General features: G+C 41.3%; 1 protein-coding gene across 1 annotated transcript; it reads right to left on the bottom strand.

Moving 5' to 3' along the window:
• Positions 1–910: 910 nt before the first annotated feature.
• On the bottom strand, positions 911–47553 carry ntf3 (neurotrophin 3). The gene is made up of 2 exons (XM_078242492.1): positions 47386–47553; positions 911–2782 (listed from the first exon to the last, which is right to left on the bottom strand). Exons 1-2 carry the CDS (start codon positions 47401–47403, stop codon positions 1919–1921), a joined length of 882 nt encoding a protein of 293 aa, XP_078098618.1. The 5' UTR covers positions 47404–47553; the 3' UTR covers positions 911–1918.
• Positions 47554–72089: the final 24536 nt, after the last annotated feature.

The following is a 72089-nucleotide window of genomic DNA, read 5'->3' on the forward strand; positions in this document are numbered from 1 at the left end:
TTTAAATTTGACAATGTAGTGTGGTACATTGCGAACAAAGGTCAGATATTGCATAAAAGTCTAGTCTAAAAATGGCATCCTAACCTGTGCTTTAAAAAAAATAAATGTAAAAATCAAGAATCGAACCGTGACCTTAGAATCGAAAATGTAATCGATTTGAGGATTTGGAGAATCGTGACACCCCTATAAATACTATATTTTTCTAATCAAAACCGCAAAGGGATGGGGATGGATCGAACAAACATCTTTCACCCAAGATATCCAAAAACGTTGACCAAAAATCAACGTTGACTTACTTAACTTACGTACATAGCTTAAATTACGTAATAAATATACTTATTTCTGTGGCCAGGATAGCTCGGTCAGTAGAGCGGGTGCACATATACAGAGGTTCATTCCTCGACACAGAAGGTCCAGGGTTTGAGTCCGACCTGGGATGATTTCCTGCATGTCTTCCCCCTCTCTCCCCCCCCCCACCTTTCATTGCTTTCCTATCATTAAAGGCAGAAATGCCCCAAAAATAATCTTTAAAAAAAGATATATATATATATATTTCTTTTTATATATTTATTTATATATGTATATATTTATATATATATATATATATATATATATATATATATATATATATTTAAAAAAAAACCTTGATCTTTTTTTAAACCTAACCAGGTAATTTTATTTCAATTAAAAACGTTAACCACGTGTTTTAAAACAGCAACTGTTTCACAATGTGCGGCGGGCGCTGGAAAATACGTTTTATTTAAACATAATTGAGAATGCCCTTTCATTGTAATTCATTAGAAGAGAGGGTTGAATAGCTGGCTAATAGCCTTGTTAGGAATTTATCACTGTATTATTTGTTTAAGCAATACAATATCGTATCATCTACATAATGTAATCTTTGTCACCATTTCAAAATTCTAAATGGGTATTTGTTAATGAAATGTTTCCAACTTTAGGAAATATAGGTTTTTTTTTATTAATAGGAAGAAACAAAAAACAGCTCATGATAACAGTTGAGAGTCAAACGTGGTGAACAGAGTCAGTGTGGTCTGATGAAAACCAAACATTTGGATTTTCTTGAATCTCTGTCAGTCACTGCCAGCAGATTCCACAAGAGGACATCCTATTTTTATTTTCTCAAAACTGTCTCCCAGAGGAATTATTTGACTTATGGTGTATTACAACATAACAGTATGGTCAACTGTGAACACAGTGTAAATGTATGTGTTTGGTCACAGATCTCAAATGGGTGCTTTGGTCACAGGAGGCCTTATACCTCATTAAGGGGTAATAATAAACATTTGGGCCCCATATTGGTCCATGGGACAGGCCCCTGTCACTTTTTAGGATCACCCTAAAAACATATTTGCGGCGACTGCTGTGTGTGTGTGTGTGTGTGTGTGTGTTACCATGTCCTGTCTCTCTGCTCTGCAGCCACACTGGTCAAGGCACATGTATAGTCTTTATGTGAAGCACCTTTGCAGCCCAGCTCCGTATTACAGTCTCAAAATGAGTTCATAGCTTGTTTCTTTACATTTTTTAAAGACATTTTCTTCCTTCAATAAATAACACAAATATATTCATACGTCATATATAGATAGATAAACATGTATAAACTACATGCATATAATTTAAATAATTTATATCTGTAGTTCCCTCTCACTCCCTCCCTCCCCAACCCCTCTCAAATGAGTTCTTCCATAACAGCGCGCTGCACTGGCTTTGCAGCACATTAATGTGAATTATCATTTAAATGGTCCCGAGATATCTTCAATAGAAGTTTCATTTTAAAGTGATGCGACACCACCATGAAACATAATCCTGTGGTGGGGAGCACTGTGAACAGGAAATAGAATCCTATACAGCAAGTAGAATTCCAAACAGGTAGTCACTAGCAAGGCTTGTATTGTTTGCTTCACGTCCTATGACGTTTTCTTGACAACGCGCAGACGCAGGAAGTGTCTATGCGTATCCATCGCCAGCCCACTGAATTGCGAACCTGCGTCAGTGCTCGAACGTACGTCTGCGTCGTCTTGCACTGCGAGTTCCAGTTCTTGTCATCGATGCCCCTGCAGCCACCTTTGAAGGGCCTGGGGGTCCGACAGCGTGTCTCATAAAAGTACTGTTTGATGTCCTGTGTGGCACTGGTTTTAATTTTGCCCAGAACTGTGACCGGGTCCCCCCTGGTGTCCACTGCTTGGGTTTTATCCGTCACCCACTGGCTCTCGCTGTCGCACACCGAATATTCCCCACGATAGCTCTTGTGCTCAGCGTAACGCTTCTTTCGTGTCTTGTTTCCTGCTGCACCGTCCAATCCGCCGCTTACGTAATCGTCCGCGAGGTACAGCGGCGGCGGCTGCAGTGGTAGCCGGTCGCTCAGCAGCACCCGAGGGGAGTTGTACCGCTTGTGCTGCCTGAGAATGTCCGAGTTCAATAGCATCACCTGCTGGTCGGCTACGCTGTCGCTGCGAGCGCCTGTGCCCCACTGCTCCGCATCGCCCTGCTCCTCTAAGGGAAAGTTTGCACTGAGCAGAGGGGGCAGCATTTCGTGGGGCTCAGTATCCCTGCTTCTCCCCTGTTGGCTCTGGTTCCCCCTGGTCTTTCCCCTCGTCAGGTCAGCCTGAAGCAGCTGTATGATAAGGGAGTTTAAGGGGTCGGGACTCGGCTGCTGCTGTTGCCCCTGGCGACTGCTGTCCATGTTGGTTGCCTGGATACCATAGAGGTACACGAGGACCATCACATACAGCAGGATGGACATCACTAGATTCACCTGTAAGATCTGCAGACAGAAAGAGAGACACTTTTAAGAGCTATGTTATAGACCTTATTTTCTTTCTTAATTAACAGTAACACAAACATGGGTCCCTGCACACCAGAGTCAATGGTGTCAATCTGTGAGGTTCACCTCCGCAGGGGGGCAGGTGTGATCCACTGTGATGGATTCAGTGGGACTTACATTTCCTGAGGACATCATTGTCTATGATGTCTTATAACTTCAGAACTTGCCCGAGAGTCATGTTTTTAAGCCTTCTGTATCAAAGTTATACTAATTACGGTGGCCCTGAAGAACAAAACGCAGCATTTCACACAACAAAACATTTCAGAAAAACACGATGGCATTTCAGAAAACCTTTTGTGGGAACCTTGGCTTGAAGTGTGTGTGTGTGTGTGTGTGTGTGTGTGTGTGTGTGTGTGTGTGCGCGTGTGCGTCTCTTAGTATAAACAATATATTATGGGAACTAACGTGCTGCTACATGTACAACATGGCCATAAAACACACATAATTCTGTTTAGAGTAGTACATGGATGAATGATTGACGCTGCGGGACCTGAAACACAGACAGACACACTTTGTTGTCACACTATAATGTGTATCTGTCTCTTTCTAAACGCGTCAATTACTGGGAGGGGAGGGTTGCCAGTTAAAATCCCTGGAACCAGCAGGTGATTCTTAGAGGTAACGCCCTGCTTCATATTGAACGGAAGATACTGAAAGGTCAAATAGTTTTACTTTATATTTAATTATAGGTAAGGATTTCAATAAGACAAAGAGCTTGTCAACGATTAGCCTAAGAACCAGAAAAGGTGTATTTTGAATTCTTCCTTTGTTAAAATATCAAACACTGAACACTGTCTTTGTAACTTCTGTCTTGTCTTCAGTCAAAGATTGCATCACACCACCACTACGGCTGTGCCAAGGCTCTGACCTTACTTCTTCCAGTCAAAGCCAAAAATGTTAACAAGGCAAGCCCTACCCGAAGCGTGTAATTTATCACAGTAAATCTCTTGGCTCGGGTTATGTCCTGAGCTCCGGCACCCTCAATAGTGACATTTACTCTTACATTTTATTTGGGCACACCCAGTCATCTGCTCAAGCCTGAATGAATTCCAGCTGTGTCAGTTTGTTTTGGAATCTCTTTTAATCATTACCAGAAGAGTTTCAAAGTTTGTGGTCATCAGTAGGAGTGGGAAAAGAAATTGATTCACGTATGTATCGTGATTTTCTTTTCTTTTTTTTTTTTTGTGCAACGATTTTAAAAATGTATTCTTTTCCCCAGAATCAATATTTTTAATTTATTTTTTTTACCAATGATTCAACTAAATATTTTCTGTTTATACAGTGCCACTGACGGCGACAAAATACATGTTATGTACTTCTTTACAAATGAAATAAATGTCAGACTGACTGACAGAAATGTCTCATGATATATTGTCTCTAGAAGTGTATTATTCAACTTTTGTTTTTGTTAAAGAAGAAAAAGAAATTGCAATACTCAATTCTATCAAATACTTCTAGAATTGCAATAAATGAAAATCGCAATACAAATCCAATCGGCACCCATCTATCGTGGAAGAATCGAATCAGGACAAAAGCATATCGTCCCAGCCTTAGTGATCAGAAGGGAATCTGCAATTCATAGAATAACATCATGTCAGAGCCTTCTTTAATGTTTGTGTATATCTGTGCATGTGCAGAAAAGCAGATGTTTCAGCACCACATGTTTGCGGTTTCTGTCTTTTACTAAAGCTGACTGGCCTCATTCATAAAGCTCCAGATATTAGCAGCTTCCAACTGCTGCCACTGCCTTCTGCTGTTGGCCATAAGCCGTTGGATGAGGGGGAAGCTTGTGTTTTATTATATATTTTCTTTGCTCAGCTTTTCACCCTCTTTATGGAGATTTCTCCCACCTTTGAACTTGCAATCACTGATATGTCAGCCACTTGGGGGCAACAAAAATAAACTGTAAAGACAACACTGATATACTGTATAATCACATTAAAAGTTAAAGAATATTAGGGGTGTCACAATTCTCCAAATCCGTAATTTGATTTGACTTTCAGTTTTAAGCTCACAGTTCGATTTAGTTCTCGATTCAAAGATTTTCTCTTCAGCGGTGAAAGCAATGCCACGATAAGAGTGGCACTAGATGGCAGAAGGGTACTTTACAACAACAGTTTAAGTTTCTCAAAATTAATGAAGTGCAATTGAATGAACCTTTAGTTTATCAAGATGCACATGAATGCACCATGAAGTCCCGTCGGAGCCCACATGCTTTACCGTTTGTTGTTTGTTTACATAACACACTCGTGGGGAAGGCAAAATGTTGCCACACTGGTGACTTCAGGGAAGCAGGAGGATTTTACAGTTTTGTTGATCTTTGTCATCTCCAACTCCAGCATTGTGTCGGGAAAAGAGCAGCTGCAGGCTAACGGTAAGCTAACATTACCCGGTGTCTTTAGCTGCATGCTTCCGGCTGGTAAGCTACGCTTGTGTGTTGTTTTCTACGGATGTGCGCAAGTGTGCAGGAGGTGGAGAGAAAAAAATAAATACTGGGGAAATAACTGATCCTGCTCTTGATTTAAATGTATAATTGAAGTTGTGACTTCGTGAAAATCTTTAGCTGCTGAAGTCCACCGGCTAGCTGCTAACTTTGTGTATCTCCTGTCTGGTGCTGGGCAGGTGGTGTACACTGGGTTTATCAGAGCTTCTTCGCTTAAAACAGCTGCCTGCTGCAGCTAAAAACTGAGAGCTGTGAGACTAAACCAAAACAGTAAACAGACCAAAACAAAAAGCTGAAAGATGCTAAAACGCTACGTATTGCTGAGAGGAACTGCAGAGATGGGTGATAATTCTCTGTGGGTTCATTGCTACGAGTGACCCCTTTCACATGCAAGTCAAGTGAGCCATTGTTAATACAAATCAGATTAAAATATTGATTATAGCCGCTTTAAACAAACATATACTGATTCTGTGTTGTGCAATAAGAAGGCGCATTGAACAATTTTGATAACCTTCTTATGCCTTTGACCCAAATGACAAACCTTTATTCACCTTGGTGTTTGTGAGGACTACTTGGTGCCTACAATCCTTGAAGATGAGTCATACTTATGTTTTATTGAGGCCACAGTGACGAGTTGGGTTGAAGCACTGGAGCGTTGTGTAACAGCAGCTGTTAATGTGGCAAATCTGCTAAATTAACAGCTCAAATTATTTTACTACTCTTAACTACCACAAAAAGGACAGAGGCCCCTCTGCTTCTCAAAGCAAAGGACATGTAAGGCTGTCATTTAGTAACAAACTTGATCATAAAGATTAGCGTTCAACCACCTCCGCTAGCCCTGAACCATAAACAAGAAGGTGGGCTCAGGGATTGGACAGCTACATTTTGATACAGCATCAGTAGGACTGTGGTTAGGCTTAGCAGTGATATGTAGTATTAATGTGTTTGTGTGAATATGAATGTTTGAGAGTTGAGTATTTCATACAGTATTTCTCTGCTAAAACACAAGTTTAAAACCGCTGACCAATAAGTCCTTGTTTTAATATAGTTTTTTAATATTATGTGCTGTCAATCCTACCTTGATGTTACCTGACGTCCTGGCTAAAAAACACCAGTATTCCCTTAAAGAAAAACGAGTACAACCTATGACAAAGTCAAAGGTATCAAAATAAGGTATGGCCATCCTGTGTGAACCAGTGTAATTATAGTATTTCCAATGGGTAAGCAGAGGGTGATGTGCATTTTATGTTACAGGGAAATTGTTGTTTATGTTGCAATTACAATGCATAATTGCTTGTTCACTAAAATTTCCCATGACACGTAAAGGTTCAAATGTCTTTCAGAGAGTGGAGGAGAGAAAAAAGGAGAGGGATAATAGGCAAACAGACGGCTGCGAACAAAATAGGTGATTTGTTCCCATCAGCAATGTTATAGCTGGATGATACATCTGTTGGATGGACGGAGGGAGGGGCAACCGTTCCGCAGCAATGTCACCTTACAAATCAATGGCTCAGAAAAGACGTGCACACACACACACACACACACACACACACACACACACACACACACACACACAGACACTCATTTCTCTCTGTTTCTGTCCAAAAAGAAGTATCAATGAAATATTGGAAACTCTGCACAAAGTGCTTTGTCGTACTTTTGCATTCTCAAGTACCCTTGTTGACATAATACATTCATACATACGTTAACCCTGAAACTTTCTTTCTGGGCCTTTACCCTAAAATAACCCCTTCTTCTCAGAGTCATAACAGTCAAACTTAAACACATACAGACGTAATACACACACTCCTGACACGTTCAGCACAGTTAAACATCCATAAATCCTCTCTCTGACTCACTTTTTTTAAAATTCCATGCAATCTACTTTCTTGTCAAAACCTGGCTCATGCATTACCCACTATGCAACTTGTCAAGTCAACTTTGTCAGTTCTGCAATATGTGCTAGACATACAGAGCAATTGAAAATACGTTTCTCTCCGACCCACGGTGCAATAAGGACACTGTTGTGGCTGTAAGCAGTCCAACAAAGTGCTGCCGCGAGGGACTAAACTCTGAGAGATGCACTCAAGATTGTATTGCAATGATTTCTTCTTCCACCTGTAGAATACAATTAGCACTGCAGTTACCAAATGTAAAGTTACCTTGTGAGTCGAAATAAGTGCGTTAGTGCGGCGGTCAACAGAAAGTGTTCGCTTCCAGGCTCAGCCCCTCTCTGTCAAAGCCCAAAAAACCCAGGTGAACAGGTGAAGCAAACACGTTATCACTTCCGCTTAAACCACGATGAAAACGCCCACCACCTACAATATAAGTGCACAATATAATAATCTATAAATGAGACCATAAATAATATCCAATATGTGGCTCCCACAGACATACAACAAGTATAATATAAAAGATAAGAAATATATACAAATAAAGATAAGAAAAAGTAATATGTACAAATAAGTAAAAGAAAGATAAGTAATATATACAATACAGTAATACATTCTAAATAGTGCAAATGTAAGGCAAAGTCAAACAGTACAGAAAACTAAAGATGAAGATATTTGAAATGTGCAATATAAAGGAAGAGTTCCTGAGTGTCTTCTTTTATATAAAGTGGCCAGTGCAGATCCTGATGGGTTCAGAGTCCAGAGTTCTTGGGGGCAGAGGGGAGGGGAGGGAGAGAGAGGGGGAGCGTGTTGAGCTTCCTGACTGCCCGGGGAATGAAGCTGTTTGCCAGTCTGGTGGAACAGGCTCGGATGCTCCAGTACCGTCTCCCAGATGGCAAGAGGCTGAAGAGGCTGTGTGAGGGGTGGCTGAGGTCACCCACAATGCTGGTTGCTTTGTGGGTGAGGCAGGTTTGGTAAATGTCCAGGAGTGAGGGGAGTGGGACACCAATGATCCGTCCAGCATCCTTCACTATGCGCTGCTGGGTCTTACGGTTGGAGGCAGTGCAGCTCCCGTACCACACAGTGATGCAGCTGGACAGGATGCTCTCAATGGTGCCCCTGTAGAAGGAACACATGATGGCTCCGTAGTAGAGGCGCCGCTGGTACTTCTTAGCCAGCGATGCAGTGTTTATTGTCGAGGAGAGGTCCTGACTGATGTGCACCCCCAGGAATTTGGTGCCGCTCACTCTCTCCACAGCAGCACCGTTGATGGTCAGTGGGGGTTTCGGGGTGGGGCCTCTCCGGAAATCAATAACCACTTCCTTGGTCTTGTCAACATTCAGGAAGAGGTTATTTCCGCTGCACCACGTGGCCAGTTGGCTGACCTCCTTCCTGTAATAGGTCTCATCATTGTTGTGGATGAGACCCACCACGGTTGTGTCGTCCGCAAACTTCACGATGTGGTTGCTGCTGAAGGATGGAGTGCAGTCATGGGTCAGCAGCGTGAAGAGCAGGGGGCTGAGCACAAAACCTTGGGGGGGCCCCTGTGCTCAGAATGATGGTTCTTGATGTGCTGCTGCCGACCCGTACTGCCTGAGGCCTCTCACTAAGAAAGTCCAGCAGCCAGTTGCATAATGAAGTGCTGAGCTCCAGCTGGTCCAGTTTGCAGATCAGCTGCTTAGGAATGATGGTGTTGAATGCTGAACTAAAGTCTATGTACAGCATTCTGACACATGAGATTTTGGTATCCAGGTGGGTGAGTGCTGGGTAAAGAGCAGAACTGATTGCGTCCTCGGTGGATCTGTTACCTCGGTACGCAAACTGGTAGGGGTCCAGGGTGGGGGGGAGAGTGATTTTTATGTGAGCCATGACTAGCCTTTCAAAGCACTTCATGATGATGGGGGTCAGTGCAACGGGGCGATAGTCACTGAAAGTGGATGGAGAGGGCTTCTACTTCTTCTACTCGAGAGAGTAAGGTGTGTCATGCTGTGAATTCCTTTTTAAAACGCTGTATTTTATAGACATTCATGGACTAAACAAAGTTAGGATTGAGTAATTATTACTGAGTTATTAATTTGTCTACAGGTGGCGGTGAACTATCACACAAAACTGTACAGCCCAGACAAAAGACACTGTCACAAAGCTAACATTAGTGCTAAAGCATGCTACATGGACAGGACTGTCAACTTTTTAATATGCATCCAGTGAGTACTGGGTACTGCATACTACATACTTAATCAGTATGTGCTGCATACTGCCTACTAAAATAATGATTTAATGAAGTATGACATTACCAGCAGACTGTTCACACTGAAGTAACCTCAAACAATGCGTCTTCTCTGCATCATGACTGTATCGATCACGAAGTTACTGGTCCAAGCTGCCGTTTGGGAAAAAAAATTGTTTATCACAAATGTAAATCAAAATTGTTATATTTCCCAGCATTATTTAAAGGCAAATTAAATTGTAAAATGTTTTCTAGAGCACATTATATTCGTATATATATGAGTTCCCATGCTTTTCCTCTTTATTGTACCTTGGCGCCACTCGCCTTCATTTGTAATTATTTTAAATATTTATTTAGTAGTCCACCATTGAGCTCAACAGCGTGGTTCCGCAAGTGAAAATTCCATACATTTTCTCTGTATGGATTTTGATTATTAGTTATGTCTTAGCCTGGCTCCGCCCTCCTACGTACTTGCGCTCAATTTTTATTTTCCTTCAGTACTCCGTCTGGGTTTGCGGTATATTCGCCGGCCAATCTTTACCTGTCCAATCAGCGAACAGAGGGAGTGGCTGAGAATGACGTTGAGGTCGTGCGCTAGTTTGAGTTGTAGTTCCGTAATGGCGGCAGAGAAAGATGCGAGCGAAGCCATTCGGTCCGTTGTGGCAAAGCTGCCGAATATCCAGAAGTTAAAGCCCGAGCAAGAACAATCTTTGCTGAGTTTTGTTGGTGGCCATGATGTCGTGGCCCTCCCCCCCACGGGGTTCAGGAAAGGTTTGATTTTTTCCAGCTCGCTCCGTTAGTGGTGAAGGAGTTGGCTAAGGCTAACGCTAGCGACGCTAAGCCGACGTCACGACCAAATGTTAGCGATTGGATATGGCAGATCCAGAGTGGCTCTGGGCAGATCCAATAGTTTCAAACTTCAACAGAGTACCCGCCTTCAAGGAAGTTAACACTTGTCAATGGAGAGAGGCCAGACCCTCTGTACAAATGAAATGTACCAGAGTCTGGTAGGACCTGGCTAATAATGTCTAACTGTGTGTGTGTGTGTGTGTGTGTGTGTGTGTGTGTGTACTACTGCATTTCTATGCTCATTGTAGTAACAAATGTTTGCACAAAGACTGGAAAATGAAGAAACCCCTCCGCCATTGAAGACACTTTGCTCGTCCTCACCTCTGCAAGAAGTTATTTGAGGACAAGGACTTGAGTTAAGGGTTAGACTTATAATTTGGTGTTGGTTTAAGGTTAGGCAATAAATGTAGTCATTGAAAGTCAGAGTACTGTACATGTGAGAGATAAAAGGAAAAAGAACAAGGCTGACAGATGTTAATGCTCACAGAGGATAAATTGTGATAAAATACATTGGTATGCAGCCACAGATTGTCAGGATATTATCAATCCACCTGTATAATAGGCATCAAGGTGAACCCAAAGAAGGTATTTGGGCAGAATTTGCTGTAGGGCTGCACGATTAATCGAATATTAATCGCGATCACGATTTTTGCCTCCCACAATTAAATCAATATGATCGATGCAACAGCAGTGACATTACGCACAGCCGTTCACTGTCACGGTGCATTCAGACCAAAAGAAGCGATACGGCGATTAACCGCAGGTTTGTGCGGCGGGGGGGGAGTGTCAGTGAAACAGCCCATTTGTGTGACGTCCTGTTGTGTTCTTTAACTCCCCAATATAGCTAGCAAGTAGACTTTATATTTCACAATTACTGTTTCCCGTCAGATCGTTTATAGATCTTGACGTTTCCGTCCGCACTTGAAGGCAGCTTATTTCACTAGAGAGAGAGAGAGAGAGAGAGAGAGAGAGAGAGAGAGAGAGAGAGAGAGAGCTTAGTGTTGCGGGATTAGGATTAGTGTTGTTTTTTTACCCTCCATAGTGTTTTAAAACTTTCTTGCGGCAGCGATAAAGGCGATACTTCCTGTTTACTGTACAGGACAAAACACTCGCTGGTCACATGATTAGCCAACGCAGAGTGGAGTCTGGTTGCGTTTCTCCAAAAATTAAGTCGGTTTCAACTTTTTGCAAAAGGCCACTGTGCTTTCTTGCGTGTCCCCCCTGCGGCAAACCCCGTAGCAGCATAACACACACTATCCCCATTCAAAATCAATGGTAGGACCTGCGTTTTTGCCGAACCGTCTGACGACCGACGCAGGCAGTCTGAAAATGACACCAGAATTGCCTGAAAATGACACCAGGCTGCCACAGTATAACAACACAGAACCAATGTTGCCAACTTCTTTCCAATGAAAGTAGCTAGCACTAGCTCCAAAAGTAGATACAAGTCATATGTTGATTTGCATATTGGTGTCGGCTAACTGCCTGCTGCTCACGGCCGAAGGGGGAGAGAGAGAGAGAGAGAGAGAGAGAGAGAGAGAGACCCTGTGCTGTTGGCAGAAAAGTCGTGGACTGTGATTACTCTGAGCAGCATGAACCGACTCAGATTAGAAGAAATGTGATTTTTATCTATCCCGAGAGAAACTGTTGTGCAGCAGTTGCAGTAAAAAGTAGAAAAGAGTGCAAATATATAGAGTGCAAATATACAATATACAATATAAATAAGGTACAAATTCAAAATATACACAATGGCAAAAAATATAAACAGGTTAACAGAAAGGATCATATGAGTAGTTGCGTAAAGCTATGTATGTACACCAAATCTGAAGGTAAGTGTATATGATTAATTCGAAATGTTAATGATTATGTCCATGATATCATATATACGTTATATAGGATATATGTAATATCCCAAACTGGAGTCCTGGAGTGGAGCAGTACTGATCCTGACTTGTAAGTAGTCTGATAAAACCAAGACAGCTTGCAATCAGATTAGTAATATGGCTAACAGAGAAGCATACACAGTATGTGTCTACACGTAAATGAAAGTGTTTAAATCAGGATTCTGTCCGGATACAGGATATGTAGTTCATTCTACACAAACTACATTTCGTCAAATTTGTATGCAGCATCACGAATGCCGAAGAAGAGAGACTTTCCAAAAGTGTGCGCCGTTATTCCCATTAGTACGATTCATAGATTCAAGCCTCTATGATGACAGGCTTTTGGCTTTGCCCTTAAATGTGGCCTTTCGGAACAGGTATTAACAACTTAGGTTTGAACGTGTTTGGACAGAACAACCCTCCGTTTGTTTCAAGCATACCCCGGCGCGTAGTCAGTAATGGGCTAGGGCGGCACTGACCCGCCCACTTTACTCACCGGCCCGTCCAGCCAAGTTTGATCAAAATACGTTTTGTTATGAAAAATATTCAAATGTATGTAAAAAAGAAAAAAAAAGAAACCAGTAACAAAACCAGTTGTGTTTTAATGTGTCTTCTCTTCTGATTAAAACAAAATTGTTTAAACCATAGAATAAGGATCAAACAATTAGGAAGCCTTCGGAACGTAGTTGGTTGCTAGTGTAAATAAGGACGAGCTTTTCTGCAGCATGCGCAGACATTTCCCCATCAGCGAGAGAGGAGTGTGTTTTCTGAAACGCGTTTGTGTTTTGCCCACATTAAATAAGAAGACAACTTATCTGTGAGTGCCGTAGTTTTTAGTTTTCTTTGATCCTGTCACTGCCGTGGACTCGTTACACTGTCTAAGATTTGGCGCCTTGCTGGCCACTTTTCATGATGTTTTTCATAATTCAAACAATGCTTGGCTGGAAGTTTTCATTCTTTGATTTTCTTTTACTGCTGGTAGCGCATTTGCTGCTCATGATCTGACCATAGTCCTGAAGCAACAATTATTGTTATGAATGCACAAAGGATATGTTACATGTGCGATTTCTGTCTGATGTAGGCTATTCTATGTCATGCAGTATGTAAACGCCTTCTCTGCTGTTTGGGTTCATGTTTAGTTGCCACTTTGTGCAATAAAATGGTTAATCTTTGCTGTGCAGAGCCAATGCTGCTGGTTCTGCCGGTGCAAATATATATTTTGGCCTGAATAGGTTAAGATCAACAGGTTTTTGTCTATATTGTTGTGTACAAATCTTTTAGACTGAGCTTTGTTGGTTGAGCATGTTGTAGACTGCTATTGCCGTTGTAATGCAGTATGTTGGAAGGTCAAATTGTTGCTGTTTTTTTCAGTTTGTCCTTTTTGCTTCTTCTACGTCTTTTTGAAAATGACCCACTCACTTTTGTACTGGCCCGCCCAAAATACTATTTCTGCCTACATCCACGCCTATACCCCAACCTTTAATCTCTGTAATTGTTGACCCTACTGTCAGTTGAAACTGAAATCAGATAAGGCTACAACCTTATGTGGTTGTTGCATGTTACTTTTCTTACTTTGTTACTCCAAAATGTCACATTTGCTGGAAGTACTAGAAGCAGCACCAAGCCTCAAGCTTGAGGTCTGAGCAAGTTTTTTTTGTTGTTTTTTTTTAAGATTATTTTTTGGACATTCTAGGCTTTCATCTTCATAGGACAGCCGAAGACACGAAAGGGGGGAGAGAGGGGGAATGACATACAGCAAAGGGCCACAGGTCGCAGCCGAACCCGCGGCCGCTGCGCCGAGGAGCAAACCTCTATACATTCCACCAGGCGAGCTACCCCAGGCACCCGAGGTCTAACCAAATTTAACTTTTTCTGTTGGATTGAAAGTGCTCCGTAAATGTCAAAACAAAGAAGGCCACGTAATCCTTTAGCTGCCGTTATTACCAAAAATCTGATTCAGAGCGATTTGGTTACCTGTGCTGTGAACATACTGTAAATGACTAAAGGAGCAGGTTTGGGCAAGAAGAAACATCTGAAGCCTCAGGGAACTCAGGATTCCTCATAGTCATCTACAGGTCTTCAGAGAATCTCTGGAGTTTCAGTGTTTAGGACAGGAAATTCACAACATGTTGCTCATTACCAGCCTGTAGTTTTAGGGTGGGGTCACCATGAGCATCTCTTTTCCTTGAAACTGACTTTTCCCCTCAAACAAGAGGGGATTCGACACAGCAATCAGCATGTTTACAAGGAATTTACCACGTGCCTCTGAGCTTTTTGCTCTTGCTCAAGGAAAATCTAATTTTCATGTGACATTCAGATGGTACTGTGGCCTGAAGATAGTCACAGAACTGGGTGAAACTGGAATGCACAGTTCATGGGCTATGTCGCCCCACACCACCACAATGCCTCATGTGACTGCTGTTAACTTAACACATACTGTATATTGGCAAAATGTTTACTGGCAATTTCTGATGCCAACGTCTTAATAATCATCTTAGATGATTACTTTGGTTCTCCAGCCAGAAATCTGCCTAAATGATGAATAGGACGATAAAACAAGATGAATCTTTCTGTTTATGCAAAAACCAAAGGAACAAAAAATGTCAAGCCGATACACTGCACCTGTTCAGGGTTCAAAGTTCTGTAATCTTTAGCTGTGCTAGTGGCGTATCTCTAGGGATGGCAATGCCAGTCTGTTGCAGAGTTGGGGACTTGAGTTTGAGACTCGGACTCAAGTCGCACTTACAGTATGTCGCACACACACAGTATGTCGCACACACACAGTAAGTCGCACACACAGTAAGTCGCATACACAGTGACTTCAGACTCGACTCGGACTCGAGACGTGGGACTCGTGAACAGTCTTTTATTTTTTAGGAAATTTCTGATGAGCTAAATGTTATTCCCCTCCCTGCATAACCTACAACCTGTCTACGTAACACATAATTTGTATCATATATTCTGCGCGCGGCCACACGTGGAAGGACAGCAAACATGTCAACCGCGCCGGCAGCTGCTGTGCCATTCATCAGAAGCTTTGGTTTAAAAACTTCAGACCACAAGGCCCAGACAAAAGAAGCGCTGAATGCTAAATATGTGGTTTCAAGATAAAGGATTCCGGCTTAAATACATCTAATTTTACACTGATTATATGCCAGACAACTAATCAAAGCTGATACTGTATGATAATAAATAAATGAGTCATAATAACATATTACATGCTAGGACTTCTTTATATATAGCTATGCAGTGCTCTGAGCAGCCTGAATAGAACGCTGCAGGTGATACAACACTCATTAAATTCACAAGAGACTTGAGACTTGACCTGGACTCTAGCTCAAAGACTCGAGACTTGACTTGGACTCTAGCTTAGAGACTTGAGACTTGACTTGGACTCTAGCTTAGAGACTTGAGACTTGACTTGGACTCTAGCTTAGAGACTTGAGACTTGACTTGGACTCTAGCTTAGAGACTTGAGACTTGATTTGGACTCTAGCTTAGAGACTTGAGACTTGACTTGGACTCAAGCTGAGAGACTTGTGAGCATCTCTGGTCTGTTGGTCCACCGCCTCGGTCAAGGCAAATACATGTCTAAAGCATCAATCAGTTGGAGGCTGGTGGATGAACACCAGGACGTAGCCTAATGATTTTGTTACCATGTAATGGTTCAGTCAACAAAGTAAATGTATATTATATACAGTTAATTCCCTCTTCTACCTAAATAGAATCATGTACCATGTACTGTACATATATCCCCATAGCCAATTCTATATATTATTATTATTATTATTATTATTATTATTATTATTATTATTATTATTATTATTATTATTATTATTATTCAGTACTGGTTGTCTTTGCATCTCTGCAAGTCCACTACAAAACATCTACATCTATATGACAGCACTTATACACAACATATTTCAATCTCACTCACATCCAACCACATTCAGGTTAACCGCAGCCTAGAAGATCAGTAAAGTGAGCCTGGCAGCCAAAACAGAAATAGAAAAGCAACCTCGAAGACCCTAATAGGTAAACATTGGTGAAACAATAGTTTCATTCTGGCAGCCAAGTCTTACATGTCTCGGTTTTAAAACAGTTCCTGCTCACAACAATGTTGCCATATAACTAAATTGTAAACCGACAGACATTGTTTCAGACGCTCTGCAAAGGAAATGTATTTCAAGCACTGAATGTGCTGCCTCTTCCTCTCAGTCACTACCCAGGGCTCATGGCCATAGATGAGGGTTTGAATGTAATTGACCGGAAAATTGAAAGATTAGCCTTAAGACTCAGCTTCATATTCAACATAACAGTCCAACTAAGAATGTAGCGCTGCTGCCGCTGCACCAATCCCTCTAACGCTCACTCAGCCAACACTATATAGTATTAAGTTGCTGTGAGCTGTAGCCTACATTCACCACTTCTAAACATAGGCAGAACCTAACGTAATCGAGAATGCAAGAAAATCTCAGAGCTGAACCGGGCAGACACATCAGTTTTCATCATACTCATCATAGGGTTAATTAAGTCTACTGCTAACTTACAACACTAATAACATTACCGTCGCCAAAACCCCCGTGAATCAAATCCCCTAATTCACCACTGACCGTCAAGCCACTAAACCTGTATGGAAATTAACACCTCTGCTGGTTAACGATCATATGATACGAGGCAACACCGCCTCTCTCTCTCTCTCTCTCTCTCTCTCTCTCTCTCTCTCTCTCTCTCTCTCTGCACACACACAGACAAACAGTCCGGTTCTGTTGGTTGATGAGAGCAGATATACGTTGATTAGTTCTCATAGTGAGCCGGGTGGGTAGTGCACTGCCATGAGTCCATGACACTATTACTCCACATTTTCATTGTGATATTTTGTGATTACATTCTGAATCTGCAACGTTCTCTGTCAGGTAAATCAGTAAGTCAGTAGTAGGCTATACAGTGGAGTTGCATATTAAGTGGTTTGGGGTCCTTCTGTAAGTAATTTTGGGGTACAATTTGGTTTTGAAGAATTCTACAAGCAGCAATACCACAGGCCAAGCAATGGACCCTTTCCAAACATTTTCAACAGGCACTGTACTGGTAAGGGCAATTAATCATAGTTGGATGGCTGGTTTGTGGTAGGGCATGTGACTGTTACATTTTTTTTGCATGCGGAACACTTCCAAATGACGTGTTAATTCAAAAGACTTTCGAGTTTTCATATTTGAAAAATTTATTTGAGTCATGTTCTGCAAGCACATGTCCAACTCTGTCCAAAGGTAACAAAATCCACCTATCAGCACCTCACTAATTAACACATTATAGCTCATTTACTCAATGAGATATAGTGTGTTATTTGGGGGTTATGTGCAAGACTATTTCTTGGCTGGGACCAGTACCCTCAAAAGGCACTTTAGATTTTGTACAAATTATACAAACAAAATATAATGCATCAACTGGTGACAAAAGTTGGAAAGAGCCAGGCTAGCTGTTTCCCCGTTTCTAGTCTTTATGCTAGGCTAAGCTAACCAGTAGCTTTATATTTACCATCGTCTCATTCGTCTCCCATTCGTCTCACTTTTTCTGCCCGTTTCCCCTCTCTCCCTTTTTTTTTCTTCTAATCAATACATCCTTGTGTTTTTATTTTTTATTTTTGCTTCTACAATTTCTAAATGATATGTTCATTTTCATTTCCTTACAGGGGACATTATTCAATAACCAAAACTGTACCCGACCCACCAGCACAAGACCTGCCTTAAGAGATTAATCGGAAGCTTTTCAGGTCAAATCAAAATGATCCCAGAAGGCATCTGTGGGGACTTCATGTCAGAATGAAAGCCTTCTTGCCAAAATAGAAGTAAAAATGTTCACGGAGGAAATTTTATTTTATTTTCAAGAAGAGCAAAGTTAGCAATGTTTGTCTCACCCCCTTTGCTTCCTTCATATGTTCAGCTTAGGAGGCTCAAGGCCCATTAGGTCTGTGTCCAGCCCCCCCAACATTATCCCTTCTTCATCCGCTCATCATCTCACACGCCTATCTGCTCATATTCATCTTTCTCCTCTTTCCTTTCTCTATCCACTTGTGCTTTCATCCTTCTCTTAAGCCATTTTCGCACACAGGAAGTGTATTATGTAACTCTTACACAAACCGCACAAACTCTGATAACCTCCTTATTCCATCTTGTGAAGGTCTCATTGCATGGGTAGAATCTGGTCTCAAATGCAAGTCTCCTTCAAAAACAACCCAAGGCACACTGTCGGGTTTGTTACCAAATTAAAATGCCTTTATTTGACAATGGCAATATGCATTTAAAATGACCAACGTGTTGCGACCGCCATAAGTCTTCTTTCTCCATGGTCATTGTCAGCTGTACAAGGAACAAGAAAGTGATACATCATCAATAGAAGGGAGAAAGAAATAGGAGAGAAGAGGAGGGGGAGGGAGTATAGGAGAGAGAGTGGGGATAAGGGAAGGGGTTCAGTCTATAGTTCCATATATTAAAATACAATTATTTTCACATTATTGCTGAAGTGATATTTTACAAAAAGGGAGAAAAGTCTGTCACAATTAAGGCCAAGGTATTTTGTTACTTTCAGTGGTACAATCCAAAAAGTCTCGCATTGGAGTAGTCTTTTTTTTGGTGGTCGCCCCCTCTGATGTCCTTTTCAACCACTTCCAACACCATAGCCATGTCCCAATTCCCAGTTTGTGCTTCCCCAATTCCTCTCCTCGGGTCTTGGTCCTGCCCACAGGAGATTCAAGCCGAGGAGTTGAGGAAGAGACACAAGGAGAGAGGAGTCGAGGCAACCGGTATTTAACAAACATGCCGCGGGTAAAAAGATTTCTGCATAGTATACACCGGTGTATCCTTGATTATAGCTCCTCTGGAGAGTCTCCTTGATCCTAGCTCCTTGATCCTTGCTGTGCATTTTAGGAATTGGGACATCCTTCAAGATGATGCGATGAGATCGATTTCCGGCTCACAAGCCGGAGGATCAAGGAGTCAAAGAGGTACAAATTTAGGAATTGGGGAAAGGCCCAATGACTTTCAGTGTGTTCGGGTTGCCATGTCCCCGATAACCTCCTTGTTTCACAGAATTAATCAAATTTGCTTTACAAATCCTGTCCAAAATATTAAAGATACTGAACATTGTTGAGCAGTGAAAGCACAATCTCCACTATTAATATAAATCATCAAATCTCCCCAAATCATTAGTCCAGTGCAAACAGTTTATAAAGGTACACATGTGCATGTATGTAACCTTCTCAGCTCTTACTCTATCAATCTGTTTGACAATTTCCCTCTCCGTGTCCAAAATACCAGTGCTTATCATTCCCCTGCAAACAGAGCTGGGTAAATTACCAGGATCCTTGGTTTACCTGCTCTCCACGCTCACTGAAGCTGTTAATCCGGTTTAAGTGAAATCTTAGAGCTGCTGCACAGAGAAATGCACATAATGTAAATGATAGTAAGAAGGCACGACTGTGAGATGGGTTGATACATTTGCAAAAATGTGTCACTTGCATGCAGTCTGGGGCAGGAATATATATATATAGATAGATAGATAGATAGATAGATATCTCTATCATTTGTTGTGTCTAAATATCAATGAGGATAAATCGAATTGTTATTGTTTTTATTATTATTTAGGGGGGCTTAGGAACATTTTGGGGTAGCTTCAGCCCCCCTAAAATAGGCCTAACGACGTCCCTGGTCTGGGGGAAGCCACAGGTAGAAGCTGCAGGCTCATGACCCTCTGAGCTTTGAACTCCTGAGGGATTGATGCAGATAATCATCCTCAGCTTGGCAGCTTCTTAGCAGGAGCATAGACAGGTTTCCTCAGCAGTGGCGCACTGCACTGACTTTGTGTTTTTCATGTGCACATGCAGGTCAAGCAACATTATATCATGTTGAGGAGGATTCACAGGGATGAGATACATGCCCCTGAGTCCCAGGCACAATTTCACATGCATTTAAACTTCTTCCCAAATTTTATGAAAATCCATGCCAGTTAATATGTAAATGATCAAAAGTCTGCATATTATTTTCAGGGTGTACATAAATGGGAAAGGCTGTCTGTGTTTAGAGTAGGGCTGCAACCAATGATTATTTTCATTTTCTATTTTTTCAATAATTTCCTCGAATAAATTGATTAGTTGTTTGGTTTTTTAAATGACAGGAAATGGTCAAAAATGTCGATAAGTGTCGATAAGAGAGAGAGACTCTTTTACAGTATGAGCAAGTGCATGCACATCATCTCTCTAAATCTACGATTTGTCAGACCAGGTGCCAAGATAACCATAGAGCAATAAATAAATATCAGCAGCAGGTGTATGTGTGTGCACCCACCAACAAGCTTAAAAAACAACACCCCTATCTGTGTCTGTATCTGACAAAATATGTGCTGAGACTCTTTCTGTGTGTGTGTGTGTGCGCGCGTCCATGTCAGGGGTTGTTTGTTTTTCTGTGCATGGCAGATGGAGACAGTACAGAACTGCAGGCCAATTCAAACAAACCACAACACCGACCTCATCGCTTCAACACAAACACAGACATTTAGGGCCCTATCTTGCACCCAGCGCAATTGACTTTGTACACCGACGCATGTATCATTCCTATTTTACACCTGACGCACAGCGGACTTTTCCCTCCACAGACTCACGTCGGTAAATTAGGGAATGAACTTGCGCTCCCGGGGGCGGTTCAGCAAAAAGGGGAGGTGTGTTCCGGCGCAAACGTTCCCTAGTGCTATTTTGCAGTTTCAGAAAACAATTCCGCCACAGACCAGGAAAAACCTAGTCTAAAGTCAGTGGAGCGTTATTCAGATGCTATTTTAAGGGCGCATGCTTGGCTGTAATGTAGAATGTGCACACCGCACATACACTTTGCTTCTCTCATCTCACGGACCCAGCAGTTCCCATTTTTGCAAACCATACATAAATACAAGGAAAAATATGACCTTGTTTTACACAACATTTCCATGAATAATGGATGTGTTTATGACATAAATGAGGAAATATTAGAGGACTTAAGGAGATGTGATGTTGAACTGCATGTGCCGATGCAACTTAACCCAAATGCCCCAGCAGCAGCACGGGAGAGGAGAGACAGAAGAGCTGCATCGTCTATCGTGAGGTAATCTCGGTCTAATGTTAGGCTACATTGCAAAAATGTAGTCCGCAAAAAAACATTTCTTTATTTACATTTTGTCAAAAAGAAAAATCGATAGCAAACGTCGGTCTCCTCGGCTGTGAACCGCTCCTGGCGTGCGCCCATGGATGTATTAAGAGCGTGCGCCTAGCAAATCCGCCATTATAATAGCAATCCGTCATGGAACAAGCGCGCCTGCTTTTAAAGGGAATGTGAGATAACGCTCTGATTGGTTTATTGCACGTTACGCCTTTACGCCATCTTTTAATTTTGGAGCCAGACTGTGCAGTAGTGATCAGGCGATGGAGCCTCGGTATCAAAGTCCCGCCCATTCACGTGCCCGATCAATTGCGCGTTAAACACCGCTGTCAATCATGACGTTTCACCCCTGTTTTTTAGCATCAAATAACTAGTAAAAACCAAACTTATCAAAAAAATTAACACTTCCACAAACATCAGCGTGACAAGAACTACCTAAAATGACAGAAACCATCTTTGGGAAGAATTTATTTGACGTGTACTTCTTAGTTTGGCCTGGAGGGGATAGGGTTTATGACCTGTAATGTAGCTAGCCACCAGAGGGTCTTCCAGATGTTTTGGCTTCACTTATACAGTGTATGCGTCAACCCCTAATATGCATACAATATAAATGCAGCAATTCATACTATAGGATTTTGAGTAACGTACAAAAAAAATCTTTTTTTTTTCTGTTTATATTCTCAATTTACCATCTACAGGGTGAGAGGCGGTAGAGCGGTATCTGTGTGTACCTGATATAATTCAGTGCAGCTGTAATCTAACCTCATTGGGGGCTGGTGATAACATGCCCCTAATTGGCAAGAATAGTTGAACACACACCCCTCAACTATATTCTGGTGTAAAGGGCATGAATAGAAAAAGTGGTGTTTACCGGCAGTAGAAGAGTAGCGTGTTAGAGCAAGACAGACACCAGCCTTAACGTGAAATACTGATAGAGGCAGCCTGGTCGATGTCTGGCAGCGAAGCAGCAGAAAGGGAGCCAACCAGTGGATATATGCCAAGATGGGGAATAGGAGGATAAGGGGGAAGAAAAAGGAAGGAAAGAAGGAAAAATTACAACTGCATTTTAGCATCTTTTAGTTCATTGTTTTGGTTTTCCAGTCTGAATAACCTCATATTCAGCAGTAGCAGGCAGCTGCATAAACCCGCTGTGCACTACCTGCTTAGCACCAACCAGCAGATAGACACAGTTAGCGACTAGCTGGTGATCATAGAGGAGCATTTAGGTACACAAACCTTGTTTTACTAAAGATCCATATGTCAATTGCAGTATACATAAGTAAGGTCAGAGGTCCAGGACAATGTCATCAAAATGCACCATACAGTAAATATATATATAAAGTCTAACAAAAATTTCGTAAAGTCAGCAACAACATTGAAAAGATATCTCAAAACCTACCTATTCTACCTGCTTAGACTCTGTATCTCCTACATTACAGTACATTTTCAAATAGTGGCCTTTACCTCTTATATTAGAGACAGCCATTCATTTTAACACATTCTCACTCCCAACTCTGCACATACGTACGCTTGGTTGGGCCCCCTTGACGTAATTTTTTTAACCCTCTGGGTAACTTTTTAACGTGCAGGGTTTGGTTAGCTTTAGGCAACAAAACTACTTGGTTAGATTTAGAAAAAAAGATTGGTTTGGGTTAAAATAAGCAGGTTTGTTACGTAATTGTATTGTAACTTACAGTCCTGTGCAGAAGTTAGCACACCCATGCTAAAGTTGACTAAAAAAAGGAATAAAAAAATCGAATTGATCTTAATGCCTTAATTAAAAAAATGAGGAAAAATGAGTGAATGAATAATGTATCGTAAATAAATAAATGTTCTTCCTTAAAATACAGGGGGCATAAGTAAGTACACCCCTATGTTAAATTCCCATAGAGGCAGGCAGATTTTTCTTTTTAAAGGCCAGTTATTTCATGGATCCAGGATAATATGCATCCTGATAAAGTTCCCTTGGCCTTTGGAATTAAAATAGCCTCACATCATCACATACCCTTCACCATACCTAGAGATTGGCATGGGGTACTTTCCATGAAATCATCTCTCAATGCAAATCAAACCAGCTATTAGGCTAACTGACATAAAACAATTTTTCCTCATTTTTTAATTAAGGCATTAAGATCAATTTACAAAAGATTTTTTTATTCCTCTTTTTAGTCAACTTTAGCATGGGTGTGCCAACTTCTGCACATGACTGTGTACGTGACGACATACGTAAGTCAATGTTGATTTTTGGTTTCACATGGGACACGAATAGCGGCCTTCTGGGTGAAAGTTGAGTGTTTGTATGAACCATTCCTTTTCCCTACGCATACTCTTTATACTACGTCATCTCACAGCTCTGCAGTTGAAGCCAGGTGCGTCTCCTACAGTCGCTAAAGGGTGGCGTCTGTATCAGACACTGAGGGCCACTGACCAAGCTGCTGTATTTGATGATTTGGGAGTGAGAACAGGTTGTTCACTAATTTCCCATATTCCACAGGTAATGCTAACTCAAAACGTCCTCCATGTTTCCCTGTTGTCTTGATAAATTCAGTGAAATGTCCATTTCTACAGCACTAATTCCATCAGCACAGCAACAGAGTCATGTCAGGCGTTCCACTTTGCCTTTTCCCCCCGAACAGTCAGTACAGCAGTAACCGGGGTATTGTCTTAACCCGGTTAAGTGAATAACCGGGTTATGCCAGTTCTATACATACTCTACCTCCGATACAGTAGGTGGCGCTCTGCCAACGCACAGCGCTTTTTCTTCCGGTTGACCTATGTCAAAATTACACAGACAGATCACAAATTTGTACAGTTCAACAACTTAATGTTTCATTTACACACTCTTGTCACAGCATAGGACAGCACAGTGTTCCCGCCAGATGAATGACAACTTGTTTGGCTCATTATAACGCTATCTGTAACCAGTGTCGGGTGGAATTAGCAAGCTAACTTCGTTAGCTAGCTAGCTAACTAACATTAAAGGAGAAATCCGGCGCAAAATCAACCTAGGGGTTAATAACACATTTGTACCGAGTCGACCGTTCTCTGGGATATGTTTTCATGCTAATCGAATGTGACCAGTTTTAGCACAAACCGCTAATTAGCTTATAACGCTAGCCGTCGGGCACTGGTAAAGTAAAAAGAAATCACTATTTCTATACTACTAAAAAGGCTCAAAATAGCACCACATTTCCACGGTAGCATAATGAGGGTCCCTTCATGTAAACCGAAGCATTGAGAACTTTGTAAGTGTACGGACAGTTTATTAAAAAGATAGTTTATAAAGACAGTACCGTTCGCGTATACAGGCAGGCGCCATCTTGGGAAAACAGTCACGATCAGTCGAACGCCGTGCAACCAGTAACATAGCTCAAGCACGGCCGACACGGTACAAATGTGTTATTAACCCCTAGGTTCATTTTGCGCCGGATTTCTCCTTTAGCGTTAGCCAGGGGCCGCAGCGGGGGCTGCTAGCTCCCTCCACTTTTTTGCGGAGACATAGCGTTGACAGACCCGGAGATGGACAGTCGGTTTAGCCATCTCCCGATGTCCGCTGCTGCCTCAGCAAGGAGTAAAACAGACGCATGCTCTTTGCTGCCGATGGCCCATTGATTCAGGTAACGCTGTTTTGTCGTATGGTGCCATAGCAATTACACAGCGCGCTAACCGGAGTATGTCTGGTTCAAAAGTTGAAGCATGCGCAGATGCTTAAACCGATCATAGCCCAGTTAAAGTGTATACACGGAGGGATACCCCGGTTACTGAAGGAGTTCTCTACCCAGGGTAATGTGTTTACATGGCGTTTGAGAAATCGGGGTATTGCCTTAACCCGAATATAATAGTTTTTCTAAACTGCATGTAAACGTTACAATGAATGAAACTCGACACTTCCTCCAGAATTTTCTACCCTTTTTATATATATATATATATATATATATATATGTAGGCTTTTATTGTGAAAAAACACCAGGAAATCAGAAGTACAGCAAAGACCATGGATAAGGTGGATGACAATGTCTGGATGGATGGATGGATGGATGGATGGCAAAGAAGAAATGATTAATTGTATGAAAACATTATTTCTGTTAAAAAAGAGAAACTGAGAGCAGCAAAGTGAGTGTATGACATGACTGTTCTGATGGAATTAGTACTGTGGAAGCATCCAGAGAATTGGGAGGAATAAGAGGATGAAAAGAAACAAAACATAAAAAAACTGTTATTCACCAGGACAATCAGGAGAGGCAGTAGTAAGAGGAATTGAAATTTGAATATGGCCGGGAGGCCAAAAGAGGCTTGGGGCGAAATAAAGGTGAGAGAAGATTAAGCTAAGTGACCAGCAAATCACTGTCTAACCTCTGAACTAATTGTAACTGGGACGCCAGTCTGGTAATCTGCTGGCAGTAATGTTTAGTAAGGCAAGCCAACTGCTGTCAAACACTACAGAAGGAAAGAAAGCAAACAAACTCAGACTTTTGCACATTTAAGTTACTATTTAAGTCAGTCTCAGACAAAAATCTTAATGTCTAAATGGAAATAAATAAGAAATAACGGCAGACATTATGAACGGTCAAACTTCATCTATTTATCCTGGCATCAAATTAAACCTTGTGAAATCATTCTTCAGTGCAGAGATCTGCAGCCTGTACACAATCCTACATCTTTTTTTTATATCAAATATTACACCTGTGACACCACCAACAATACATTTACTGTATGAGCTAAACAGACAGAAGCAGTCATTTGGGTGAAACTGTTATATATTATCAGTGGATCAGTGGTAAAGGCTGTGGAGGCGGTGTACTTCACATTTCCACTCCCAAGTAATTTTAGTGTGTGTATTTAAATAGGAGCATGGCAAATCAAACTGTGGCAGATCTGCAAAAGGTAAATGAAAGTGTAATTCTTAGGCTACATTTGATGGAGGAAAAAAACAAGAAAAAAAAACAATAGAGCCTTCCCTAAAAACAATCAAATAACAGCAGCGGAGTGATTGAGGGAAAATACCGGATTTTTTTTCCCCCTGCACAAATCTGCCTCAAACCTTATCTATACCTGACACTTACACTGTAAAAACATTATTCTTTAGCACAAGTAAGTATTACAAACATTTAAAGTAAAACAAAAAAAAAGTGTCTTACTTTAGCAAAGTGATGAAGAAAAGGGCCACTCCCTGCACTTTTTCTTTGAAAAATGTCACAGATTTTAAACCATGACCCACTGATTCACGTTTGGTTTGGTTGTGGCTTAATAGGCGGTGAGGTGCATGGCAGGATCAAACCTGAAACTGCTTTACTAGTGACAAACAAATACTACAAATAATTCCAATAATACTGGAAATCTGAAACCTGGAAACAGCTCTTGGATCAACTTCATTTCTTAAAGGTATTATAATCTTCTCATTTTTAGGTTCATACTTGTATTTTGGGTTTCTACTAGAACATGTTTACATGCATCTGTCTGAATATACCTGTATCCCCCCCCGAAACCTTCTGGCTCAGGAAACCCCAACTGTATCAAATTGAGAAGGTGGCCATGGATGGTGTGCGTTGCAGTTACCGTGGAGACCCCACAGTCAGGGCGCTTAGTGATGGGGTTTAGTGAGCAGTGTGCCAAACCAGCAAATCCTCCAGAGGGATTTTCACCCGCCGATGTCTGAGCCCTAATACTGTCCAATTGACTCCAGATGTTACTGCACAGAGCAGGAGCGAAAATGAAAGAGAGAGAGATCTGTAGCTCAGTTTCCAGCCAAGTATTTGTACTGGAAACTATAATTCATCAACACAGAAAAACTGAACAGACACCAGACACAACAACTAGGGTTGTAGTCAACTAAAGAAAATCTTGGTCGACTGGTTAAAGTAGGTAGAATTTCAGTCGATTGGTCGATGGGGGAAAGAAATCTGCACGTTATCTCTAGATTACCACAGAGGCTGCCACAGAGCACTGAGTGCACTCTACCTGGTAGCGTTGTGTGTCCACCAAAGCGTTTTTCCTGAGGCCTGCGTTTTTCTGTCTTTTGCAGTTGGAGCACCATGTATTTACACTATGCTACAAATGCCATCAGCGTGATGATGCGTCTATTGTGCACTGAGCGATGCACGTTTGGGGTTTTTTTTTCAGGCTACAGAGATTTGAAAAATGCTCAACTTTGGGAAAATGCTAGGCTTGTCACTGTCGCTTTTTACCCAGCCGTCCAATCAATTCAATTTTATTTATAGTATCAAATCATAACAGGAGTTACCTCCAGACACTTTACAGATAGAATAGGTCTAGACCACACTATAGTTTACAAAGCCACAACAAGTGTGGTCTAGTAATTCCCCCAAGAGAAAGCATATAGTGCGACAGTGGCGAGGAAAAACTCCCTTTTAGGAAGAAACCTCGGCAGACCCAGGCTCTTGGTAGGCGGTGTCTGACGGTGCCGGTTGGGGATGTGATCTACAGTGGCAATAATAGTCACAATAAAGATAATGGAACAGTGACTACAAATGGTAGTTGTAGTAGTTCATGTCATAGCAGGGCACTGAAGGGCGTTACAGGATGTAGCGTGCCACGGCAGAACACAGCAGGACGTAGCAGGACGCAGCAGGTCACTGCAGGGCACCGCAGAGCGTAGCAGGGAGTGCAGCAGGACCACGGCGACAGCTGCAACCAAGATCTTGGTGCCATCCTAATCCAAGGAAATATGCTGGGCGAAAAAACAACAACAAGGACTCCGGGAAGTAAACTCCCCAGAGCTAGGTAATCACAATGGAAGAGTGGAACAAATACCACAAAGACCAACCGTCACATCCTACATGTACAAGTGCTGAACAACAACAACATTAATGGAGGAGAAATAAATACTGCTGGCCACGTAGACCGGCAGGTCTGTCCTTTCTCCCTACGTGCCTCAGACGACCAAAGCGTCTCAGCTAAAAAAAAACAACTGCGTCTCCGCTACAAAGCGCTCTCAAGCGCTCCCAGCTGGGCACTTTCAGCTGGGAAAAACACTTTGGTGGACACACGGCCTGCGATTGTCCGGCCAATGAGAATTTGTTCATGAGAGTGGTATTGAGCTCCTCATCTGACCGTTGGCAAGAAGACAAATAAGTGTATTTCCCAAAATGCTGAACTATTCCTTCAAGACATTTCATAGTTTATATTTCACTAAATTGTGCAATTTCCCATTTCCTGTGGACAGAGAAGTGATCATAGCTACCACCACATTTTATCCGAGCAAATACCCCACTTTGTGATTTAGGCTGGTAAGACAGGCAGCTTATCCTCAATTGTCTTCCTCCACCTCCCAACTTGCTCTCTTTTCACCCCCAGGGTGTTAAGGGAAGGGCAGAGTTCCAATCATAACAGTGAATTACCCTCTGAATGTTTTGCTGTCTCCAGCCAGGTGAGTCATCAGCATTATCCCTATAGCAAACTAGTTTCTGTACAAGTGTGGTTTCAAAAGCAAGTGTCTTTGGTGTGGTGTGTGTGTGTGTGTGTGTGTGTGTGTGTGTGTGTGTGTGTGTGTGTGTTTAAGAGAATGAAAGTGATGGTAAAGAGTGTATGAGGTGTGTGCTAAAAGCTGGTGTGGAAAGGGAAAGATTAGTGAGCACGTTGAGGTCAAAGTGCCTGGTGTGTATGTAGGGGTGTAAATTCTGACACAGAGTACATGTCAACACAAATGTAGGCTACATACCTACATGTACACATTCCTTCACCTGACAGAGAAAAACAGACAAGAACACACACCTTGCAGTGAGTCTGACTAGCCTATGCAAATCAGGGAGAGAAGAAAGAGAGAATATTCCTGTTGATTCTCTGAATATGTGATCACTATTCCCAGTACACGTATTTAATTACACAATTGTAAATCATTTATACTCTAAAGACAACCAGTCAGAGCCAAACAGAGGTTTTTCTTAAAATGGAGGTCTGTACTTGCAACAAATGCTGAAAAGTTGAGTGTTGTTTTTTTATAGCGATCCCCATTTAAACCTTAAATATCCAATGTGACTTGGTACAGTAATGGGCCATTGTATGGAGTTAAGCAACGGAAACTTACAATCAAACATTGGTATGACTTTCTGTTATTTCTAAGCTTTAGATGGAGTAATAGTGAAATTCCAGTTCAGTTCCGTATTGTCTTGGCGAGCCAACCAGAGGTGCTGGCAGGACAAAAGACTTTATAGCTGGTTACTGTCTGTCAGCAAATCCATCCATTTCCTCAAACCCACAATTGCAAGTATCAAACAAACTTGGCTCTTCCTTCAGGATTGGCCCCCTCACAAATCACGCTCTCGCCCTCTCAAACAAACCTAGGTAAAAAAGCAATAAATGCAGCCATGGGCCAGCAAAGGCAGGAAAAAAATAGACTGCAGGCAAGTAAGCATGAATATAAACAATGCAGGTTTCAAAATTTAAAAGAAATTTGGGGGCACCCCTTTGGCTTAGGGAGGTTAAGATAACATCAATAGACCGCAATGTGTCCAGTGCGAGTCATGTAATCACTCCGTCTCTCCCCTTTCATTGCCTTTCATCCCTAATAAAGCCATAAAAATGTCACCCCAAAATCTCTCTCTCTCTTATATATAAAGAAATAAGGTTCATTGTTTTATGAGGAAGGAAATGGATTCAACATGTGTATAGAGCCTCAAGGATACGCACAAAATGTTTTGTTGAGTAACACTTAATGTAATCAGAAAACTCCACAGTACACCTTTAATGATTTTAAGAAGGATCTGGAATTTCCTCTTATGGCTTATTTGGCTCTTCCTGTGGAAAGAAAAGTGACTATAGTACCCTAAAAATGTGTACAAAGTAGAAATGTTTTGTACTTAGTTTCAACCCTACTTTGTGTCGTAGGTTGACACGTGTTTTTACATTTCAAACTTACTTCAGCGAGTTAGTATTGCTCTACAATAAAGTTAGGGGAAGTGTGAGTAGGGCTGGGTATGGTTAAAAATATTTCGGTATCGCCACGACACAAGTACGATACCATGACTTTGATACCAGTACCTGAATAGTTTTTACCATACCAATGTTATGGAATCCATTTTAACAAAAATAATTTGCTACAATACAATTAATTTTTTAGCTGCTTTACACCTATGCGACGCAGAATGTAGTCAAGCCTCTCAAAATACACATTCGCATGCGAGCTCCATTTCTGTGCGCAACATAGTTTTTCCTGCATGACTCTACGACGTGTAGACAGCCAATCAAAAGCATTAATAGATCTTGGTACAAGCATGCTGCATGCTTATTGGCTCACTGACTCTGATGAGATTTACTCCTTATTAGGTATTGAAATTTGGTATTGAATGACGAGAGCCATTTCTCGATACTATGGAGGCAATTCGTTCGGTGCCTAAAAGTGTTGAAGTTCGATACCCAGCCCTAGTTGTTGTGCAAGACTGATTTTAAAAGATAATGTTCTAATTTGAAGAAGCAGAGGCTGAGATATCCTGACGTTTAGTCCTAGTCTTAATACTACATTTTACAGTTAGACATTAGTGTCTTTGTTAGACTATCTCCTATGTGAACACGCACCTCTTTCAAAATCGATGTGCAGAATTGTGGTAAAGGTCTTTCCAAGTGTTGCTTGAGTCTGGATAAAAAGTATAAAAGTGCGGTACTGATGCAGGACAAGGTTACCATGTACTACTGAGACGCCACAGTATGCAGGTAACATCATACCGAGAACTATGTCACTGAAAGGTGTTTCTGTTTATCCGGGCCTTCAGAAGATGATCACTAATGAGTGAAACCAGCTGCTCAAGTGTTTGGGTGGCAAAGCGCACTTGCAGGATAATAACCCTGAGTGGCTGTCCCTGCCCAGTTTATTGGATAAGCGAGTGCAGCAGTGTTGACACACGCCTGTTTAGTCCTTGTGTGAAAGAGAGGGGAGAAAATAGAGCAGGAAAGCCTCTATCGATGTCCGTCTTACACAACAGGCTAGACAGACACAACAGGACTGGCCGCAGTGTTGGATTTCTGCGGTTCGCTCAAAGGGTAAAGGAAACCCATGCTTTATTTCTTTGATGTGGTTTTCATTATGCCCTACATCTGACAAGGTCTACTCTGACTGGGCTTAGACACAAAAACACTGAGCAGAGGTTTGTGCTCTTTTCTTCCAGTTCCAGCATCCTTTGTTGCACTTTTGTTTGTTGAAAGCACTCTGGAGTTACATTTCAGTAGACTTCATGTTATATCACAGCAACACTTCAATCCACAACTTCTCTACCGAGAGTGAACAAAGACCGAACACAGGAGCAGGTTGACAAACGAGAAGTGTGGAATCTGAACACTTTGTGAGAGAGACAGAGCAGTAATAGGTCATAATAACCATCCCGAATCAGCCGCAGAGATCAGGGGAGCTAATCCGGTGTCAAGCCTAATAGAATCAAAGACACAGAAATAGACTGTAGGGCTCAACAGTGGCTTTGACCTTGCTGTGGCTTGTGTGTGGTAGTATTCTTAGATTAATGGTCCAAGGCCCAGAGCTGAATTACCAACCGGGCAAAGTGGGCAACCGCCCTGGAGCCCCAGAACTCAAAGGGCCCCAATAAAGTGCCAGGCGGACTTTTGCCTGTTGCAGAGAACAGTACAGTACCTAAACTAGGAGACACTTTAACTGAATTAGGAGCAAAATGATTTATTGAGGAACGCTGTGACACAGACTCCAGAGACCCTTGTGGTCTACTGGCTGGAGCAGATCTTGACAGTGTGCACTGAGGAGGTTGTCTCAGCCTGCCCAAGCAACTCGTTTTAACCACGAGGTTAAGCCCTATTCAGGGCAGCAGACTTGTCCTTTTCATTTAGCCAGTTTGGTTAGCCATTGTTGTTTAATTGCAAATTTTAAGTAAGGTTCTGCTTTATTACCTGATCTTGTATACATTTTTTAGACATTTAATATTTCAGTTTTGCAAAAAAGTGTGTTCTATTATATTAACACACAGCAGATCTGGGACAAGATGATATTCCAGTATAGAATAACTGAACACATAGAGTGGGAGGAATGGGGCTTTAACAATGGCCCAGCAGCTTGTGGCAGGTTCACAGAGTAACAGAGGACCCCATTAAATACTTAAAAGACACCCCTGGAGATTCCCAAGTATTGAGCCATATGTATACTGACATGGTAACCATCATGTATGAGCTTTAATGAAACTTAATACCCCCATTAGCGTTGGTTTTACTCCAGTGCATTCATTTCCTGACGTCAAGTGGGAGGAATCAGAGTCCTCAAATTAACTCCGCACATCTTGTTCTTGTGATTATTAATTAGCTCTCAAAGCATGGTAAATTAGATGAGGATTGAATGAGTCATTAACACAATGTGTCATATGCAGCGCACATGATCAACCCCCCCCCCCCTTGACAAAAGATTGAACTGCACAATATTTCTACAAGGATGTCAACAGCAGCAGCAGCAGCAGCAGCAGTAGCAGACAATTACCGAACTTCCGGAACAAAAGCCATGTTGAATTTCTTTACAATAGTATGTGTTCTGCTTTATTGCTCTCCCGGGCACTATGTCATCTGACTGAGATCCTAAAAATTTAGTTTTACTGCCTGTGTATTCCATGCTTAAGGAAAGATGGCGGATATTAGACCGGTAACTATGTTTCACACCTGTATTTTTTGTCCTGTTTTTCCGAGCGAATAGAGCTGCAAAGATTTATCAATTAGTTGTCAATTATTAAATTAATCGCCAACTAATTTGATAATCAATTAATTGATTTGAGTCCGTTTTTAATCAGAAAAATTATCTGATTCCAGCTTTGTGAATATTTTCTAGTTTCTTCACGCCTCTGTGACAGTAAACTGAATATCTTTTAAGTTCACATTTTTCACCATTTTCTGACATTGTATAGACCAAACAACTTATAGATTAATCAGGAAAATAATCGACAATGAAAATAATCGTTAGTTGCAGCCCTACTACAAACTAAGTTTAGGTGAGTGTAAAACTTTGGGTTTGAATGCTTTCATTGTAGGTCATCATTAGTCCCTCAAATATTCATATGTGTTTGTTCCACCGGGGCTGCCAGTTCTAAAAACACCTGCACTATGTTGTCAGACACTTTGGATAAAAGCATCCCTGAACCAGTTTATATGTTACATATCTGTGCACATGTATGTTTTTACACTTGAAAACATTTACTGCCTGAAATCTATGAATATTTCAAGATGTTTCAGGTTCCAAAAACAACCATTTTGGGATCAGGGAACAGTGTTACGATGAGTCACAACTTTAATGGTAGCACCTACTTTGCTTTACTTTCCTGTCAGTACAGAATACAGTATGTGCTAACTCAGATGTTAGGCTCCAACCACTAGCTACATAGACTGTATAAGTGAAGCTAAAACATCTCGATCGCCCCCTGGCTGGCTACAGTATACCCCTTCCATGTGGGCATGGGCCAAACAAAAAAAATCAATACACATCAAATTAATCTTTCCCAAAGAAAGTTTCTGTCATTTTAGATAGTTCTTATCACGCTGATGTTTGTTCAATTGTTACTTTTTCTGATAGTTTTTATTTTTTTATTTATTTAGTTATTTGATGCTATAAAAACGGGGTGAACCGTCATGATTGACAGCTGTGATTGACTCACGATTGGTTGGGCGGGTGTATGGGCGTGACTTCAATGCCGCGGCTCCACCGTCCGATCACTACTGCGCAGACTCTGGCTCCAACATTGGATGGCAGCGCTTGTATCTCGGGTATTTTGGTTTCACTTTTGTACAGCGGAAGGAAGTGGAGACGCGTCGTCCATCTTTATAGTCTAAGGCTGCAACAGTGAAAAGCCTCCTGTCTCACGTGCTATACTGCATGTCATTCCTAGTTTGCCCAAATATGATTTTGGTGTTTTTGGCTCCAGTGTAGAAATCTTCTCAAAACAGCGAGACATAAAATGCAGCAAGTGAGCACTTTGTGCTCTAATAACTCATATCTTTCATCTCTCAATCTAGGACACTAATCCTGACTTGCAACTATTGCTTTTTCTAAACAAGGATGTTTAGCTTTTTGATCTCTTGACAGCAGAGAGTACCACAAGCTAGATGACGAATGACCTGTGAACTATTTGGCTGTAGATGTGGTTTCTTACTTTGGTTTGGCAAATAGAAGGCTTTCTAAAACTTCTTTGTTTTGCTTCGCAGCCACTCTTAGCAGCATCTGCTAACAGTAAATTGTTTCATTGTACCACAAATTACCGTGTGGTGACATGGTATGTTTAAAGACACCGAGGGGTTGCCTGTAAATGACTGACTACACTACCTGACACTGTACTCAAACAGATGTTTTAACTGTCAAAACCAAAAACTCTAAAATAACTCTAAAAATAAGCCTGTCTTTACTTTCAAGATGCTGAAGGTGCAGTTTTTAGGAACGTTTTGGCATTGCAGCAAGGCTACTGTCAAGCCCACAATGTCGAATTAGCATTTTCTCCACCTTGATGTTCAGGCGCTTACTTTTCCTGACTTTACAGTCTTGCCAGGACACATCATGCCTCCAGTCACATCAGGATGAATAATAGCAATATTAAGTTGAAGAAAAAAAAAATTATAACAAAATAAACCACATTTGTTTTTGTTTCAACCCTTTGCGTTAACAATACAAGCCTTCAGACTTAAGTGAGGAGTCTGGCGAAAAAACAACCACGTAGCTATTTATCTTTCTTTTTGTTACTCTGTCGTCTTATCTTTGCCAACTTTGGTCATCCAAGCAGCCAGAACTATGACACTATCTTCTCAATTGAATTGAGATTTACTTAGTTCAAATTTCAGTATATCTGACTGGCATCATGCTGTGTCACATAGCCATGATGTCCAAATTGGAATACTAAACTCAGTCACATGCAGGGCAGACTGAACAAGTCAATGTGAGCTGTCTGCGTGCACAAATTAGATTTTTTTTTTTTTAGCCATGACATGGCTCTAGGGATGGGAGTCTGTCAGTCCACCACTTTGGTCCAGACTTAAATACTAAGGAATTTGATTACGTGTCATAATGGCTAAACCATCCAAGGTAGACTGATCACGAGCTGTGAAACTGAAAGTGTGAAAGGTTTATGCCCACATCACTGCCATAAATGTATATATTGGGGATCAGGCATGGAAAAGCACTGACACACATTGGAAAGAGCTGTCACGAAGAATTACCGCTCATGCCACTCACTTTTGTTTCCCATATTCATACATTTGAATGAATGCATCTATTTGAATTTGCAATGAAGACTTCATTTGCCATAACAGCAATGTTGACTGTTGTCTCATGTGATGAATTCTAGTACAAATTTTCCCACATCCTTTCCCTATTTTCTCATTTGTGTCTGGCAATGCAAACTTAACCACTACTGTCCAGCCACACACACTTTGGCAAGAAGTCGTGCTATTCGTATTAAAGCGATATTATGAGGTTGGGTTTTTGCTTTCCTTTGGTAACTAATTTAGTTTTTTTGTTTTTTTTACAAACCATAAGGCTCTTTTCAGTTCAGTGCGGATGAGAGATGTGACTATGAAGCCCAACTAGTTCTAAAATTAGTCTCCATTTTTGCATTTATCATCCTCCTATCTTGCACTTTAGGCCATTCATGCTTTGATAGTGATCAATAGACACAAAACAATACGTTAAAATCTGGTTGTGTGAGTTGATACGAAGCTAATTAAGATTTTAAGCAAAACTCTGTATTTCTCAGAATGGCTACGTTTAGAAAATGGTGTCGTCCAGCGACTTTCACGCGCGGAAAATTGAGCGACTACTGAAGAGTCCATGTTTTGTTTTTTTAATCCTCCGTGTCCTCCTTAGTTACAAGCAACTGTGTGGAGGAAGGGTGGGGGTGGTTCCAAAGTTACTCCTTAAACTATACATTGGGGTTAGGGCTGAAACAACTACCCAATAAATCAATTAAAATCATTTATATAAAAACAGTTGCCAACAAATTTCATCATCAATTAGCTGGGTCTATGCTATGATGCACGGCATCATACACGTTACACTCTAGTGTCTCCGGCCGAATTTCAGATAATTAGCTTTACCTAAATCTGTCGCCTCCAACAGACTTGTGTCGAATTTGACACACAAACGCACGATTACTGTAGAGGTTAATTTAAAAACAAATGTAACAGACAGACATTCCGTTCATCAAGGACATATGAGACTACTTCTGCTCCTTTTCAGTAGGATGAATACACTGTAAAAAGCAAACTTAAAACAAAAATATATACTGAGCACCAACACCACAGCACTGAAGAGAAGCGAGAACTATGAAATCCATTCTACAGAAAACAGGGAACCTGTGTTGCCCTGACAATGAGATTTGTTCTTTGGATTCCAACATAAATACCTCTGCTACCTATCCACCGTCCCCAGGCCTTCACACCAACACACACAACCCTGAAGTGGCAGATGTCAGAGCTTCCTTCCAGCACATGAACGCACCACATGGGCACACTCTAAGCAATCCAGGCTTTCAAGTGCATTATTACTCAACATTTGTCAAAGTTTCATGAAGTTCTAAAGGCAACATGATGTGATACTGTGACAGATTACAGATTATTAATGTCAGTTTTCATACAGAGCTTTGGCAGTACTGTATCTGATTATGGTCATGCCAATGAAGCCATTTGACTTTGTCTACATATCTCAAGCTAGTTTCAAGCTCTCCAAAGTGACTTTCACACTGTGTTAACATAGCTGCCGTAAAAAATAAAAATTGGGCTGTGCAATTAATCAAATTTTGATTGCGATTTCGGCTCCTACCCATTACAACAACGAATCGAGGAAAACAATTATTTTGCACATTACGTTTTGCAAGTCAACTCTTATTCTTTCTTGTGTTTTAAATGACACATGCACTTCCTCCTGAAGGCCATACTCACTCAGCCAACAACTGAATATTTGTTTTATGAATTTTATTTTTAAGGGGAATTCAAAAAGTTCAATGGGGAAAGTATTAAGAGAAATTTCACAGTTCAAGGTGTTTTCCCTGTTGATTTGTTTAACTGTCTTTGTTTTTTTTAAGTTCAATAAATGCAACATCTTTCCAAAAGTCAATAAGTAATCGTGTTACATAATGGTGATTTAAATATTGACCAACACATTTGTGATTTTTTTTGTTTTGTTTTTTTCCCATAACGGAGCAGCCCTACATTAAAACCCTCATTCTAGCCAAATAAGACGTTTAAAAGTATACAGATACATTATTTCTATAGGCGTCGATATATGATTTGAGACCCCCGAGGATATTTCTCAACTGCAATCCAAACTTCCTCAAGAGCCATGTATAGGGTTAGGATTTTGGCTTCAGGGTAAGGATTAAAGTTAGGATTAGTTTCATGTTAGGGTTAGGGTTTAACCAAATGAGAGGACAAGTAGGGATTGTGTGTGTGTGTGTGTGTGTGTGTGTGTGTGTGTGTGTGCACGGTTTAGACTCTGAGCAGCAGGTTTCACCCTCAAGCCATCTGAACATCTGCCAGCTCAAATATCAAAGGTGGCCACTAACCTGACACATCAGTCACCTATAGACATTTCGTTTTATAAGGAGAGAATAAAGATGGCCGCTCCTGAGTATCAATATCTGAGACAAGCTAAAGCTGTACCTTTCATTTCAGTAAAGCATTAGGGCCCATTTAGACATAAAGCGACCCAATGACCCGCAATTTCCACCAACTGCGGAACGGCTGCGGAGTCAATAGGTTTCCATTAAAGTCAATGTGCGTATTTCCACTGACTGCGGAACGGCTGCGTTCCGACTCCGTCCCAGCTCCGGCGATCCGCAGCCCTCCGGAGCTATTTTTGCCGGACGCCGGAGAGCTCCGCAGCAATTCAGCACACGGCAGATTGTGCGGGACAGGAAGTCGAGCACAGAAAAAAAAATAAAATCCGGTTAATTTTCAAAATAAAATACACCGTGCTCGTGGCGGATCATATTTCCCTGCACTACACCGGGAGATCAGCAGGTCAGCACAGAGTTGTTGCCCCTCTACTCCTCTGGATGGAAACAAACTGTTGGTTTTGTGGTTCTGTTTATAGAAACTACATTCTGTTATATCGTGCGATCATACGTTAATTTGTGAGATCTCGTTGGTCCTCGTGACTTCAGCTGTCCGTCACGGCCACGGCCGTTCCACAACAAATCCGGACCTGGTGGGTATTGAAGGACGGCGGAGCACGGAGCCAACACGCAGCGGAGCCGATCCGCAGCCGTTCCGCAGTTGGTGGAAATTGCGGGTGAGTCGCCACAGGGTTGTGCGGCGGTGGTAGTGCCATTTATGTGGCCCATTTGTGTGACGTCCTCTTGTGTTATTTAACCCCCCAAGTAAACTTTGTATTTCACGACTACTGTTTTCCTGTCAGATTGTTCATAGATGTCGACATTCCTGGTAACACGTGAAAGCAGCTATTTCGATTTGGATAACGGATAACTTTGACTTAAACTATAACAGGTCTACAGAACTCTCAGCTACTCAGAGGCTATGTGTAGACTCAGTGTGCTACTGTGTGGGGAGGTATGTAAAAGTGGAGTAGAGGAATACTGTCACTAGTAGGAGATGTATTCTGATTGGAGTATGAAATTACACAGTATGCTGATACATGTATTACTTCTTGATGGAAATAATAAAAATAATTATAAAAAGAAAAGAAAGCAGCTATTTCACGGAGAAAGAAGAGAGACAGAGGGACACCACCTCAAAACGGACTGACGCCGGTTACATGATTGGCCACCGCAGGGTGACGTCAGACTCCCACCCCCCTTTGGCCCCCACCACCACAGCCTAAATGCAGGACCCCCATTCAAAATAAATAGGCAGACCTGCGTTAGACCTTAAGGCCGTTTTATGGTCGTGCGTAAACTCCACGCTGTCGCTACGGCGTCGTGAGTTCTGCGTCGGGTTTGAACGTGTTTCTTTGCATCGCGGTGCATTTCACCGCCAGAACGCTAGGGGGGAGTGTGGTTTCCAGAGGGTCAATTGTGAAACACTTTGTTTACTTGTGCGTTGGTGTGTGCCTCGAGCCGGCGTGTGTGTGTGTGGGGGGAGTGGGTGATAGAGCGAGGGAGAAAGTGAGAGAATGACGGCAACTGTCTTCAGAGCAAGTTGTGACTCTAGAGGCATAGTGAGAGAAACAAAGTGTCTCCCATGTGTTTTCTGACCACGGTGGGAAACCTGTAGCAGGAAAAGTTAACCCTCTCCTTGATTTCATGTTGTTTATGGAGAAGGAGAACCAGGAAATGAGTCGGGGGGAAATGCAACACTACCAAGCCACGCCGAGCAACGTGCGTGTAGTTACATTTTTCGAGAGGTGCACGTCAGGCTACGGCGTAGGGTCCGGCATAGACGCACAACCACAACATGGCCTTTAGAAACTGTTATCAAAAAGGGAATCCATCACTGTGAACATTCCTCTCTGACTCTCTGGTAGTTCTGCTGTGAAGGAATCATATGTGAAACAAGGGGAAAACACAAGAGTCATTTAACACAGTGTTTTCAAGCTTTTTTCGTAGAGGTAATGTAAGAGAAGTGAAAGACAGTAAAAATCTGTGGCCAAAACAACATCACCATGTCATGTTTCTGCATACAAGGGCCTTTCATTTTGCAGATTTGGTAAATTTTTCAGATTAACAAGAAATCACTCAGATGGTGTAAATCTCTGCAGAAACTGACAAATCTTAAATACATTTGACTGGACTCTGGCTGTAGTTTCATAGTTATAATTAGGAAACGGTAATCGCCTTACTGGCAAAATACCCTTGATCTTACAGTAATCTGATATAATCACTAAACATAATCCAATAGCACATTAAGGGCTGACTCCTCTACCAAATGTCATGGAAATATGTGCATAACCCTTTGTAGACACCTACCTGACTATCAACAGGAGCATGTGTAACTTCTTTGGCAGATGGAATAGTTCAGTAGCTAAATTCAGTATTTAGGGAAAGCACATTTACTCAAGTACTGTATTTAGGGAAGTTTCAAAGCAGAATGGTCAGAGCGGCAGCCTTTTTTATGTATTGCCACGGTAACATATAATCTTCCATATAAGCCGACTTCTGGCAAGTCGCGGAGCTGAGGTTTTGCAGTAACGAACAAACAAGCAGTGGACTAGTAACGTTACGAGGCAGACAGCCAGCTGCCAAATGAGTCAAACTTAACAACTTGGTGCTTCGTCGCCATTTTTATATAGTTTTTAGTAAGGCGAGGCCAACTTACAAGTGCCGTTGGGTGTAACTGTCCCTCCTCCCTGTAACTCCCCGCAGCTCCGGAGAATGTCTCCTGAGCCGCGTCGGGCCACTCTCTCATATGCGCTCTCCTCCCAGTGAGCTGCAACACAGTTTACGGCCCCACTGAAGCGTTATTATGGATCCCACGTAACTTCTAGGCAGATCCCGTCCTATGTTGACCTTGAGTGGTTAAGGTTAGGATAGCTGATTGGTCAGGGGATAGGACCTGAACAAATCGGGTTACGTTACCTTCCGTAAGCATGGACGCCTGGCCAGTAGTAGCGTGTGAATGCGTAGTTGCGTGGGTTCCATAATAACGCCCCACTGACGCGTATTGTTACTATGACAACTAACAACAATCGCCATTTTGTTGTGTACCAATCAAATGACCACGGAAAACAGTCCAATGGCCTTTTCTATCCATTTTATTTCTATGATCACGACCCCTCAGATTCTTCTTGTGACCCTTTGGAGGGTCCCAACCCCTGGATTGGGAACTATTGGTGTAAAATACTGAGTAGTTGAAACTAGCTCCACCCACAGCTGAAACAGTGAAGTGCTACTTAAACACTGATACGTCAGCAGCAGTGGAAAGTAACTGAGTACGTTTTGTCGTCTATTTCCTGCTACTTTATACTACTACACTACATCTCAGAGGCAAATATTGTGCTCTTTACTCCGCTACAAAGTATAATCAATCAATGAATGATGATATTATTATTATATCAATAAAGAATATTTACAAACTACCCAGCAGTATGTAAAGTAATATATAAAATATATACATCAATATTTTTCTCCACCTTACCAGCTGCAACATTAAAGTGATGACACATTAATGCATAACTATTTATAATCCAGTGATATAATAGATATTATTCTGAAATGGGCCATTCTGGATAATGAGTACTTTATTTTTGGTACTTTAAGCATATTTTGATGCTCATACTGTACTGTATTTTTAATTAGGTAACATTTTCAATGCAGGACCTTTACTTGTAACAGTATTTGTACACTGTGGTATTGCTACTTTTACTTAAGTAAAAGATCTAAGTCCTTCTTCCACCACTGTACATCTGTAAGTATTAACAATCTATATCTCTCTATTTATCAATCAATCTATCTATATAATAATGTATAATACGATATCAAAGAGCCTATTTTTATAAAACCCAAAATACAAGTATGAAGTTAGAAATAAGCAAATGTCCACTTTAAGGCACATGACTTGTGATTTCTGTGTATTCTGCATGTGATCTAGACACAACATAGGCATCAAACGTAGATCTATCACTAGGTTATTATCTACATAAAAACAAAGCCAATCAGTACAGGCATGTAGCAAGAGAATGAATGATAGGCTTGTACGGGAATTCATCCCAGTCGACACTATCAGTCATCAGCTGTATCAGGACCGGGGAGTTATCAGGAGATCACGGAGTCTACTTTTTAATGTGGAAACTGAGAGAGTGGAAAGAAGAACAAAGCTGTGAGGGAGGGACAGTCTGAGACGGAGAGGGGGATGTAAAGAGAGAAATGAAGGACATAAAGATCCAGACAGTGAATGTGTGGGCGATTAAGAAAATCGTTGAGACAGAGAGGCAGATTACCGGGTCTAAATGGACAGAATGAGGAGGGCTGAACTGTCATATGGCTGACTCACTGGGAAGGCCGAGTCTCACCTTGAAACCACATGATGCCTATCTGTTCTGTCTCAGGGAATTGTGGGAAAGACAAGACGGGAAGCTTTTGTTCCTGCGCTACAATTTCAGTTAAGATTTAAACTTGTTTACATCGATAAGTGTTTAGGTTACAGGTTAAAAGAATTCCCCTAAATGAATGCCCTGACATGCATATGTGTGTTTCTGCACAGAGCTCCTCCGCACTGTGCTGTTTCGGTTTCCACGCAGCACAGGACACCGTCTAATCGAAATCCTTACAGTGTGTTTTGCTCCAAGAATGTGCATTGTATAAACACTCTGCTAAATGTAAACCATCTCAGAGCAGGCAGAGTGGGGAAACTACGGCTGTATAGAACGAGGGGAACAGCTTGATCCACACAGAAGAGCGTATTGAAAGTAAGTTTGGATACCCTTTTTTGCTTTCCGATACCGATTCCTATACATGAACTTGCGTATCGGCCGTTACCGAGTACCGATCCGATACCAGTGTGTTTAAAAAATACATATATTTTATTATGTTTTAACAGCTGTATGCTACCAATGGTAGTATGGTTGTGATATGATTTCTATAATTGTTGTGTGACCTGGCTCAGGTTAAACCCTTTGCGAAACATACGCAAACAATGAATGCCAGAGAACTTATTTTTATTATCCAGTTTGACAGCCAGTCATAACGGAAAAAGAACAGAAATGAACTACTTTAAAGTAGATTTTCTTCTGTGCTAAATTACGCATAGTATCACTGCATAAACTCCAGTACTTGCCGATAACTCCAGTACTTACCGATACCAGCATTTTAGGCGTTATTGGAGGCTTTTCCGATACTGCTATTGGTATTGAAACATCTATAATTGAAAGAAATCCAAAGTTTTTTCTTGACACACTGAACATCCTCTGCCTCTCTAGACCCTTCGGAATGAAGCATCACAGAGCTGCAGTTTACTCACATCACTTCACAGAACATCTTTGTATTTAGGTTTTCAGTTCACATTTAAAGTACTTCAATAGCCGCAATTCTTGTAAATGTCACTCATGTTCACGAACCTGCTAGAAAAAGGCCCTACAAACCCCTTTTAGGTGCTTAACCCCAGTAGTAATCTATTGGAAAGGTACTTGAGCTCCACTTGACTTTAATTACAAAACCCTTCAACTTCTTGAAAAGCAGAAACAACCTGCAAGAAATGTTTAAGTGGTTTTAGTGTTGCAGAGAGATGTGTGGAAATGGGTGGACCTCGGCGATGAAAAGTGACATGGGTCTAACTGTAGAAAACAGCTGTGGAAGGAATGGCAATTTGAGAATTCCATTTGACCGGTATTCACTTGCACCCTCCGACCTTTTTGACCTGTCAGTGTTTTCATTTAAAATGCTTTTTCAAACCTCTAATTCGAAACTGGTGACCAGACGATTTGGATTTGTCAGACTGAATTTTTGCCAAATGCAGCACAACTGTGGGTAGAAAAAAAGTGTCTCATCTGAATTTGGATCTAGATCTAAAATCTGATTATCCTTGGGTCACAAGAGTCTGGTTAGCAAATTTTAATTAAAGAATAAGAACCGTTTTTTAGTTGATTTGATTGTCTCAGCTGCTGAAGCCTCAGTCAAGTTCAAATAAACTGTGGAGCAAGGACTGTGGATTGTAGTCCCCCTCTCATATAGTGGGGTGGCGGGGGGAAACCGATACAGCATAGTTATCGCGATATTTTCCGTGGCAATACTGTATCGATACACAGACGCCAAGTAATCGATCTTTTATTATATATGTGTTGGTCAGTTTGTCTGCTTGACAATCCCATTTTTCCGCAATAAAATTGAAGTGAGATACACAAACAGAGACATGTATCTTTTTAGATAAAACAAATGTTGACAAAGTTTCCTTTTGGGGACATCATATGAAATTGGGAAAAAGGTAATAAATTGCAATATATCGCAGAATATTGCAATATCTTTAAAATCGCAATAATATCGTATCGTGACATGCGCATCGTGATATCGCATCGTGATAATATCGTATCGTGAGGCCTCTGGTGATTCCCACCCCTAGCACTAACCGAGGTGATGATGATGATAATGAGTACTTTGCATCTCCTGTCTATAGTCTGACTTCTAAGTTCTAACAACTAGCGATCACCTTCTGTCAGGGCCGGATTCAGCTGTGAGGGGGTTCTGGGGCAAGGTTTACTGTTGGGTACCTTCTGACAGTGATTCCCAACTAATGGGTACTTGTACCCCATGGGTTACTTCTGCTGTTACCAGATGGTACGTGGAAAGATTTTGGAGAAGCTCAACTAATTTGAAAAATGGAAATTATGATTTGATTTAAAAGTATATATTAGCTGTAACACCTGAACAATACATGTTGCAGTTATGTAAGCGTGAAATAGAGAGCTGAAATCGTTATCTTAAAGTAATGGATAAACGGTTGAAACATTCAGCTTCACTCCAAGTTGTAGTAGTACGATTGCTGACCAAACCAACCTAAATATTGACAGTTCAACAAATTTGAAAAAAAAATGAACAATAGCCACTATTATATAGTGAATAGTGTTATACATTTGGAACATACATTGGGAATGGATGAAGGGCTAGTTCATCTAGCAGGGCTGTGGGGGTACCTCAGACCAAAAAGGTTTGGGAACTACTGCTGTACAACACTGAAAACTGTTGCAGTAAATTGCCTGAGAGAGTGAAAATGAATCAGATGTCTTATGAGATGTCTTCCAGTGTGCAGTGTGTTTCATTCAATACATTTCAGTCTTCAGCTTTGACTTTTGTCTTCTTTCACTGGCACCAATAGTTCCTCATTCACCTTTTCCTCTCCGTTTGTCTCAGAATTTAAACCAGCAACCTGCTTCGTAAACCTTGAGGCTAAGATTGATTTTGTTTATGCATGTCATCTGGTGTTGCCAGACAAGTCCTACAACATAAACGACAGAGATTGGGGCAACAAATGAAACGGGTACAGGAAAGGAAGAGTAAAGCAAATTGAGGCGAGGAGTTGGATACACACAAAAGCACAAAAAGGTTGGAATGCAGAGCCCAGAGGAACAACAGCAACTCTCCATAGCAACATTATTAGTTTATTAAACCACATTGAAGCCATTCTGGCCCCTTTCTACTCTTTTCTACTTTATGTTCTTCCCATGAGCCCAGCCCCTAATCTGTTCACACCCCTTGTTCCTAATTGTGTCTCTTTTCTTCTGCAGTAAAGCACAAAATGAACGTTGTTAAACTGAGTCGCTGCAGCTGCACTGCACACAGAGCTTTAGCACGCACGTAACAGCCCACAGCTGTAGTAGAAAGCTTTTCTCAGGGTGCCCATAAAGGGAGTTACAGAATGGAACCAGCCCGTCTCTCGCCTCCTTCCTTGCATCCTAATTTCCTTGTCCTGCTGCATGCCTGCATGTCAGGAGGGGCTCTGCGTCAAAACCGCTGGTGCAACAGCTGCTCCAGCGGCTTCTGCACGCATGCACACACTGCCAACACATGGACACGCACCCGCACATACTCCCACAGCAGCAGGAAGTATCCACCAAAGGCTCAAGACGGCCACTGATGAGCGCCATTACGCAAAGCTGTATATCATGTCATATCAGACATAGCCAACTGCACCGCAGCACTGTTAAGGCCAATACGCAGAATTGACTCTGTTATGTTCTTTTATCAGACTGAACACACACACACACACACACACACACACACAGCATGAGTATTTTTGGGTTACTGGGCTATTTGGCTCTTATCCCATCACCAGTGTTTTTTGCCTCCAACGGCGCCTTCCAGGCAGCTAACCCTAACCTTAACCCTAAACATAACCACTGCCGCGCTGCCTGGGAGGAGACGTTGGGGGCAAAAAACAGCAACGACCAAAAACTCAACCCTGCAAGGTTTGAGGAAACTAATGCAAAACACATTAACTCCAATTCTGCACAGAGAGCTCCATAAAGTGGATAAAACATATATATATATAATATTGCTGCAACTTTGCACATATTTGCGAATTATCGTGATTAGGTGGGGTGGGAAATGTGAATGCTAATGTTAAAAAAAAAGAAGTACTTCAGTCCTGACTTTAAACTCTGAATTCCAACGTTTTTCTCAGAATTTTGACTTTAAACTCAGAACTCATCCTCTTCTGTACATTTGTTCACATTCTGTTAATAATGTATTGTTCTATCTACCTGTACATATACATGGTTAATGTTTTAAAGTCTTTAACTTTACATTAGCATGGCACTCACTTGCATTCCAAAAATGATCAATTATTTAGTTGCATTTGTCCAAAAAAGACAGTTTCCAAAAAGACAAAGTTTAGGACCACAGAGGCCGTTCACTCTCTCCACCTCATGCGCACACAGCAGGCTATAGTTTGCATGCATTCACTAACAATTATGCACGCATGCACACGGGGCAAGGAACGCGCAGGGAGGGAAAGAAGGCCGATTTAACATAGGTAGGTGCGTCGGTAATCCAAGGACACAAGCTGAACCACATCTAAACCGTTTCCGGGCGCATCGAGCCAGTTCCGGTCCCTTCAACACGCCGCACACGCCTCTGAACAGTGCAAGAGTGCATGGGAAAAAAAACACAACAGCAGGAATCTCCGTTTGTGTGCGTAGGAGAGCTCGGGAAAGACCCAACCATTTTGTCTACCTGTGGGGGGGGAGAGAGCGAGAGAGCGAGAGAGAGAGAGAGAGAGAGAGAGAGAGATCTTGAGGCAGCGCACGGCGCGTTGCTTCTCACATTCTACTTTTTCACCTGCCAAAGCCCAAGCTTAAGAGGAAGAAATACGTCCCTGAACACATTATGCAACTCCTCTGTTGTACAAAAAGTACATATTTAATCTGGAGCACTTTAACCCAATTTAGACGCCTCTGTGGTGCCAAATCCAGCCATTTCCAAAAACTTTTCAAAGCTATCCGTGCAAGTTGCAACCCCGGCAGCTCCACAGCTCTTAATCACACGATTTGATGCACTTAAAGTACAACGTTGTGAGTCTCTGTGACCTTTTTTAAAGTTAAGTCAGTTGAACATATTGAACACTTTGGGTCAGTCTCTGTCACTCCACTCGTGTCCGATTCCTCAGGAACCATAGAGTTCTTCAGCGACAGAAAAAATGCTCCACGAAGCACCAAATAATACAAAAAATTAAAAAAATAAATAAAGCAGTGCCTACCGTAATAAAGGTAACCATAGCATCGGCGGGTTAGTATCCAACAGAGTCGACATGAAGGTGATTAATTTAGAGACAGAATCCTTTGGCGAAAACTTCCCACTTTCTGAGGGGCTGCCGCCTGTCTGTGCGCCACACTGGTTCTGTGTGGAGAGGATCAGGGTGTGCGTAATGCTCTCTCTCTCTCTCTCTCTCTCTCTCTCTCTCTCTCTCTCTCTCTCTCTCTCTCTGGACAACATAATCTACGGCGCTCTTTCTGTTACGGGACAGATGGCGCATGTTGCTGCAAAGACCTGCATGCATGCTGCCACTGTCTGTCAGCGGAGCAAGCCTGCTGACATGAATTAGGACACTGAATTAAGAGTGTGTGTGTGTGTGTGTGTGTGTCTCTGTGTGTTTATGTAGTGCTAGCTGACATTAAGCAGGTTCCCCCAGACTCAAATAGTTTCAAATCAGATACATTTTCCTTTAAGAATGAATAAAAACCTGAATGAACTACAGAAATCCTAAAATGAAATAAAAAATAAACAATTTGGTTCTGTAGGAATATGAACTCAAATAAGATTATTCTTACTACTGATTAAAATACATGTGCACTAAATCCCTGTATATTAAGGTTATTATAGGAGCAAGCAAGAAATACACACAGTTAAGCTGCTGTAAAGCACAGACTGATAATCAAAAGTAGAGCTGCAAAGATGAATCGATAAATCGTCATCTCTTAAATGAATCGCCACATTTTGATAATTGATGAATCGGTTTGAGTAAATTTTTTAATAAAAAAATTCTGATTCCAGCTTCTAAAGCCCCTGACACACCAACCCGACGGCTGACCGTTGGCAGAAAAGGCAGTCGGACTGATCATTCGGCTCCCCAAGGTCCAAAAAGTGCCTCTTGACACACCGTAAGCGACGTTGACTTGAGCGTACGTTCTGCGCGTGCGCGAGACGTAATACGTCTCCATAACAGCAGGCGGCACTAATCTGTACTGTCGCCCAAAAAATGAAAACCGGCAGCTGATTGGACGAACGCGTCACGTGGGTCTGGCTGCTCCCGGATTTTTCAACCGAGCATAATGGTGGCTTGTTCAGAATACAATCTCATATTTTTATGAAGATAGTTCACCGAAACGTGTTTCTGAAAACATTTTAAGTGAGAAATAGGCCATGCAGTCGCTGAATCTGTCTTCATTTCAGATCGACAAAGGTCAGTTTAAAAGATTTTCGTCAGATTTTGAGAGGCGTTAGTCAGGCTCATCCCGCTCGTCATTTTCGGGTTAGTGCTCCATAGATTGGCCATTGAGTCCGACTGCCCGCCCTCTGACCCGGCAAGTCAGGTCGGCCAAAATGAAGGCTGACGGCCCCTCCATCGGACGACGGCACGGAACACACGGAACAGACTCGAGTCACTGACCGAGTTGTGGACAAAACAAGACATTTGAGGACGACATGTAGGGCTTTGAGAAACACTGTAACATTTTTTTTGACATTTTACATACCAAACAACTAATCCATTAAATAATCAACAGATTAATCGAAAATGAAAATAACCATTGCAGCCCTTATTAAAAGTCATTGAAACCTTCTTAAAAAGTAAGAGTAAAAGTTGAATGCAGTGTCTGTGTAAAATGGTGCATTAACATTTTTGGAGTTGAGTAAGATTGATCCATATAGCAGCTGGAGGCTCAAAGGGACTTTGATTTAGGCACCTTTCATTTTACTCAAACTTATCCATGTGGAGAGGACTTTCATGGAGTGTAACATCCTCCAGCAGCCACATCGCAGGTCCTGAGTTCTTATCAGGGGTTTTCTAAACAAACACTAAGAAAATTTGTTTGAACTGGGAGGTGATTATTTTGTCAGTGACTTGAGTTACAGAATCATACAAAGACTTTGACACTGATACCACTGTTATACAATCAGACAACGCTAGTTTATTTGGCCATGAGCAGGAACCTTTTTCTGACCTTAAAGGTCCCATATTGTAAAAAGTGAGATTTCCATGTTTTGTTTGATTATAAAGCAGGTGGTGCTACATAAGTACTGTGGAAATATAAAAACACTCAGTCCACAGAGAAACGCACACAGCCCGTATTCAGAAACTGTGCCTTTAAACGAGCAGTCAGGACTTCTGTACGGCTGTGATGTCACAGCTATACTATATATAGGTAGAAAGTGCCGCTACAGTGACGTCACAGTTATTCCCCGGCTGCAATGACAGTGCAGAGACTCCAAGAGTGCAGATGCAGAAGACCCAGAAACGCTGACCAATGAGAGCAGACTGGGCTTTTTCAGGAGGGGCTTAAAGAGACAGGCGCTAAAACGGAGCGTTTCAGACATACAGGTAGTTTCAGACAGACAGTATGAGAAAAGGATTTAACATTAAAGAATGTTAAAATGTTCTAGTAGAAACACAAAATAGTATAAACCTGAAAATGAGCCTGATATGTGAGCTTTAATCATGTCCAGTAGTTCTAGTTGTCTAACTTTAACCAAAGCTGGTGGTAAATAAGAAAACACTAATGTGAATCATTTCTAGGCCTGTAACAATTATTACATAATTGTCTAATTGTCAATTCTTCTAAATAATAGCGGTTTCTTTGTCTAACCGCAATTAATTGCTAACATTAGCTGAGTTCTTAAGGCATATGACCGGTAATTGTCGATTTTGTTTAGATATGCCAAATTGTAATTATATAAGTGATTATTGGTCGGACTTTATATTTTTATTATTATATCAATTGTTAGTTGTTGGCACTTGACCCTATACACATTCATAGCAACAAAAATGACATTGGGGGGGATACAGTTAGAAATTTTTTTTTATGATAATAAAGAGGCGTGGCTTACTTTATACACTGTGTACTTGTGTTACTACATTATTTGGGTCACGTAACAGTGATATATAACCAAAAGATGTATCCTGGGATTCATTCACGTTTGCAAAAGTAATAAATACATCAATATTTTAAAATTTTACTGAGACACTTATATTTTCAATCGCAATTATTTCTGAGACAATTAATCGTACAGCAAAAATTGGAATTGCTACAGCGCTAATCATTTCAACAATAAACATGAATGACCTGCTGACTGGACATCGCTGTGTTGTTGTTGTGAACACATGGTTTGACTCCGTGGATTCAGCCCAAGTATCCTTTTGGATTAACTCTTCTGTTTGTGTCGGAGCTTATTTCACAACCCAAAACATCAAAATGGACTTGGCAGCGCTCTGTTAGCTGCACATCTGCTCGTCCTTCTCCATCTTGTGTCAATCTCTACCGCACATCTGGTAAAGCTATAAAGGCTGTCTCATTGGCCAGCACACACCGGCAAAATCTGACCTGAGTGTCAATTGGAGAGGTGTCTGAGGGATGGATTGATATTAAAGTAGAAGGTAGAGTGGTGTGCACACCCTTCTGTCAGGCTGTGCACTAAAAGCTCTGCCAATCAAATAGTTGTTGGATTTAGACTATGTTGATGCAGATTAAGGTTTGTACCATTATGGGATTTTGAAGCCTGCCAAACTGCAACCATTAAGGCAGATGTGTACACAGACAGAGCAGGAACATGTAAATTCTCAATTTTTTTTCTAAAGTGACCCTGTGGAGTTTTTGGCCACTAGGAGTGCTATGGAGTCATGAAATTGAATAATGTGTTTGAAGATGTGTTTACAACCTGAACACCTTCAGCCATTTTTTAACTGATAGAAAGCAAAAGTTATCCAACAAATACCCAGTTCATTAAAAACAAATTCTATTTGTAATTCTAGACACACAGGATGATATTTACATTACATTTAAAAATGGGATTAACAGAGGTTTTGCACCAGGCAAATGGAAGAAAAGTGATACCACTCAAAATGACGTGTTCATGCAATATGTTTTTCAAGACATTCCTGTTTAGAGTTGTTAAATATGGGGATGAAGGGGAAGGGAAATAGAGTCAAATAGCAGATGATTTATCACCCCACACTGTCCACTGCAGCAGAGGATGCATCATCAAGTTATTTACCGGAGCTCTCAGTCCAGCACCACAACACAAGAAACATTTAGTCGATCTTTCATAACTTTCTTTAGCTGACAATATTGGGCTGTATATTTTATTTCCTCACACATACTGTACAGCCTTGCTCTTGCCAGATGAATGCATGCTTGTCATTCCACATTTTCTTTTCATCTTCAACCAATGTTCCAAGTTCGGTAGCAGAAAAACAACATGTCTGGGCTCATTCACAACCAAGGTCTGAGTCGAAAAATTGTGTTAAAGAAAAGTTTTGCGCTCAGTGTTGCCAACTTAACAACTTTCTTGCGGGATTTGGAGACTTACAGTATAAGACTCCTTTAAGAACTTTTTCTCAAAAGAAACGTACCGCCATGCGACAAATCTATCGACCTTTTCGGGCAGACCTGAACTCTCCTCTACCTTGCAGAGACTCGCCAATATTTTTCTGCGTCCATTCTCTGTGTTGTTTCTGTGCCTGTGGCTGTCTGCACTGAGAGATTATTTAAAAGTTATACAACTTTTTTTTTAAGTGGATGCTGGCGATTTTTAAGGCCAGTGTGGTAGCACTTTTTGCACTTAAGTTTTGCATTTTCCATTTTATATTTGTTTGAGTGAAAGAGAATGGTAGTGGTTAGTAGAGAGAAAAAAACAGTTCAGAGTGATCCTTCAAGAAATTTTTGGCACCACTAAACGGTATGAGGAATGTTGAAACACTGATGAACAGTTGGTACATTTGAAACGGTGCATCTGTGGCTTAATGTGACTCATAACTGGTTATGTACCATTACCTGATTTACTTTCATGCCTGTCATCTGCCCTGCACCGATCATATTACAGTGGCACCAACACAGACGGCTGCATTTAAAAATAAACAAACGTTTGTCTTAAGTCATGCAGTTCACACATAAAGCTTGAACTAGGTAACTGACATTAGCTTGCAATTATGAACTTTCAAACTTACCTGTAAGATACTTCTTCACATCTCCAGAACAACAAAATGTGAATTTTCCCCTCTATGACTAAGCATTAGTCATACATCATAGGAGATCCCTTAATGCCAGCCTTTGGTTCGGCATCATCATGTAAAGGACGTGTTCAATTTTTCACGAGCACAATGGCAAAGCACATCTCCAGCAGATCCCCTGGGCTCCCCACGTGACATGACAACTGTGTAATTATTATCCTGGACGCTGTGGAATCATCAAATATGAAAGGAGCCAGGCGAGGGGTGGACAGTTTTAGAGGAGAAAGTGGGGATGAAGTGGCAGAGGAGTCAGCTGAGAGAGGGGAGGATGAGAAGAAGAGGAGAAGCTGGGAAAGATAGAAAAGAGGATTAGAGATGGGAGCAAAGAGTTGAGAGAAGAAAAGATAATTATGTAGAAGGGGACAGGCAGAAAGTGAAGGAAGGAGAGATTGGAGAGGAAACATATGTGAGTATTTGGAGACAAAATGACATGATAAAGTGAGTGGTGCTGATAAGTCAGTCCTTCCAGAAAAATGCAGAGTTTTTTTGTGATTGTTGCGGGCAAAAATCCTCGATTATGCGGAACGTTTTCTTAAAAAATGCGATGGAATATGCGGGATATTTATGCAATTTTATGCGATGAAATTGCGGGAACTTGCAAAAACTGCGGTCTCATCGTGGCTTCATCGCGGGGTTTGCAGCTTTTCGATGATGTTCACATCGCGTAATTACGTCACTTCATAACGTTCCCATGGCAACAGGGGAAAATGGCTGCTCTTGTGTGAAGTAAACGCAACATTTTTCGACTTTCTGCTAAGATATATGGGACTTCTGCAACGAAAATGCGGGGATTATGAAATCATACAAGCCCTGCATATTTTGCACGGAAATCGGCAATTTATGCGGCGAAAGTGCAGCGTATTTAAAAAAAATGCGGCCCCCGCATAAATATGCAGACTTTGGCTGATTATGCATTGAATTATGCGATCGCATAATCGCGTTTTTTCTGGAGGGACTGATAAGTGACAATAGCCGTGTCACTTTATCAGCGTGATGGTGGTGGGATTAATAGCAGCGGAGTCAACAGGTCTATTTAAAGAGTGTACACCAGACCATAGACTGTAATAATACTGGACGAATCTTCCGGGCCTGAAAAGTGAAGCCAATACGGGATCTGCCTTGAACCTGCATTCTATCTAACTTCCAGCAGGGGGCGACTCCACTGGTTGCAAAAAGAAGTCCGTTTCTATAGAAGTCTATGAGAAAATGTCTCTACTTCTCACTTGACTTATTACCTCCGTAAACATTTATTTAAAAAATGACAATAAAGCAGGGGATGCTTTAGGGGCGTGGCTACACGCCGACCTGTCAATCCTCACAGAGGCTTAGCAATGCTAACCATGGCACTGTGTACATTAACTTAGACCTGGACTTGATTTGGGTGTTATTATATTATTTAAATTACATTTTCTACAATATTTGTGCATGGCAACTATTGCGTGGTTAATGTAAGGGAAAATCATCCATCCATCCATCCATCTTCGTCTGCTTATCCAGGGTCGGGTCGTGGGGGCAGCAGCTCCAGCAGGGGACTCCAAACTTCCCTTTCCCGAGCCACATTAACCAGCTCCGACTGGGGGATCCCGAGGCGTTCCCAGGCCAGGTTGGAGATATAATCCCTCCACCTAGTCCTGGGTCTTCCCCCAGGGGGAAATCATGGTTATGATGAATTGGTGTTAAATGTTGAAGGTTACTATATGTCTAAATTGACTGCATAGTGAAAGCAGCATGTTAGCAGATGCACGTGAGGAAATTCAGCTGAAGCTCTTTCTGTGTAAACAAGCCTTTATGCAGGAAAATCACTTTAGTTTAAAGTTAGGGAAAGATTTTAGTTACAGTTAATGGCAGGTGCATTATCGTCTGAAGCTACGTACACCCATCCTGATGCATTTTTCAGTTAATGCTGAAATCACGAAATGAGACTAACTAGCTTCCCGTGGGAATTGCGCGCCTACTGTGCTATTTCTGCTCTTCTTGCTTTTGTTTTGTCTGTCCTTAAGTTTGTTTTAACCTCCTCATAAATAAATATGTCTTGTATTAATCCAAAAAAATGGATTCCAGATTCCATGTGTGGAGAGTTGATCCATACAGATTGAAACATGATGCCCTGTTGTAATACCCCAGATATCCTTAAACACGCAGTCCTTTCTGAAATCCTGAGGAGATCACAAGCAACATCCTAAATTACATGAACCAGATTAAATCTGTTTGCACAGTGAATTCCGTGGGATTTATAATGAGATGCAAGCATGGCCGTTCGAAGGCACAGCCCGCTTGTTTTAATTGGTTTGCACCGCGATAGGCATCAGCAAACAATTCCAAACCACCAACAGCAAACACTGTTCCTGTTTCAAATATCAACACAGAGTAATTCATGGGACAATGGTTTTGTCCTGACATCTGCCTATGGTGAGACTATCTGTTCCATGGAAAATTAAACAGCAGTGGTGACGGACACACGCATGGAGGAAAGGAGATGAAAGCAGCTCACGCATGCTTATTCAAACTCCAATGGGAAGGCAAATGCAAACACATAATTAATAGAGACAGATGTGCGCTGCTGGCACACCAAACAAACACACCTGAGGGAGAAATGAAAATGAATGAGTGAGGGTGCGGAGGTGATGGTAGGGGTTAAAGAGGGGGAAAGATGGAAGACAGAATGGAAAGCATGGTTGTGGAGAAAGAGGACACGTAAAAGGGGGTTGAGTAGAGGAGGTGAAGAGGCCACTCTGCTCTACTGCCTCCCAGACATTTAGAGAAATAAACGGAGGAAGAAGAGAGTGGTTTGTGTGTGTGTGTGTGTGTGTGTGTGTGTGTGTGTGTGCGTGCGTGCGTTTGTGTATGTGCGTGTGCGCCAATTGATCATGCAACCTGTAGCTTTGACAAAGTGGAAGCCTCCCTACATGCTGGTGTACCTGAGCGCACACACAGACCTCACAGGGAGACGGTGTGTTTGTGTTAACACAGGCACGATGTCGCTGCTAGTTATTAGACTACTGGTAGTCTAATCGCTAGACCTTCCTCCACAGCGCTGCGGAAGAGGGTCTGGCTAGTCCACACAGCATTCCGGGATGGGAGAAAATCGTGTTCTAGTTTATTGGCATTTCTTTAAACCAATCACAATCGTCTTGGGCAGCGCTAAGCAACGGACACAATGACGGTGCCTCTGCAAAATAGCCTCTGGAAGGAACTTGTTTTGGTGGAACATGTGGACGTTCAAAAGTTGTTTTAGTCGTGCAACAGAAAACTCAGATTGGACAGATAGTCTAGCTAGCTGTCTGGATTTACCCTGCAGAGATCTGAGGAGCAGTTAACCATAGTCCTCAGAAATCCACCGGAGTTTAGAACCAACACAAAGAAAGAGGAAGGTGACGGACAGCCGGCTGAAAATTAGGGATATCCGGCGTAATTTCCTGCGGAACAATCCCGGAAATGAAACGTCAATATAGACTAAACTACTGGTCTTGAGGGACAACACATTTTCACTCTCAGGTGCCTTGGGCGTTTGATGCAAAAAGTCTCCTTTAGCGTCTAGCCATTTGGCGTCATATTTAGATGTGCTTGGGACTCTTGGCGTCACTGTTCGACGCTCTGCGTAGGAAAAGATCGTGGGTGGGATTATAAAATGAATGTTTCAGTGACACGCAGGACAAGATCGTGACACAAACCTGTGTTGTTTGACCCATCCACAACCCTAACCGACCTCCTTACGCCGATTTTGGTCTTTCATACTACTCGCTAACGTTGTTGCTCTTAACACGCTGTCATTTTACAGCGCCGCGGTCGTGCAGCCGCTATGCCCGTTGAGTTGCATGCAGACGCTAAAGGGTGATTTTTGCGCTGGTATCTGACACTGAGAGCCACTGACCAAGCGTCATTATTAGGCGAATTGGGTGTGAGAACGGGTTGTGTTTAGTGTGTGTAACCGTATGTGTGGTAATGTCTGTGTAGGCTTATTCATGCTCCCTTTACGTACCAAACTAGATACATCCATTTCAAACAATGTTACCGTCACTGCCCACATACTTCTATGTCCTTTTACGTTGTTGATCTCTACATCCGCTAGAGAGGGCTCGCACCGACCTCAACTTTTCCTTCGCTACTCCTTCGCTACTCCTTCGTCCAATCCCCTCCCAGCTGTTCTGTAGTAACTGTTTGTCCACAAATCTGGGCTATGTAAGTCTAGATGTTTAAATTACTGACCAACTCGCCCAGCCTCTCCTCAAAAAGTTCTGCCATTTTATTCATTTCTTCGTATCCTATAGTTGTGTCTCCCTTGAACTACTGTATTTGGCTACACTGCCCCTACGATTTCTGGTGGTACTGCACCATTACGTCCATATCCATAAGCTTTCAGAAAATGTGCACCAATATGGACGGAGTACACAGGTTTTTAGAAAGGGTTTAAAAATTAGTAAGGGCCAGAATCTTTCTTTTAATGGAGCTTATTTACTGCATTTCTGGACGAGCAAAATTCATACTGAAATGACACCCACAAACAAAACCCAAGCTTAACACAAACTCATTATAATTAAATACAAACAGAAGGACCTGTTGGTAAAAAAAAAAAAACTTAAATTAAAGCTGCAAAATGTGTCACATTCAGTGGTGGAGAGTAACAATTTAAACAAAGTAGCTGCTGTAATTAAGTACAGTGTTGTTGGTACTTGGGGTACTTCACTTGTTACTTTATACAACACTACATGCCAGAGGGGTATATTGTACTTTTTACTGCACTACATTTATTTGACATTTACTGTATTTGTATTCTTTATTGTCTTGTGCGTGTGTCAGAATTAATTGTAGCACCTCATGATTAAGTTTCTTAGTCTTTTGACGAAAATCGTTTTATTTTAATTAAAAAATTAAGTTTTTATTTGTAGGATTTTTATCAACTAATTGTTTTTTTGTTTGTTTTAAGGTAACTATACAAGCTTAAAACAAACAAAAAAACAATTAGCTGATAAAAATCCTACAAATAAAAACTTAATTTTTTAATTAAAATAAAACGATTTTCGTCAAAAGACTAAGAAACTTAATCATGAGGTGCTACAATTAATTCTGACACACGCACAAGACAGTAAAGAATACAAATACAGTAAATAATAACTTATTTCTATGATTTGTTTGATTTAAATTATGATTAAAGAACAAAAGGACAGTTCCCTCAATTACAAAGAACTTGAACCCCTGTTTTTCGTCTATGGGTATCTTTCCAGTCAGATAGTTTGGGCTGTAGTTTTGAAATATCTGTCTCTGAGATTTCTACCTCCACTCCAATACAATGCAGGGGAACTGGAATTTACTTTGTGTTTCTCACAGCCTCTGTAACATACGGCACATCCTTTGAACTCCAATTCGGGAAAATAATAATAATAATAATAATAGTATTATTATTTATTTATGCTTGTCAGCAGAAATGACTTCCGATAAGCACAACCATGTCAAAGCAATCATAAAATGTAAAAAAAAGGTTGTTTTTTTTAGACTTTATTTTCCGATTATTATTGTATAATAATAATAATAATAATTATTATTATTATTATTATTATATAATAATCGGAAAATAAACTCTAAAAATAAAATCGACCTTCATTTCTGCTGACAAGCAGGGCCGAAAAAGTGAGAGAAAAGAGAGAAAGCAGAGGAAAGACCAATGGTGATGATTATCAGAGCAGAACACTGCATTATTCATCCTGCTCTCTGGAGGGAGAGACAGGAGGAGTGATGGAGTGAGAGATGAAGGAAAGGAGGAGAAATAAGCACAAAGCACAAAGAGGAGGAGAGAGGGGAGGAGGAGGAAGAAGTGAAAAAGTGATAAGTGTGGTCACTTCCCTACTTGCTACCTCCACTTACATTTAGTATTCAGTGCCCTTGCTCGGGCCACACCCATTTTTCAAACTCAGCCTTTTTTCTTTTCTCAGCTCGGCACCTGTAACGTTTCCGTGACTGTATTTTGCCAGTGCGATATCGTATCAACCGTGCAAAATGCAGTCATGAAACTTTCCAGGTGTGTAGTTGAGATCAAAATGAAGGCCGAGTTTGAAGATGGATGTGGTCCGAGCAAGGGTGCCTGTAGTCTATATCCGTCACCTTCCTCTTTCTTTGTGTTGGCGTTCTAAACTCCGGTGGATTTCTGAGGACTATGGTTAACTGCTCCTCAGATCTCTGCAGGGTAAATCCAGACAGCTAGCTAGACTATCTGTCCAATCTGAGTTTTCTGTTGCACGACTAAAACAACTTTTGAATATCCACCAAAACAAGTTCCTTCCTGAGGCTATTTTACTTGCTTGCTGATTTCATAGCGGTAAGCCAGCAGCAGTTGGCGGTAAAAGCAACTTAATCCGTCTGTTATGTGTCTATCTCGAGTTGAAAAAACTTCCACTTAGGAGTGGAAAAGTGCACAATGTCATTTAACTTCACAGCACAATAACGGTTGGCTGACTACGGTTGATTCAGTGGTTTCCTAACAAGAGTTCCAGAGAGAAGCGACTGGCTTCGCTCTGTCTGATCACGGCGTCTTCAACAAAAAAAGCAGTGCGTTGCGCCCCGCATTTTGTAACCTGCGAACGCGCTCTATCTGATCGGCCTGGTTTACTTGAGGCCATAACTGAAAAATACAACAAAAGGACGACAAAGCTGTTTTGGTCAATATTGAATTACACCAAGAATTATAGCTTGAGTAGGAACAGATCAGTTACATATAGATTTAAATCCTCTCAGACCCCACCAGCACACATAGTAAACCCTTGCTTACCATAGCAGAGACCTGGGTCAAATCCTTATGGCTCAGTTTGAATTAACTGTATGTAACCAGGTTATTGTCGCATTATAGCGGTAACGTGATATCTCGAAGGTCGCCTAAATAAGAAACCTGGTTTCTGTAAGTGGGGTGAGGGGTTTTGGAAAACCTGGTTAACAAAGCTAGGTCTCTGCTGGGGAAACCTACATTCTCTGCAATGTGAAAAAACTGAAAACCTAACAGGGTTTCTTTTTTTCTTATATACATAAACTCTCTGTCTCTTCTTCCTCTTTTAAGTTTCTACAGTTCTGTCTTTCAGGACAAATTATTACAAATTATATGATTAATAATAAAATGAGTAAGTATCACAGTCCCGGACCTCAAAACTTACATTTTATAATGTCTTAAAAACACGTTTTTTAACTGAAATGTAGCAAATTCTGATGTAAAAAGTGATAGTTACATCACTTTAAATTTAAATCAAATATAGCTGCTAAGCTTACAGGCAAAACTGTAAGTAAATGCTAAACCCCAAAGAGTGCGTGTGTACAGGAATGCACCGGTGCGTTATGAATCAACCAAAGTTAATAAAGAGTCAAGTGCCTTCAATCCTTTGAAAACCGCCCCTTTAACATTTGGGGATGAATGAATGTTAAATGTAACAGTATATGTTCTCATGTGAATGTACTGAAGTGCACTCAGATCACTGAGAAAATACAGACAGAGACATGAGATCTCAATTTTCATTGCATGCCTGCTGAACTCCTCCTTTACATATTCATTCCAGAGTCGTCTGGCATTGCCAGACCTTCCACAGTACTGCGGAGGAGGGTTTTGCTAGTCCACACAGCATTCCAGGATGGGAGAAAAACATGCTCTGGTTTATTGACATTTCTTTAAACCAATCACAATGGTCTTGGACGGCGCTAAGCGCCGGACGGAGCAACGGTTCCTCTGCAAAATAGCCTCGGAAAGGAACTTGTTTTGGTGGAACGTGTGTACATTCAAAGGTTGTTTCAGTCGTGCAACAGAAAACTCAGATTGAAATGCCAACACAAAGAAAGCGAAAGGTGACGGACATCCGGCGGTATTTCTGGCAGGAACCTGCACACTCCCGGAAATAAAACGTCATGGATATAGACTTCTTTCCGAGCAGATCTTTTATGTGCAGTCAAATGTGGTAATATCAAATAATAAGGGTTCAATTTAGCTAATGCATGACTCGTGCATTACTTGAATGCAGTGCAATGAATGCAGGATGTAGCTGTTGCTCACCATTAACAAATGATCAAATCACTATGAATTTTATGTGATTAGTTCACATCAATTAAGGAATCTTAATTCAGTTACTTCATACATGATCTGATATGCGACTAAATTAGCTGGATTCCAGTCAGGCCCACATACTTCCAGACCTGTACATTCATTCTATTCATTCATAGAAATATGAAGCTATTTCCATTCAGTTCTTCTTTCATTTGTCATTGAAAGTAAACTACATTTTGTTAACAACAACAACAACTCATGTGTTACCCCCAAGGTTGTTAATGTAGCATAAATACCATTGGGTCATGCAGCAACATCTAAATGTTTGCATCTTACGACATAAATGGATTTAAAGCAGGGCTGATGTATTACACTGCATTATATTTAGTAGGAGTGGGGGGGAAAAAATCGTATATATTGTGATTTTTATTTTATTTTTATTTTTTTTTGCACAGATTTTTTAAATGGATTCTTTTCCCTAGAATCGATATATATATATATATATATATATATATATATATATATATATATATTTTCACCTAAATATTTTTAGTTCATACAGTACTGCTGATGGCGACTACATCATATCCGTTTCCAGCTAAACTGCAGAAAATGCCCATGTGCATTCTCCTTAGAAAACAATTAGTTTTTAGATGTCTCATGATATATTGTCTCTTGAAGTGTATTATTCAACTTTTGTTTTTGTCAAAGAAGGGAAAGAAAATCGCAATACTCAATACTATCGAACCGCAATACTTCTATGTAATGTAAAATGATGAAAATGAAAAATAAATGAAAATCTCAATAAAATGCCAGCTTAAATGGCACAGTGAAAATAAAAAGAAATTCAGAGAGCTATTGCGACTGACCATAGACTGTATATAAAGATGGATGACGTGTCTCCACTTCCTCCCACTGTACAAAAATAAAGCTAAAATCTCCTGGATAGGGGTGCTGCCATCTTGTAATTTTGGAGCCGTAATCCAAAATCTAACATAATCTCGTAATTGCCTGTCACTCGGTGCCCGGGGTTGGGGATCCCTTGAGCATGGCTCTAAACCTCAAACTGCTTCAAGGAAGCAGCTCCAGTTGCGTCTGAGTGTGGGTGTACTGGGCTGCAGCCTGTATGTGTGCATGTGAAATAGGGCGTTGCTAAAGGAGCATTGGTGTTAAGCAAACCAAATAAAGCTTAATTTGATTAGACATGCAAACACCCACACGATGCAAACAAAGGGTGAGTCAGATATCAAAAGACAGATGTTGACTGCAAAAACATGACACTACATAAAACCACTATGAAGGCCAATTATAAGTGTCCTATGTTGTGTGCATTTTGTGTGTCATTTAATATTTGGTCAAATTAAACATGCATTTGATATTAAAATATATATTGCACATATAGTGTACTCTGTATTATACACTGGTGTCCTGCCAAAGGTGTTTCCCTGCCTTTCACCCAGTTCATACTGGGAGAGGCTCTAGCAGGAAGATGCAGGAATGAGAAACCATTACTCATTAATTGAGTTCATGTTTAAGACATTCAATCTTCCAATGTCCAAAAATGTAACATACAACACATATATTATTAGAAACAACACAAGCAAATGTCATAATTTCATGTTTTTTTGCTACTAAGAAACCACAGCTGTTTCTTAACAAAAAAAACCTGCTATGTCCACGGAAGCTCTGAGAGGAAAGTGAGGGAAAAAAAAAAAGAATGCTTGTGATCCCTTTTCTAAGTCTGATCTGAATTGTTTCCTCTTCTGTGTTCATGACTGAGAACAGTACGGAAGAAAAGAAGTTTGTCTAACTTACTTTCAGTCCAATTTAGAATATGTAATAATGGTGCACTTCAGCCTCTGGTGGCTGGAATGAGTATTACAACAACTAAGACTAAGGCAAAATTTCACCTGTCAAAACCTTTTTGCACCTGTTTTTTAAGTCATAAACACAGGAGAGAAAACTATTTAGATTAGAAAATCGATCAAATTGTTTTTCCCCACCTGCCTTTTAGGACTTCCATACATGTCTTTTTTTGATTTTGGAAAAATAAAATAAGGCTTTAAAGCTGGGCTTGGCAGTTTATTTTTGGCATTGTTGGGCAAAGATTCCATAATAATGGTTCTGTTTTCAAGCTTTAGAAAATCTAGCCTGTGACGGGAGACAACGCTGCCTCTGCCAAATAGCCTCGGGAAGGAACTTGTTTTGGTGGAACATGTGTACGTTCAAAAGTTATTTTAGTTGTGCAACAGACAACTCAGATTGGACAGATAGTCTAGCTAGCTGTCTGGATTTACCCTGCAGAGATCTGAGGAGCAGGTAACCATAGTCCTCGGAATGCAGAACTCTGGTGGATTTCTAACACAAAGGGAGCCCAAGGCAACGGATATCCGGCCTAAATGAGGGACATCAGGCAGAATTTCTGGCGGCACCAGAGCAATCCCGGAAGTGGAATATCGTGTATATAGACTACTGTCACGGTGATACTTACTTTTTTTACCTGAAGTCTGGTTCATACACATTTTCTTGTTTAAAAAAAAAAGAAAAAAAGAAACCCTGTTATGTTTTCAGTTTTTTCACATTGCAGAGAATGTAGGTTTCCCCAGCAGAGACCTAGCTTTGTTAACCAGGTTTTCCAAAACCCCTCACCCCACTTACAGAAACCAGGTTTCTTATTTAGGCGACCTTCGAGATATCACGTTACCGCTATAATGCGACAATAACCTGGTTACATACAGTTAATTCAAACTGAGCCATAAGGATTTGACCCAGGTCTCTGCTATGGTAAGCAAGGGTTTACTATGTGTGCTGGTGGGGTCTGAGAGGATTTAAATCTATATGTAACTGATCTGTTCCTACTCAAGCTATAATTCTTGGTGTAATTCAATACTGACCAAAACAGCTTTGTCGTCCTTTTGTTGTTCTTCAGTTATGGCCTCAAGTAAACCAGGCCGATCAGATAGAGCGCGTTCGCAGGTTACAAAATGCGGGGCGCAACGCATTGCTTTTTTTGTTGAAGACGCCGTGATCAGACAGAGCGAAGCCAGTCGCTTCTCTCTGGAACTCTTAGGAAACCACTGAATCAACCGTAGTCAGCCAACCTTCATTTTCGTAGTAAAGGTTGCTGACCCATGCGCTAGTGTATTCCTGGCTGGCTAACCCGTTGGCAGTTACAGTAACTGGCTAACTACTCTACAGCAGTTCACCAACTATCCCCAAGCTTTTCAATAAACTCTGGCAGTGGATATCATGGCCTTCTCACAGACCCTGAGGCGCACAATGTCTTTTGAGGTCTTGAAATGTTTGTGTGAACGTAAAAAAGTAGAAACAGAGTGTCGTCCAAGAAGTTTTATTTTTTCAATAAATATTCAGTGAGCTCTGAAATCACAAGGATGCTGTGGGAGTCAATGGCAAGATAATAAACTCAGACGATCTTGTGATGGAATTATCAAGTGGGTGGAACACTCATCCGACTCTTATCAAAGAACCTCTTCAGATTTTATTAATGGCTTGGATGTTTGGGTTAGATGTACCCAGCTGGGTTTTACTGTGTGTGCTTAAAATATTGTGTTATGAACAGCCAAGAGGACAGTCTTTGTGCTCTGCCTAACCTGCTTTGAGTATTTGTGTAGGTGTTTTCCTTATTGTACTTTGGAGATATGGTTGATGTTCCATGTCAGTCAGCGTCTGCAGCCAATTAAAGCATGTAAAACAGTCCATTTCTATTGGATAGATATCCGTCCGTTGGGGTGTTGTGGAATTTTGAATGTGGTGGGTGGACTAAACCAGAACTATAGGAAGAAGAAGACATGGAAGGTGTTTTTTCTCAGAGTAGAAGCGAAGCTTGCTGCACAGTAGAAAGTAGCAGTTTAAAGTATTGTAATTACAAACCAACGAGTCCTCCACACTAAACAACAAAATATGCAGTTTATTATTCTCCTTTAATGAGCCATGACAGCATTTTCGCATCTGGTATCTGGTATGGGTAAGCTTTGTGACTCGCAATACCTTTTACTGGCTTTCACCAACATGTTGAGGGAAATATTGGAGTTGAATTGTGGAATAGCACTTGAACGGTAGAGTTTTCCCCAGTGTTTTCGTGCCATGAGTTTGGACATGTAAGTTTTAGATCCTGCTGTACATATACATCTTTTTCCAATGGAAACCAATGATGAAGTGGCATTACGCACCACTGAATTTGTCAATTACTGCTGAACGAAAGCAGAAAAACAGATGCTTAATTTAATTTTTATTGCTGGTGTTCATTCCATCAGGCAGACCAAAAAGTGGCTGAAGAGAGAGCACGAGAGAGCTTAACAACATGCAACAAAGGCCACTAACCGGAACTGAAGTGGGAAAGTTGTGACTTACTTGGTCTGCACCTTAGCCCCTAGGCCCCCATAAGGCAACCTTTAATTTTCTATTAAAACGCAGATGATATTAAAGAAGTCATCTGATTGGATCCATAAAAGAGTTGATACAGGATGTAATTATTCCATTTGCCATATTTCATTGGAAATCATATTGGCTCACACGGACCCTCTTTCAGGAGGAAATGGTTTGCCAGTTCTGCACAAATTTAGTGTGTAGTATGTTATCTTGCTAGCTATCCACTGTGCTAACGGTACGTGTTGATTTAGCAATTCAATGACTGACCAGTGCATATACTGTATTATGTGTCTATCCAAACCATAAATGGCAAAACAGATATACAAGAAAGCAGCACAGCCATCATTTCATCACACAACACCCCAACCCTCTTCTCCCCTTACTGCATTCTTGTGTGTGTGACAGTGATCCGTGGCCTGGAGCTAAAAAGGACAGGAGGAGGAGGTGTGCAAAGGAGAAACGAAGGAAGGGAGGAAGAAGCATCAGGATAGAGGTGGAAAAGGGAAAGATACATGGAAAGAAGGGAGATGTGGCACAAGGAAAGTGAGGAGGGGAGAAAAAAGGGGAGAGAGAGAGAGAGAGAGAGAGAGAGAGAGAGAGAGAGAGAACAGCTTTTACTCCTGTCTGGATCAAATTTCTACCCAGTTTGATGGGTCGTCGCTCACCTTTTTAGCCCCACTTTCACACACACACACACACACACACACACACACAATATTAAAGGACTGCTCAGTAGAAGTTTTCCCAGCGTTACGTTTGTGACTTTTCCCTCAGGGTCTCTCCATTCTTTGGCTCAGTTGTTGGCTCAGTCTCATATTTACACTCTTCCAACACACACACTTTCACTCAAACAACGCCTTTATGTGCCTATCTTGCTCTTTCCTTTGCTTACACACACATGCTCTCACTTACACAGGCAACATTTAATCTGTAAGTAAAAAAAACGCACTCTTGCTTACACACAGCATCTCATCAAAGGCTGAGAATCTGCTGTTGTTCACCGTATAGTGACCACAAACAGAAACATACACACACACACACACACACACACACACACACAAGTACTCAAAAACAAAGCTTTTAGCACACAGTGACACTCACACATGAATATATCCAAATACATCCGTGGGCACCCACTCATATGATTGTCTCAGAGGGATCTTCCACCGCTGTAGGGCTTGTCTGTATTCCATGTCTGCATGTTTGTACACAGTGTCTCTGCTCTCTATTTCTGGACCATACTACGCTCACTTTGTGTTTGCATTTAATCTGTTCCGGGCTCATTTTCACTGTTATTGAGACCGCAGCCTTCAGTATAAAACATTCCCTTCTACAATATTTAATTTCTTAAAGTGCCTTAGTTATCAAATTCCTCGTCCTCAAACCCCTGACAAACAGGGTGGTAAAGGCACATTTCTGAGTGAAAACAGAGCAGCAATTAACGGCTACCGAACACAGGGTCAGATGGTTTTAATAATTGTGTATAAAATGCTTTCAACACAGAACAAACAAAAGACAGAAATACTCTTGCAACATACAGTATTTCACTCTGTGTCTGCTGAAGATGTTTCTCAGCCTATTGAGTGATTCTGTCAGTACAGTATGAGATTACGAATATCACCAGGAGCTCCTCGACTACAATTTCTCTGGAAAAAATATCCTCCTTTGCAATGACCGTTGAATGCAACATCAGGCTGTTCTTTACTTATTTAACTGCCATGTGTAACTGAATGTGTAGGAATAAAGTTTATTCAGAGTAGCCACTGAAGGTTGTTAAAAACAAGTGAATATAGCATTAAGTGAGGCATAGTCTGGATCAACGGAAGTACATTTCCAGGATAAAGCCTGACATGTCCTTTTTGTGTGTGTTGCCATTCTCCAACTCCGTACGCTTCGGGAAACGACAACAACCTTCGAGCTAGCAAGCTACACGCTGAAAAGGGCGAGATTTTCAAAGAATAAGTTTACAGCATTTACTAACAGGGATGTTTTGGGAGCGATTGGCAGGATTGTTGTGGATGAAGTACACACAGCCATACACTGGTAAGAGCAAATTGTTCAACCATGTATCCAGCTAATTCAAATAGCTCACGTTACTGTATTGTGTGAACAGTTGACTTCATTTAATATTGTATGTGCCGTTTTCTTTTGTGGGGTGCAAATGTTTCACCTAAACAAGTTCCTTCCCGAGACTATTTTGCAGAGCCACCGTGGCTGCGTCCAGAGCTTAATGTAGCTCCGCCCAAGACGATTGTGATTGGTTTAAAGGTCCTATAACATGCTGCTTTTTGGATGTGTTTATACAGGCCTTAGTGGTCCCCTAATACTGTATCTGAAGTCTTTTTCCCAAAATTCAGCCTTGATGCAGAATTACAGCCACTAGAGCCAGTCCCACAATGAGCTTTCCTTAGAACATGCCATTTCTGTGTCTGTAGCTTTAAATGCTATTGAGGAGGAGAGAGGGGGGGGCAAGGTGGAGAGTGGGGGTGTGGCCTTGACCAACTGCCATGCTTCACTTGTTTTCACTTTCTCATGGGCGGGCCAAATTCTCTGGGCGGGCAAAACAGAGAAAAGGGAGGTAACCTTTCCCCTTATGACATCATATAGGGAAGATTCCAGATCGGCCCATCTGAGCTTACTTTTTCTCAAAGGCAGAACAGGATACCAAGGGCTTGGTTTACATCTATTGCCATTTCTAGCCACTGGGGGACCATAGGCAGGCTGGGGGAACTCACATTAATGTTAAAAAAAACCTCATAAAGTGAAATTTTCACGGCATGGGACCTTTAAAGAAATGCAAACAACCCAGAGCTTTTTTTTCTCTTATCAGTAATGTATAAGTTCAGAGGAAATGTTGAAAAGATTTAAAAGATACATTGATTTGGCGAATTTACAGATGTTTTTACTAAGACTCAGTTCAAATGACAGCTCATCTAGATGAGTGACAGCTGCTGCTGGAGGCACAAACGTGGCCAGCTGGGTCAAGTTGAGTATCGCAGCTCAAGAAAAGTGAGGATTGGCTTTGTCTCAATTACCATCATCCCTCCCTCTTTATTTCTCTCATTTACATACAGACATACACACAGACCATCTGTTGTCAGGGCAAGTTCAATACCACGCATCGCTAACCTAAAGCGTGGGACCATGTAGCAAGACATGGAAATGGGAGAGGACAGAAAGAGGGGCGAGGTGGCAAGAGGGGAGGCGAGGAGGAGAGGACGGGAGGGAAAGGTAGGAGAAGGCAGGTGGAGGAAGAGGAGGAGGGAAAGAGGAGGGTAATTCAAGGCCGCAGGTTTAGTTTACCTGCCCTGGCAGCCAGACAGCAGGAGAGCTGCTGCATTAGATCACTCTGCCAGATAGGAAAGAGGGAAACGAAAAATTAGTGTGTGTGTGTGTGCGTGCGTGCGCGTGTGAGAGTGTACAAGAGCACCAGGGAGTTGTCGGGTTAGATTGCCCAGTCCGATAAGTCAGCAGTTCCCATATGGGAGTAGGAAGGTAACAGGTAACACTAGAATAAGTGGTCCTCCTGGAATAAATAAAGGCTTCTCTTCAATGAAAGGGGAAGGGGAATTTGGAAGGCAATTGAAACGTTTATAGAGCTTTGGTGGAAGCTAAGTGAGCCTCTAGTTTTAAAGGACAAATCCGGCGCAACATTAACCTAGGGGTTAATAACACATGTGTACCGAGGTCGACCATTCTCTGGGATTTGTTTTCATGCTAATTGAACGTGACCAGTTTTATCGCAAACTGCTAATCAGCTTATAACGCTAGTCGTCGGGGCAGAGGGTAAAGTAAAAATAAATCTCTATTTCTATGTCCGACCAGTCGAACGACGAACGCCGCCCATATATTTTAATAAACAGATATAATTCATGCATTTCCATGTAATTACATTTCACAAACGTAATTCCTATCGACCTATTGGGAAACCACGGACCACGGGAGACTTCAAGTGATAGTTCAGCTCACGTTGCACGGCGTTCGTCGTTCAACCGGTCGTGACTGTTTTCCCAAGATGGCGCCCGCCTGTATATGTGAACGGTACAGTCTTTATAATTTATGTTTTTAATAAACTGTCCGTACACTTACAAAGTTCTCAATGCTTCGGTTTACATGAAGGGACCCTCATTATGCTACCGTGGAAGTGTGGTGCTATTTTGAGCCTTGTTAGTGGTATAGAAATAGAGATTTCTTTTTACTTTACCCTCTGCCCCGACAACTAGTGTTATAAGGTAATTAGCGGTTTGTGATAAAACTGGTCACATTCGATTAGCATGAAAACAAATCCCAGAGAACGGTCAAACTCAGTACACATGTGTTATTAACCCCTAGGTTCATTTTGCGCCGGATTTGTCCTTTAATGTTAGTTAGCTAGCTAGCTAACGAAGTTAGCTTGCTAATTCCACCCGACACTGGTTACAGATAGGGTTATAATGAGTAACAAAGCATTAAAATATTTACAAAAACAAAATCAATTTACCTTGATGAAAAGATGAATACCGTTACAGAAGAAGGTTATTTGCATACAGACAACAAGGACGATATCGTCAGCGCGTGTGGACACATGAATGGGATAAAATAATGATATTAATACAAAGAGGCATTACTGGGGTTTGTGACGCTCAGGAAAATGTGTTTCCCGTTTTACAGCCGCTTCCTTTCTAATTCTTTTCTTTTAAAAGGTTTTGTCGTATAATCTTCCATGGCCCTTCTCTTGAAAACCTAGCCACTGAACTTCAAAACATGAAAGAAACAAATCAGGGTTCTGCTTCTTGTTATCAGCCTTGACTCTGACTGCCACCCATTTGAAAAAAAAGCCAAGAAGTGAAACTCACCTTAACAAAACTGTTCTTGTTTGGCCATGACTTTGTTTCCACATATCAGGTTAAAGTATTGAGAGGAACTAAAGTCCGGTGACAGCCTCCAATATCCACACAGTAAATGTGTCAGCGAATGTAACACAAATATCTGTTCTGGGGTGTTAACATGCAGTTAATTTAGTCTTTTGACACGTGTGTGCACTGAAAAGAAAACAAACATCACAGGACCATACTGGTGGTAACATTTCCAAGCAATGAAACCACCATCCCATCCCTCCACCCATTATCTTCAAATACCTTTTTCTTACAAAATGATGTGCCTTCTGGAGCTGTTCCACCCAACATCCTGCTTTCATAAACACACACGCTTTGATCCATATAGGAGCTGAAGTCTCGATCCCCCCCAAATGGCTGAAATGCCATGCCACCACCTCTTTAACAGGAGCCAGTTCATGTAAAATTTTGGAAATTATTAACACTATAACGTGGGACAGGTGCGTCGGAGGAGGACGACAAATAGTACAATGCAAATGTGAAACTTAATGCTCTTCTCCCACACTTTTCTTTTTTATCCATAATATATGCTGCAAAGAAACTCCCGCACACTGTCTAACTTGTAAAGATAAATGTAATAGTTGGCAGTGTATAGGTGCTAGACCCTCCACAGGCAAAATAATTGAAAAAAACAAACAAATTGTATACCTTTTATTGTTATTGATCACAACGTAATAAAGTATGAAGTAATTGCCCTTTACATTTTTTTGTGGGGCCCTTTGTTGTGATTATTATGATTTGTATTCTATATATCTATTGATGTAAGGTGATGTAAGTCCAAGTGTGACTCAGATTTGCCCGTCGTCTCTACTTTCCTTTTTAGGTTTTAGTTGTTTAATTTCCTTTTTTTCTGTGATGGTCCTGCCCCAGGATCAGCCATAACTACAGCAGATAACTTCTAAAATAAAATTAGAATACAATTAGGCCTATATAAAGAAATCTCCTGCTACCTTTTACCTGGCTGGATACGCGAGAGGCATTCATAAAAACCATCTAAAAATAGTGTTCTTTTCACTGTTAGTTTCGTTTGCTGTTACAGGTCATTTATGATCATTATATGAAAAATTACACAGTTTCAGAAACATTAAAAAGTTACATATAGTAACTTAAAGCGTAAGCTCTATCTAAAGTAATGAAAATGTGAATGAATGTTGTGTCATTTTGCCTTATTTCATGTGAAGCACGTGATTGGTGCAGACAAACGGTCACCTCCTACAAAAGATGGCTTCTCAGTATGTAACACCATTTGCCTGAGGAAGGTCTAGTCCTGAAACGTTGCCAAGTATTAAATTAATCTTTGCAAGTTAGACTGTGCGGGAGTTTCTTTGCAGCATATATTAAGGATCGAAAAAAGAAAAGTGTGTGGGAAGAGCATTAAGTTTCACATCTGCGTCATATTAATTGGTCATTTTGGGAGAACAAACGGAGCACTGCAACGTCCAGCACCATCTGCCGTCATTTTGTAAGAAAATGTCATTTGGAGATGATGGTTGGAGGGATGGGATGGGATGGTGGTTTCATTGGTCGGAAATGTTACCACCAGTATGGTCCTGTAAGGTTAGCTTATTTTCTTTCAGTAGCACTGTGTCTGGGGTCAGAAGTGCACACATGTGTCAAAAGATTAAATTAACTGCATGTTAAGACCCCAGAACAGTTATTTGTGTTACATTCACTGACACATTTACTGTGTGGATATTGGAGGACTTATGCTGTTACCGGGCTTCAGTTCCTCTCAATACTTTAACCTGATATGTGGAAACAAAGTCATGGCCAAACAAGAACAGTTGTGTTAAGTTAGTTTCAGTGCATGGCTGCTTCACATGTTTGACAGTCAGAGTCAAAGCTGATAACAGAAAGCAGAACCCTGATTTGTTTCTTCATGTTTTGAAGTTTAGTGGTTATGTTTTTAAGGGCCATGGCAGATTTTATACCAAGATTAACTTGTAGCTTTCTCTCATGAGCATAGGAAAAGTTTACTCTTCAGGGCCAAAACTGACAAAGTGCAGCCTGGGAAAATGACATATTGTGCATAAATAATACAATACATAAAAAAGATGTAAATGTTTCATTTAGGCTTAACTAGAGTAAATGTTTTTTTATTATGTTTTTGGGTTGTCCCACCGTCCGTCCCATTCTTATTCTTAGGCGATATCTCAGGAACGCCTTGAGGGAATTTCTTCAAATTTGGCACAAACATCCACTTGGTGTCACGGATCAGATTTTGATGGTCAAAGGTCACTGTGACCCCATAATGTTTTACAAAAAAGACTTTTATGGCCATTAGTAGTAGACATACAGCAGAACAAGGCTCCGACAAAATAGATCCAGTGTGTATTTTTATAGTGCGTTCCATTTGCACTCGGAAGTCGGAATTTCCAAAGTCAAAGTTGGAAACACGCCCCCTG

Source organism: Sander vitreus, chromosome 23 (assembly GCF_031162955.1).
Source record: "Sander vitreus isolate 19-12246 chromosome 23, sanVit1, whole genome shotgun sequence".
Classification (NCBI taxonomy): domain Eukaryota; kingdom Metazoa; phylum Chordata; class Actinopteri; order Perciformes; family Percidae; genus Sander; species Sander vitreus.